This window comes from Nelusetta ayraudi, unplaced genomic scaffold (assembly GCF_046127955.1).
Source record: "Nelusetta ayraudi isolate G7.1 ecotype Tasmania unplaced genomic scaffold, CSIRO-AGI_Nayr_v1 ptg000114l, whole genome shotgun sequence".
NCBI classification, from domain to species: domain Eukaryota; kingdom Metazoa; phylum Chordata; class Actinopteri; order Tetraodontiformes; family Monacanthidae; genus Nelusetta; species Nelusetta ayraudi.
Window position 1 is genome coordinate 385,902 of NW_027466164.1, and position 71,362 is coordinate 457,263.

The 71,362-nt window shown below is 45.8% G+C and overlaps 3 protein-coding genes across 11 annotated transcripts in view; all 3 read left to right on the forward strand.

Moving 5' to 3' along the window:
* LOC142903621 (cilia- and flagella-associated protein 47-like) overlaps positions 1-8,011 on the forward strand; it is a 45,192-nt gene extending 37,181 nt beyond the window's left edge. The window contains exons 61-65 of the mRNA XM_076049372.1: positions 1,027-1,211; positions 2,174-2,348; positions 6,295-6,456; positions 6,600-6,765; positions 7,644-8,011. Of these exons, the coding sequence (XP_075905487.1) occupies positions 1,027-1,211; positions 2,174-2,348; positions 6,295-6,456; positions 6,600-6,765; positions 7,644-7,832 (877 nt within the window). The 3' untranslated portion in view covers positions 7,833-8,011. The remainder of the gene's footprint in view (positions 1-1,026; positions 1,212-2,173; positions 2,349-6,294; positions 6,457-6,599; positions 6,766-7,643) is intronic.
* Positions 8,012-23,459: 15,448 nt separating this feature from the next.
* LOC142903629 (transmembrane protein 47-like) lies at positions 23,460-39,571 on the forward strand. The gene is made up of 3 exons (XM_076049381.1): positions 23,460-23,717; positions 35,790-35,930; positions 39,370-39,571. The coding sequence occupies exons 1-3, from the start codon at positions 23,489-23,491 to the stop codon at positions 39,546-39,548; spliced, it is 549 nt and encodes a 182-aa protein (XP_075905496.1). The 5' UTR covers positions 23,460-23,488; the 3' UTR covers positions 39,549-39,571.
* A 12,719-nt stretch (positions 39,572-52,290) lies between these two features.
* The window catches only part of dmd (dystrophin), a 281,446-nt gene continuing 262,374 nt past the window's right edge, over positions 52,291-71,362 (forward strand). For 4 of the 9 annotated variants that reach the window (XM_076049401.1, XM_076049402.1, XM_076049410.1 and 1 more), the window contains exon 1: positions 52,292-52,551. In XM_076049401.1, the coding sequence (XP_075905516.1) occupies positions 52,470-52,551 (82 nt within the window). In that variant the 5' untranslated portion in view covers positions 52,292-52,469. Of the gene's footprint in view, positions 52,552-71,362 lie in introns of all 9 variants that reach the window. The other 5 variants (XM_076049404.1, XM_076049408.1, XM_076049409.1 and 2 more) reach the window with 2 other exon arrangements.

The following is a 71,362-nucleotide window of genomic DNA, read 5'->3' on the forward strand; positions in this document are numbered from 1 at the left end:
TCTGTCTGACAGGCCCTATTTATATCCCGTTTGGCGCGTTAGTTTTTGCTACCTTTTACACCGCGGTTGGTTCCCTGCAAATAAGAGGAGAAATAAATATTTAACGTTTGCCGCGATCGTGCCAGACGTGCTGTGACAACACTGTGCGGAAGCAATAATTCATCCAGAATGTACCTTTGCACGTTGTTATCTCCCTGTCTTCAGGCTAGCAGAGGAGAGTAGCCGCTGAGGACAGGTTGTCCATCATCTACTTTCTTGCACACTCTCTTGTAATGTCGTAGGTTCTCAGACTTCCACAACATTTTATATTACATTTTACTTCCAAACTATTTTTTTGCGTCTACTTGGGCTCATGTGAATAGTGCCGACAGTTTTCAAATTGCTCTCCTCCGCATTTAGCTATTAGTGAAAAAAAAAGGAAAGTTTAAAAAGTGCCTTCGCCATCCAGATACACTTAAAACTTGACATTAAAATCACTTTTAATCTGTCAGTCGCTTGAGAGCCAGTCTGGTGAAATAATGGTAATGTCGTAGGTTCTCCGACACTTGATTTCCACAGCATTATATATTATATTTCACTTTCAAACTATTTTTTTGTGTCCACTTAGGCTCATGTGAATGTTGCTGACAGTTTTCAAATAGCTTTCCTCAGTATTTCATCTAATACCTGTGGGCGCTGTCATTTTTCCAAATGTTACTTCATCGCCATCTCATTCACCTTTCAGTCACGGGACGGTTTCAACAATGCTAACAAGGTTGAATTTATGGACAGTATGTTAAGCTCTGAGCAATGTCAAAATCATAAATCAAGCCAAATTTTACACACTGGCCCTTTAATGGTGCCTCTCACGTGAAGTTTTTAAATAACAAAAAAGTAGTTCAAAGGTGAAATATCCCTTTAAGTCATATGGCTTATTTACAAATGTAACTTGTATCTTGCATTTGCAGTTCAGTAGTCTCTCCTTATATCCAACAGGTTTGAAAAAAAAAAGAAAACTAAACAAACAAAAAAATCCTTGTATTTCAGGGCGAAGGAGGAAACGTGGACAGTTGGGTGGGTTTATCCCTTCATTGGGATTCCCCGCGCAGCGCCTCCAGGGGATTCGACTCTCGGTGTGGTCCAGTGCGAGGCAGGTTCCCAGCTGGAGAAGAAAATCGACCTGCTGCTCACTGGATGTCTGCCAGGAAACCGAGACCTGAGTGGACGCGACGGTGCGTTCATCTTTTTTTTCTTCTCTTTTTTTAATGTCCTTTAATGCTTCAAGTGATCCAGCAGCATCAGCATCGACAATTCAGACGCTCATTAAATCATTTATTCAAATGGCAGCCTCGTCACTGTAATGATGATGATAATGATGATGATGATGATGTCGGAAACGCAGGCGTGAGATCCGCGCACGTGGCTGATTCAGTAGCTGATTCAGCCTGATTCAGCGTGCTATTGATTGACCATGGCGTCGGCACGTTAGCATCTCGGTAATCAGAGCAGCGTGTCGCTAAGATTTGGTCGGGTGAAGACGCGACTGCAGGGCCTGTCTGTCTTCATCAGGTGGGAGGTGTTTTTGTCTGTGAAGAAAGTGCATCAAGAGGAAATGACAGAAACATTTGGGTCGATCGGCAGGATGGCTTAAAGGTCCAGTGTGTGAGATTTAGAAATTTTATACTGGTAAAAGCTTAATGTACTGCCCATAAATACATTAATCAACGTGTATAATCACAGAACAATAGAAGTCATTTGGTTTTCCTATCCATTGAACAGTTTATATGTATAGAAATATCCATAGATCAAGGGCCTTGCTCCCTGTTAGCTGCCATCTTGCACCGACATGTTTCTAAGGGAGCCTGGTGTGGACAATCCAGGCCGCCGTTTTGTATTTAGGGCGAATAAACCAACGAAGAAGGTGGACGAGGTGTCCAGGTTTGTGTGCGCAGGCCACCGTAGTTGACTGGCAAGCTCAGGAGAGGGAGGGGAGAGTGAAAGAGCGCTGCAATCAGAAATGTAACCACTTGATGTCACTGTTTCTTCTCAAGATTTCCTATTACGCACATTATTATTGACAATTATCCAAATTACAATTACACGCTTAACCTTCAAATATGGATGTCACAACATTTATAGAGTAATAATATCATAATTAAATAATAGCATATATGTCTCACTGTCTTCTCGACAGCTTCCCAGACGGCCAGCGAAGACTTTGCCTGCAGCGTCCGCCTGGGCGAGCCAGCCAAGCCTTTGGAAGTGGTGAGCAGCCTCTCAGCCTCCGTCAGGGAGGCCAGCAGGGACCCCGAGACTGGCGTCGTGATGCTCGGCCTGACTTTGGTCTACGCTCCCCTGGCGCCGTGCAGGTGACGACATCACTCAAGCACAATTCAGTGCACCGGGCGGCTGGAGACATCGTCTTTTACAGCTGAGCACGACATGTAAACCGATTGGAATGGGCTTCAGAGCCCCGCCTCCTCATGCTTCTCACGTACGGGAAGCAACCAACATCCACTGCAAGAGCGAGGAAGATGATGATGATGCTTAAACTATGGGTAGATAGATAGATAGATAGATAGATAGATAGATTGATAGATAGCTTTCTTCTTAATTGATCCCAAATTGGGAATCTCTGATGTTGCTGCTCTAAAAACACCAAACTAACAACAGTCACTAGACAACAACATACTTTATATACGATGCCGCTACCGTGTTAATGTCAAGTGGATGAGTTTGGAGCTGGAGCTATATATATATATATATATATATATATATATATACATACATACACATATATATGTGTGTGTATATATGTGTGTATATATATACATATGTATATATATATATATATATATATATATATATATATATATACACACATATATACACACACATATATGTATATATATATACATACACATATATATGTGTGTATATATATGTGTGTGTGTTTGTATACATACAGTTCATACCTACATATGTACATACATACATAAATACATACACAGATACATACATACATACATAAATACATACACAGATACATACATACATACATACATACATACATAAATACATACACAGATACATACATACATACATACATAAATACATACACAGATACATACATACATACATACACAGATACATACATACATACATACATACATACATACATACATACATAAATACAGATAAAAATCCCTAAATGTGGAGGGTCACCTTCTGTTCCCATGTTGTGTTTCCAAGGGGACCATTATCAGTCACAGACCTGCCTCCAAGGCCTTTTCTTTAATTCTGGTCATTCAAAGCCAGTTAAACCAAAACTAAAGCTCTTCAATAATTTTAGCAGAATTCTGTGTTGGCTGTAGGTCCGTCACTGATCGTGGTCCCCTTGGACACACGACATCTTCACAGTCCTGGTAACAGGGGGCGACTCTGTGTTTTCTGAAGCTGCGATGCATTTGCCCAGCATAGGAGCGGTTACTTCTCGCTAATTATAGCGGTGGTGGGACAACTATACTACACCAATGGGCGGGAAGAGGAGGCTCAGTAAATAAGAGGATATAACAGGCTCCATATCAAAAGCCAGAGAGGGCGTGTGATGTGACGCTCGACCGCAGATCAAATAACACCACTGCAGCTTCACGTAACAATTTTCATTGCCTCCTAGCTGACAGTGAGGCACGTTGCCCTTTTAATACACAAATGGCGTGTGCAGGGGAAGTAGAATCACAGAACTCTCGCGTGTGCCACAGTCGTTTGAGTTCAATCCAGCCTCGTTGTTGTTTTACCAAACAGACGCACAAGAAAACTCTCCAGGCTGCTCTTTGAAAAGGCTCCATCCACAGACGCACACTCATGCTTTTTCTTCTTTTTTCTCTTTTATTTCTTTTAACGGCGAGAAGGTGCTCGTACGTTACCGACTCACATTGGCCGCTGATGAAAACGCCCGCCAAGGAAAAGGGAGCACACACCCCGAATGCACAGCGCCAGATTATGCAAAGTTGCGAGAAAAGACGAACGCCTCAAAGGTTAAAAAAGGAAAAAAAAAAAAAGAAAGAAAGAAAGGAAGGCTGGGGAGTTGGTGTGTGTGTGTGTGTTGGCGTGGCGTGGCGGGGGGTAAACAAATACCGTAGCTGTCGCGAAGGAGGCGAAGAGATGCTAATGAGTCGCCAAAGCGGACAAGAGGGCACTCGCACAATCCGCTCCCTCTCCCTGAACGCACACAGTAACACACCCGCATTAAAGCCTCTTGCCAACCAAGGCCGCATTCATCCGTCTCACCCCGCCTCCCCTCCGCACTAACACACTAACCCCCCCCACCCCCCCGGCCTCCCGCCGCTCACTCTTGTCTGCCTGTGCTGAGTCGTAGCGTTTTTTTTGTTTTTTGTTTTTTTTATTCCGCGTGTGTGCGTTTCTCTTCCTCTCCGCCGGCTAAAGGTTTGCCGCTGCTCTCCCGGTGATAAAGGGGGAAGAGGGGCCAGCTCATTAGCTACTTTAACGGTAATTGGTATGTTAGGTCACAGCCCCGGAGGCAGTAAATTAACTTTGGCTCCATTATTTATGCCAATTTAACAGAGCCCCCCCTTCCTCCCCTAAGAAAAAAAAAAAAAGAAAAAAAAAAAGATGGAGGACGGGGGGAGGGAGGGTGAAGGAGGTTCAGGAACTGCAGAGGAAGTTGCAACCAGCTCTCCTAAAAATAAACAAGAATTTTTTTTAGATGTGTAGCGACTTTAGCTGAACTCAACTTCTTTAAAACGGTGTCCAACAGAGCTGAAGCGATGAATCGACTGGAATTCATGAAAATATTTTTTTCTTTCCCAAATTCTGCTGCTTTGTGAGGGACACGGCGCCAGGATCAGTATTTTTTTTTTTGCTTTTTATTCATTTGTGGGATGAAGGTCAAGTTGTATTTTTTGCATTTTTGTGATTTATTTACTGCCTAAATTGTAAACGAAGGTGACATTGACGTTCTGTGACAAAAATTATCAACAGCTCCAAGCTTTAGTTGTAAATACCTGATGTCAGTTTCCCATCTCTCTCAGTATGATTGTCTTCCAAAACGTGGACCACAGACTGTAAACCATTTTTTTAATTCAAACAATCATTTAATGGAATCCAATTGGAGAATACGATCGATCGATTAATCGAATATGATCTATGACAGCGACGGCTCCTGTCTCCACTGCTAGAATCAGTGGCTTTTATTCGAAATACACTTAAATCAACAAGAAGAGTGCTAACCAAAATAGCTCAACTGATGAAATACGAAAAATGTCAAAAAAACTAGAAGTAGAATCGAGTGAATTAGAAGCAAGAAATCAAATCTGCAGTTGTTCAGAAACATTTTGGCAGAGAAATGCCATCCCGATCCGCTGACCCAATCTCGCCATTAAAGTCACATTTCAACAATCTCCCCCCCCCCCCCCCACTACCCCCCCCACCTCTGTAAGCCGGCGCCCCCGCTGAGCGCGAGGCGCTTCACATTCATCAGCCCCCCCGTCTTCATCAGCGGAGTCCATTAATGAGGCGTAGCCCCGGCAGGATCAATAGCTCCCGGAGCTAACGACTCCTCCACCAGGAAATGATGGCGGGGCGGGGCGCCGCTAATAGGCTCCTCCATTATCTACACGTAATGGCTCTGCCGTGGGGTCGGCGGGACGAGTACAGGAGAGGGGGGAGGGACGGGGGGGGTACCGAGCATGAATATCCGGAATGGGAGGAATATTGAGGAGCCTGTCGGAGTTCCGCGATTGCTTTTTGTGTAGTTATTTATTTCTTTAAAGACGAAGAGCCACGCTCAAATGACAATTTCCCCAATCAATCAAATGGGTGGATGGCTTCCACTCCGACGACGAACGTCCTAGATAGAAATTTTGCCAAATGCACTTTGGTCTCACTAAAGGAAACTTGTTTTCCAAGTTGTCCGTTACATTACGCGTTGCACTTGTTTATCAAATGTTGTGAAAATGGATAACCTCATTTATACTTTTAGCTTCTTCATCCCTGACACCCCTTGTGACGATGGTCAGGAGTGGGCTAGGCCGCACGTGGTCGTGTAAAACGCCTGTTAGGAAATTCCACACAGCAGTTTCTTTATCTGGTATTTGGTAACGTGTTACTGCACGGTTTGTTACACCCTCAGGCTGCATTTTGTTACAAGAATCTGCTCTTAATTGCTTGCCTGAGTAAATAAAGATTGAATAAATAAATAAATAAATAAATGGGAAAGAAACTTTCCCCCTACGTCCTAAAATATACCTTCCACCAACTGGACTGCACGTTTTTTTTTCTTGCCCTCCCGTCTAGGCTGCCGGTCGTCATCGTGGTCCAGGGCGTCTCGGGTGGAAAGTGGGAGTTCCCGCTCACCCTCGTCGGCAGCGAGCCTCAGGTGGATGACGTCATCGACGTCGACGCCGCGAGGTTGGGAGAAACAGCCGCCGTGGGCTTCCGGCTCACCAGCACCACCAGGTGGGCGCAGGCGGGCGGTTTCGTGCTCGCTGCCTGTGCTAAAATGTCTCAGGATGTCTCCAGAAAAGACTAGAGAAACTGGCAACGAAATCCTCTTTTCTACATGTGATCTTTGTGTGGTAAACTTGAAATGTTGTTTCCAGGAAAGCTGAGCCGTTCACAGCAGCGTTCCTGCCAGGGGGCGCTGGTGAGTTCACGGTGTGCCCAACCTCCGGGACGTTGCCTCGGGCTGGTTCCGCCGGTTTGCTCCTCACTGTGTCCTTCACGCCCACCACACACGGCCAGAAAAAAGCCAGACTACTAATCCAGGTACCCCAATACGTTTTCTCCTTGTTTCTTTGTTTCATGTTGATCAGTTAGTTGGCGTGAAAAGAGAGAATTTGCATCATTGGCGCGTTCAAAGCATCATCATCACGCCTCATCACAACCTCTGACAGCAACTACAAGCTCAATCAGATGGTAGTTTTCCACCTACATCTTAAATTTGTTGGGGCTCTGTGTAAAATTGTGGCTTCTAGTGGTCAGAATTTGAATTGCAGAGCACTTATTCGCTCGAGTTTGCCAGTGAACTACAGTGGCCTTTGCCCATCATGAAGGGCGCCATGGACAACAAGCGCGTCAACTCCTCCCATCAAATTTACAGGTTCTCAAAAAAATTTAAACCATTTGCGTGCCCAGTTTGCAATACTGTAAATTTCCAGTGTGGAAAATTTGGCTTGATTAGTGATTTTTATATTGGTAAAAGTGTAACGTACTGCCCATAAATACGTCAATAACAGTTTATACTTGCAGCACAATAAAAGTAATTTGGTTTTCCTACCCTTAGAATGTTTCTCATATATACTGTATATAAGAATATACATAGAGCAAGGGTCTTGCTCCTAGTTAGTGGCCTTCTTGTGCTGGCAGTGCCCTAAACGCGCTGTCAAGCAAGCGTCCTTAAATATCAGGCTTCCTTAAAAATTTTACACACTGGACATTTAAGCGTTTTTCTTCCAATACTGGTAGCATTTATTGTACTATATATGGCATGCCCAAACTGACTGCAAGGCTCTACATCCTCCTTGGCCTCCCTGTAGATCCACCCCTGTCTTTTAGCTACGGGTTCCAATATTGGACGACTGGACAGAGTAGAAGGCCTGATCATCTCGCAGCAACAAGCTTGATTTGTGGGATTCTCGTTGCAGGCGGCAGACATGCGGTGGATGTACGAGGTGAGGGGGAAAACCCCCCGTGGCCAGTACGCCAAAGTCGCCTCCCCAGTTCGGCCTCCGTCCGCCGGCGAAAGGAAAAACTTTGTGGCTCGGAACATCCGGCTTCCCGTCCTGGCCAACTCCTCCCCCTTGCGAGTCCAGCGGAGGAGAAAGGAGCCCTGAAAAAAAAGCAGACGATACGGCGAGGGACGGCTTTGAATACACGACGCCCTGAAATTGAATGAACGTCAGATTTGAAAAGAACAATTGACCCAAAACGGATACGATACGAGCGAAATTGTGCAAAGTTTGTGTGCAAAGTTTGGCTTTGGGTTATCTGGAGGCCGTCGCAGCCGTGGTGAAAACATTTGCTTTCATTTCCATTCTTTGCCTTCTAATCAACATGTGTGAGAGAGAGAGAGAGAGAGAGGGAGAGAGAGAGAGAGAGAGAGAGAGAGAGAGACACCACTTCAGGGTTTTACAATCACACTCGGCCGTCGTTCGTCAGCGTGACAAGTGCTACACCCGACACGCGCAGGTTTACGCTCACACTCTGTTCCAAGTCGCAGGCCGGCGTGGCCTCGTCCCTCTTCTTGGTGATGGAGCGGATTTAATATGTAATACCCATTAAGGGTAATGGCGTTAGCCGGAGAGAGGAGAGGAGAAGCGGCCAAAGTTTCACACGTTCAGCAGGTTTTTCTGAACGCGCGGTAAGCAATAAACGCCGCTGATGGACACTGTGCCCCCCCGCCTCACCGCCGCGTTCCACTTTAAACTAAACGATACCAGCTTCGCCTTATCCCTCCGCCCGTGATCATCCGTTAGACGGCGCCGAGCGAAGAGATCCATCCATAAATTACAACACCCCCCTCCCCCAACCCCCCCACATCCCGAAAGCCACCGGTCCAGTGATAATCCCGCCGCTCGCCTTTTATTGCTCTAACCAGAAGGACCTTGAAACGTAGAGCCGCCTCACGGAAACGCGAGACGCCGTCCACTTAATAAATCAGACCGCATATAAAAGCCTCAAGAGGTGTAGCGCCCTAGCCTAATGCATGCTAACGTAAAAAACGAAACCAAAAAAACATTTCAGCCCAGGCTCCTAAATATTTGAATGCTCAGTAGCACATCTCAAGGTCTTTCACTTTAAAGTCACTTCATGTCACTTTTTCTTCTTTTTAACGTTTTTTTTGTGTGTGTTTTCAGATTGTTTTGAATTGTGATTCCAAGAAACCAAAGTAAAACGCAGTGTTTGAACTTGTCTGTTTTGCATGTGTGAGTGATAACTAATGCAGCTTTTTCCTCGACAAAACAAAAGCTTGAAAGAACAGCACATTCACGTTGTGTAATGGTTACATGCACCTGGATGTAGAGGCTCTCTCACTGGCATAACTTCCCAGTCACTGCTGTTGTCCGTCAGTTTCCGAATGCTACTCCCCAGTGTGTAGGACGCTTCCGAGGTGATTCGTTTGAGTCGGCTGCTGCGAACACCAAGAGTCTGAGCTCCTCACCCCGTCTCCAGGGCCACAATATGAGACAGACCGGTTAATTGAGAGCCTCTCCTTGTGTCCTTGCCACTCTCTCTCTCTCTCTCTCTCTCTCTCTCGCTCTTTCCCTCTCTCTCTCTCCACCAAAGAGGTCAGCCAAGTACAAGTACTTGACCGCAGACCCCGAACGGCATCGAGACCTCAAGATAAACACGCAGCACGAGGGCAGAAGCCAAAGTTGAGCTGACGTTCCACAGCCATCAAGGTAGCAGTGAAAGAAGCCTGTTGTGATGTCATATAGGCCTAATGACTAAAACACAGTTTTAGTCATTAGCTGTGTTTCCATTACCCCCAGAATTGTAAAACATAAATATCGTGATAAAAAACTGGTCAGGGAAACACCTAAACTTGGGAAAACCTCTCAAATATCACTAAAAGGTTTCGATGCTCTCATGAAGTGGTTTTTCAGACGTATCCATACTGAGGTACATCGTAAAAGTGTCATGAAACACTTTACTCGCATTTGCACGTCACCGGACGTGACGAACGGGGTCACGTGACCAGTTGACTTCAACAGTACCTCCCTCCTCCTCAAGAGTCTCGCAGGATGAGATTTGACGAAAACTACGTGTTATGCGCTTCACACCATTCAGTGGAAACACCTGCAAATCGCAATTGTACTGTGTTGAAAATGTAGAAATATCGCTTTTATTTTGAAAAAAACTGTCACGTCAACGCAGCTAGTGACTGCATGGAAAGATGGGCGTGAATTCAGCCATTGTCTTGCAGAGCCTGGCGGTTTGTTTTCACTGTCATATTGAGCTTCTGGTTTGTTTTGAACCTGGATGACTCCATATTTGGATGTGTGGACGGCACTGGCGGTGAGCAATGATTGAAGCGTGAGAGCAGCCCACTGCACTTGGCTACTGAACTGCAGCCGTGCCCGCAACTTTATAGCCGCCTTTACTCAGAATTTGACCATGGCAAAATGGACCTGGGGCCTATTTGTACATTTTTAAATGTTGTCATAAATTTTTACTAGACAATTTAGACCAACAAAAGTTTTTAAACCACATTGTAAAGGTATGAATTTAGTGATTTCTTGGCATTCATTACGTATTGACAGCCGGTCATGTTTTCGCTACCAACTTTGGCAGTTCCCGCTAGTCAAACGGTAGAATGCAGCCTTGCGGTTCGCAAGCAGCTGATTTCCGATATCGTGCGCTTCAGCGCACGCTTGTCGGAAAAAGTGGAGCATGGGGCGAGCGACAGAAGTAAAGGATGGAGGGGGAGTTCACTTAGAGGTGAGACGCACATATATTGTTAAAGAGCGCTGGTGGAGCGAATTTGCCCTCGATATGGAGCCATTTAAATGCGGAGGAAATCTGACATTGTAAATGAAACTCTCACTTGACTAATTGCAGGGTTCCTTCCCTGATCTCCTCAAAGACATAAAGCGCAGACGTCCAAAAAACAGCTCTTACCGACTTACACATTTTGTCAGTCAGTTCTAGGAGGGGAGGGAGCGGGGGTGTATACGAGGCGCAGGTGCAGGTGCTTGGCGCGGCAGCACCTGCGGTGGCGCCTCTCCCGGGCTGTCCTGTGGCTCACCTCGTGCCTGTGGAATTATTCACGAGGTGGTTCCGCTCGGTTATGTGTCCATTAAGGCGCCATCCATGCAGCGGGACGCGCGGGATTGGATGGGATGGGGATGGGAAGTGGGCAAAAGATACATGATGGAGGGAGTGAGGAGATGGTGAAGGACACGGGGGTGGGCGGGGGAGGGGCACGATGGATGGCCTGTTTGGGTGAGGTGTGGGAAGGGGAAGGGAAAGGGGGGGCTCTGCGAGACAAGGCACAAACGGCAGGCAAAGATAAGTCTGATGGGCTGTTGGCCTTGTTCCAATTTGCATACTGAGTCTGAATTCATTTTTAGCAACGGTGCAATTCCAAGTTGTGATGTTTTCGTGCGAACATCTCAAACCTCCCCGGTAGCTTTAGAAGGACTGCGGCTTTAGAAACACAGCGGCAATGCAAATAAATCCACCCAAAGGAAGTCACTTCCTTACCCACAGCAAATAAATCTATTCACTTTAGATTATTTTTCCTTTTGCTTTCAGCGATGAAAACAACAACATTTATAGTAGTTTTATTTGCACATGTAGCATAAATGAGACATAATTAATGACAAAGTGTAAGTTGTTTTGCCCAATAAAGACCACCACTTCTGCAGTATATGATGCTAATTCCAATTGCTCTGTGGAATCTACACCTGACCCTTCAGAAAAAGATGGTGTTTTTTTTTTCTACTTTGAATTACTGTCACAATTTCATGGGAGGAGGAGAAAAAAAATGATTCCAACTTTATGGGCAAACCTGTAAACCTCTAGATATAAATCTATCAGTCTCATTAGAATGGTATTGATGAATACAGATACCAACATTGGAATCACAGTTATCTAATATTTAAATATATTATGTGGTATATTAGGTGAGGTTTTGTCTCGTCTTGGGGTTTTGTCTCGTCATTTCCTGTTTTATTTTGACAACTTCCTCTCTCCACCTGTTCGTCTGACCCAATTACCCATTGTTCCCAGCTGTGCCTTGTTACCTTGTGTGTTCAAATAGTCTGCGTTCCCCTTGTCTTGTGCCAGAGTGTCTTCGCCCGTCACGTCTAGCCCTGGACACAGACACAGACACAGACACAGACACAGACACAGACACAGACGGTTGTTCCTCAAGGTCGAGTGATTTTCTGTTAATGCTAAGTTTTGTTATTAGAGTAGGATATTGCTTACAAGGTAGTCATTTTCCTCCTTGTGAGTGATTTTTTGTTAAAACCTAGATTTGTTATTAGAGTATACTTTTGTTAGTTAGTCAGTCCTTTTTCCTCCATGCGAGTGATTTTGATTTTGTTGTCAGCTCAGTGAGAATAGTGTTCTTATAGCCTGTTCATTTGATCTCTCTGATCTGCGTCTGAGTCCTGCCTCAAGTCCCGGCCTGACAATATTATATATTTAAAATAATATAAAACTTATATTTTGATCATTATGCCCGCTAATAGTTCATTCACATATATATATATATATATTTTTTTTTAACATGAATCAAGTGTTGAGTCTCTTCATGCAGAACTCAACTGTTGCCTTTGTTTGACTTTGCCAGATGATTCCGACCGTCTGAAGAGGGTTTATTATTACATCTTAATTGTGTCTCAGTTCCCCCTTGACACTTTGCCCTCTCTGCCGGTGTATGCAGCCAATGGGCACGCAACCTCACGTGACCCTCCTTTGCGAAGCGGTCTCGATGTGTATATATGATTCCATATATTCCTTTGCTTCTTATAAACGGTGTGAGTTGGGACGTTTGAAGTCTGTATTGCCTGAAACCCTTTTTTTTTTTTTTCTTTTTGGCGATAGAGGGTCAAATTTGTCGGGTGGAAGACGTTAAAAAGACTTTTAAAAAGAAATAGGGCAGTCGAATCAAAGAGGGGCCGCGAGGATACAAAATTTAAAAGAACAACGTTGAAGATCTCGAGCCACTTTGATGTCTCATGACGGCCGAGCCATATGGCACGGTGTCGGCTAATCCTCCTTTCCCAGACATTCCTAAATGGATTATCGCCTCGGCTGCTTAATGCTATTTCATTTCCATTCAGTCAAAGGGAATCCGATCCCCGTGCATCGCTCACGCAGGGATTCAATTAGCGCGGCGCTAATTAAACGGGGGACGTCTCGCGCTCAAAATACACACACGGCGAAAGCGACTGGACGGCCCGCCAGGCGACCAGTGTGAGTGAGTTTGAGGAGGTGGTGACCGTCCTCCTCCTCGAAGTAACTCCGCGAAAGAAAAAAGTTGACAGATTATCTCTAATAGCACAATCTGTCGGAAAAAAAAAAACACAACCAACCCACATCACGCAATGTTTCGTCTATCTTCTGGGATAAGTTGTGCGTACTCCCCACAAAGACCCGAGTGGAGAACAGTGAGACTGTAATTGCGAAAAAAAGAGACAGATTTTAATTTGGGTTTGAAAAAGAAATGCTGAGAAATAAAGAAAAAAAGCTTCTCATCTTCTAATTCAATCAGCAAAAATGAAAAACATTGCAGACAAAAAAAACAGCTTTTCCAACTCTGGCCTGATTAAAAGTCTTCTTCTCTGTTTGCGTCGGCAGTGGCGAATACCGCCGGAGTTCCAGTTAGGGTCCATTAAAAATGGCAAGTTGTTTAAAATCCAATCTGGTAGGATTGGATTTTGTTTTGTTTTGTTGTGTTTCCTCTCCTCTGCTCGCTTCTCTTTACTTCGTACAAATCAGGTTGTAATATCTGTGTTTGGGCGCCATTTCCTGCTCTCTTCAGACGCTATTTCCTGGTATCTTAAGGCACAATTTCCTGTAGCTTTCCGACGCTATTTGCTATCATCTTGTTAAGCTATACCCTGGTATCTTAAGCCACAATTTCCTGTTGCTTTCTTGGCGCTATTTCCCGTTTTCCTCCCATGCTATTTCCTGTCACCTCTGACGCTATTTCCTGTCGTCTTCCGATGGTTTTTCGTTTTTGCTGGCAAAAACGTTCGGGTTTTTTTTGCGTTCGGGTTGGTTCAAGCACGCTAGAATTGCTCCGAGTGAATTTGGGTGGAGCCTGTTTCCATTTCTCCTCCTCCAACGTCCCCAGCTTTCAGACGGGCTTGGCTGATCGAAAATGAGAACATTAGCCTCTCCTTTGTTACCTTAATGGTCAGAATTAACAGACTCTTCAGAAGAGTCTCCCTTCTCACAAAAGACACCACAAGGTTGAGATTCATTTACACAAGCTCCTGAATGCAACGCGCTTTAATGAGACGTCCACAGCCTCAGCTTTCTTTTATTCTATTAGAACAGAAGTTGCCGTTTCCTCCCTCGGCAAACCGGTCACATTGTAGTCACGGCTTCTTTTTCCCCCCCCCCAGCCGATAATGAGGTGGTTTACACACTCGGCAGCGACGTATGCCACTAATAAATAAATTCCCCCGGAGCCAACAGGGAGTGGTATCCACCAGTTAAGTGATGTGATGTGTTTAAGTGCTCTAATCGTCTCAGTGTTCTTACAAGGCGTCTCTAGCGTATAAGCACGGAACTCTAAACCAACAACCCCCCCTCGCCCACCCTCCCACACCACCACCCCACCCCCTCTGAGCCAGGGCTTCGCTCTTCGGTCCTCGGCCAGCGTCGATGTCTGCACAGCTGCGCGGCAGTTTCTCACCCGCATGCAACATTCAAAAGGCCCAGCATGATGCAAAACACAGCGTGTGTCACTCTGCGTCTCTCGACTCCCCCACACACGAGAAAAGCTCCTGTCTGTCTTTGCCCTGATCCTCGTTGTTTTTTTTTTTTTTTTTTTTTTTTTTCAGAAGACACACGCATTTGCAATTTTGAAAATGGGAGCATTTGTGATGTCACAAAGGGTGCCGATGCGTCTCCCGCCACTAACGAGTGGAGTAGCCCAACGCTCGCCCATCTCCTCCCCCTCTAGCCGCCGCGTCTCCCTTTGAAGTCAAGTCTTAATTATTGCTGCCCCGCGATGCTCGGGGAACGACGACGCACGGACAAACTGTGCCCGTGCCTCCTGAGTGCCTGTCTGAGAACTCTAGGATGAACGTGACTGAGAGGATGGGGGCGGAGGGGTGGAGGGTGGGGTGGGGGCGTGAGTGTGGGGGTTGGGGGGGGGGTACAGGAGAGCTACTGCTCAACCCTGCTTTCATCCCCCACTCACCCCCGCCCTTTTTGCTGCAAAGGGGAGCTCTGACACTTGAAAATTCACCCTCTCCGCCTATGTGTGTGTGTGTGTATGTATGTGTGTGTGTGTGTGTGTGTGTGTGTATGAGGCATTGTTGCATATTTCATGTCCAGCGCACGACTAATCCCTCTCCCTGCATATAAAGGGTTGAACAAAGCATTCACGCACTCGAGGGACCGCGTGTTTGGGTTTGGATACACGCATGTGACACGCTTCGTGTGTGTGTGTGTGTGCGTGTACGCGGGCACGTGCGCGTGCTTTGGTGTGCATACAGCAGCAAGTGTAACTCACCTGCGTCTGTCTGGTCTCTGCCGTCTTAGACGGATGGAGGAGCTGGAGACGCTTGGCTGCAGGATACGAAATATGCTAATGCGACGCACGTAACGATGATGATGATGATGACCATAATAAATATAATAATAATAATAATTATAATAACAATAATAACCTTCCGGGCACATGAGCGGAGAGAGAGAGGGAAAGTCAAATGCATTCAGGTTTAAAACTCAATCTCATTTGCAAAAAAATAAGACGAAACCTCGTTGAGGCATCAATCACATTTGAAACAAAGTCATTTATTTATTAATGTATTTATTTTGATGAACGGCAGAGCTGTTAATCCTAAGGCCAAATTGCACCGCCGAGGTATTAACCGTGCACGACCTGAATCGCACAATGGGTGGGGGGGGCGTGGTCACACGTGTCAGACACTTGTGGTAAACACTAACCCGGCCTGCGAAGGGCAGATAAAACCCTGTGATTCCCTGCGACTCAAAAGCAAATTCCAGTCATCCTTTCTGAAAGCGCACTCTTCTTGAGCAGCGGGTGTCATTTGTCAGCAGGAGTGAGAGCCTCGGCGGTGCGCATTAACGACATTTTTTTTCTTCTTCTCCACAAACAGAAAGCTTTACTGAAAATGTTAAGAAGGGTTGACAATAAAGCAACAACACAATAAGTTTTTTGTTTTTAGCAATGGGTGAGTAGCTGCATTCTGAATTCCGACGCGCTGGTTAAACCTAGTGGATAATACATTCAAATATTCAATGACAATTTTCTTGAATTCAAGCTTTGCACACCTTCATTGAGTTGCTGCTGAACATTGGTTCCACTCTCGTGTTTCACATGGACGCTTGCTGTGCTGCGTATGGCTTCAGGATGGACCTTTTTTTTATATACGTCTTTTTTCCCTTTATACTGTTTGTTGTTGTTGTTGTTGTTGTTGCAGCTGCTTCTAGAGGACAGGATTAGGTGTTGGCCAATTTTAGAGTTGTCTTTTTCACATTTTTCTTTTTTAACTATTTATTTCCCACCTATTAAAATAATTAGTTTACTTGAAACTAAGAAAATAATCACTGGTCATTGCTAACCTTTTTTTTTTTTTTTATTTATTTTTGAAATTATTGAGCGAGTGGAAAAAAATACAGGAGGATAATGGAAGCGAAGCGGTTGTCGGCTTGAGTAAGATGGAAGTGCATTCATAATGCAGCAAAGTGAAGTGTACCTGGCTGCATGACAACTCTGTTTTTGCGCCTGGGACACAAAATCCATAAAGTAAGGACAGAAAACTTCATTATTTTGTCAAAATGTTAGAACCCGCTTCTAAGCGAAAACTCAAAGTCCTGCCGGTTTGTTTACTTCTCGCCGCTTCTCAGTGACCTGCGTGACAGCTCCTATTGAGTCCTCGGTGACGAAGGATTTTGATCGTCTGTTGAGGGCCTCAGCTCGTCCTTGAGGTACGACGTGAAAAGCTCCCCATTCAGCTTCATTTTGTTTTTTTATTTTTGGTGAACGTGGCAACTTGCAGCAGTGTTTAGCTAAACTCTTGCCAAAACTATTTGGAAGCAAAGTATTTCTTTTCTTTCCCATTGAGAAAAGCATCAAGTGCTTCTCCCCCTTCTTCTGACAATGCAAAAACACTTTAGCTTACCCTCGTTCTGATAGAAATGTGAAATGTTGTAGCAGACCCATTCCATTCTAGCATGTCAAACCCAATTTTATTCATGTTGCACTTTTTGTGCCGTACAATGTGACACAAAGAGCAGGATTAAATAAAAATAGTGCCCCACTTTCCCAGCTGAACTTGTATTTGTGTAGCCAAAGTTTGCAAGCACAATCATCCCCAAAGAGCTTTTCATTCTCTTTGGAAGCAACACCATCTGCATTTAAAAAAAACTCATACATTCTCAAATAAACATCGGTCATAACATTTTAGACTTTCTGACTTAGTGAGACAAATCTTGGAATACAAAAAATGTCACAAATAATTATTTTGCTGAGTAATCCGTCCTTTTTAAAATACAGAAATGCAAATGCGGGGCTGCTCTCTCGGCTTTGGCGAGAACTTCAAAATTCACGGCTGCGTTGGAACAAACCTTGAACTCAGTCGACTTGGTAAACATGTTTTGCCAAACGCATGCGCCACGCTTCACGTCTTGGTGTGTGGGAAGCAAGCGAAAAACGCTCCAGAGTCGGGGTTCAGAAGAGGAACGCGGGTGAGATTTTAAACCTGACATTCGGCTGCGCAATGAGGTTCCCGAGTGAAATCGACTGGATCGCCCGTGCGGAGGCGGCATTACAGAGGAGCGAACCTCCGGGAGGCAGGTGGCCCAGACCGGCGTCGGGATTGGACGTGACAGCACTAAAGTGGAGACGGTGAGCCACTCTCTCTTCTCAGCCGAGCAGCTGCAAACAATCAGGAGCGGCTGGAGCCGCTGGAGGAGCACAGGTGTGAGCAAGTGAATGACGCGTTTGTGGACAAATACAAGCAGCCATGCAACGTGGCTGGATGCGATACGCGCCGAATAAACATGTTTCTGTTCGCCGCCGTCGTCCCGTGGCGTCAACGTCCTTGCTCAAGTTGGCAACTCCTCCTCCGCTGCCGACCAAAGATCGACAAACGGCATTGCGGCTGTCTTTGTTACACTTCTTTCTAAGCCAGCTGGCACTTCCATTTATCGAATAAAACGCTTGTACTTTACTTGAGATCCCCCCAGTTAGTTTTTTTTTTTTTTTTTTTTTTTTTTTTTTTTTAAGCGTGACGTAGCAGAAATCCTGAATCGTTTAATCCAAAGTTGCAGCTCGCCTGCAAGGAGAAGAAACTTTTATTTTGATGCCGAGGATCTCACAGAAACCTAATCTTGCGCGAGTCAGAAGCGCTTTTCCTCCCTCCCGGGTGGGAGTCGGACGAAAGGTGTCTGCTTCCATTACGGTGACTGACAGGTTTTTTAACAGCGCTTGCAATTAGGATTCGTTTATTTCTGGGGAGGTTTTAAGCGACAGTCTTTGGCTCATTTCGCCGCCCGCGGGAAAAAAAGGCATTCTGGGAATTAATTTCGCTCGCGTTTGGATTTCAAAACATATTCACATCCCTTGGGGTGGTCTTGTCAACAGCACTCCTCTGCTGGGATCCTTGAGGATGAAATTTGTACAAGTGTCCCAGCAGAACTGTTTTTTATTTTATTTTATTTTTTTTTATCAGTCATTTTAAACTTTAGGGCAGTAGACAAAATTAAAGATGGCATATTTAAAATGAACACGTTGTGAGCATTGTCTTTGTAGTGAGATGGAGTCTTCGTGATGTCACTTGCTGCTTCGCAAATGCCTGTTTTGAAACCAAGTGATTGGCCTCCCATCTGTCACTTTCATTTTAAAAGACAGATTATTACGTATCTGGGTTGGTGGGTGGTACTGGAGGTGAGCAGTGACTGGGGTGTGGGAGCACTGGGCAGCCCCAATGCCCGTCCACCCACTGGTAAGCTGACAACACTGTATTACCAAACTAGCCACGCCCACAACTTTACGGCCATTCATCCTTGAAATTCGACCAAATCAGCCAATTTTTTTTTCTCTTTTCTTAGTTTAATTAGCTCCCAACACAACGATCATTTCAAGTGAAAAGAAAACAATGCTGTGGAAATCATATGCTAAAATTATTTTTAAAAAGTGTCTTGCTGCACTTTCAACAATTCAGGGACAGTAAACCATCCCAGGCGGCCTCCTGCTTCAAAAACCCCACCGTTGGAAGTGCTTTGTCAAGTTTATGTAATACTTAAATATCTTTATGCCTTTCCGGATCATTTGCCGGAGTATTTAAATACCTCTCCGAGCTCTTTATTGAGTTTTTTTTTTTCTTTTTGCTAAGCCGAATAAAAACTCAATAAATACTTTCTTGGCTGTGTCTGCTGACTCGCCCGCTCGCCTGGGTTGGTTGATCAATAAGTGCAGTGATCTTGTTAGCGTGGGCGCTTGTTTCTTATATTAAATCAAGTTGCATTTAAAAGCGCGCGCTCCACAAAATGACCTACTCGTGCGGCGTTTCATCCCTGCTCGGATTTTTCCTTTTATTGCTGGAAGGTTTGCATGTCTGCGGTTAATTATGGGGCGTGGCGTTTCTTCTACCTTCGCCGATCCAGAGAAGATTTTTTTTTTTGAGCGGCCGTGGCCGTGCACTTTGCACGCGCTCGCACTTGGACAGTGCCAGCTGTAACGGCAATCTGCCACTGTTTGCCTGCGAGCAACTCTGCTGGAGGAGTGGAGGAGGCCGTGCCAAGCGAGAGGTCGTCGATTGGAAGGGTAGAGAGTTTTGTCCTCAGCCCTCCCATCTGGTCCGGAGACGAGAGCCGCGGAGAAATCCTTTCCTATGTCGGGCCTTCTGTTGTGGAAGTGGAGTTGAAAAAGTGTTTTTTTTTTTTTTTTTACCTTTTGATTTTTTTCAATGACAGACGAGCCATTAGAAGGTTGTGGAAACTAAGCATCTAAAAGCGTGCTTCTGGGATGTTTCCACCTTGACAAGACGAACGCTCCCCTCTCGTCGTCGGCGTGATACGAGACCCATTAATTACAGTGCCATCCCATGCCATCAGACGGCCATCTGCTGTGTTTAACAACAGGCCATTAAAGGAGCAATAGTAATCAAACAGAAGTCACAGTCCATAAGCTCACATTGTGGGAAAACGTGCCTCATTAACCGGGGGGGTGGGGAGGGTTCCACCTCGGTGAGGAGAGGTGCGCGCAATCTTATCTGGGCCTGGAAACCTGATTAAGTGACAGCTGCTTTTACTGAAACTACACCCAACGATCCTCCTGGGGGCTGGCCTGCATGAATAATTATAAAAAAAAAAAAAAAAAAAAAGGAAATCCCTGATTGGCTTGTCAAAACCTGCACAATTAGCTCCCCTTGGCTTTAGCACCCTGCTAAAATTTCTCGGAAGGCAACAAAAACAAAGAGTTGGTCGAGGGCTGAATAAAAAGGTGTCAGGGTGCCTTGTCTCAAAACTCAGCGCCTGTGACCCCTTGTGACATCACAAAGAGCGTAATTCCTGAACTGTGTGTTTTATAATACAGAGTAAACCGTCACCCTTCATCATGGACAGGCTAGACGTCCATAACGATGGGAAAACAAAGAAAATGTTGCATATTATGGAAGCTCTAGTTTTCCAAACACCTACATTTGACCTCACATACTAATGTGTTGCATTCTACGCCCCAATTCTGATATGAAGTTGTATCATTGCATAAAATGTGTAACAATCTGTCAAAGTAATAAAGGTTGGAGCACATCAACCCCCCCCCACCCCCCCCAATTTAGACTTACAATTAAGCTGCGGAAAGTTAGACGGGCAGAGGTGAAAATGTCACAGCGTTATCGATCGGAAAGTTTATCGAAGCTCGGCGCCCAGAGTTCTCTTTGGGATGAAAGTAGCGCGGCAGCAGCGCGTTGTGAATATTAATGATTTTTTTTTTTTTTTTTTTATGGTTGTGCTCCAGACGATGACCTCGCGTGTCCCGCCCTTTCCACACCACTGCGTTGCCACTTAACCTTCAGGGTTCTGAAGAAATAAACTCGTAAGCGCTGCAAGCTTAATCTGGTATCTGGACAGGAGAGCTGGACGCCAACAGGCGTTATGTGATAGCCAAAAATGAACTTGTGAGCCAAACCTAATATTGCCCAATATTCGGTTTGAAAAAGTCTTTCGAAAAAGATTTCCCGGAGATGGCCACCAGCGCTGGCGTGATCGATGGGGGCACATCCTTGCAACAGGGTTGAATTTCATAGCGATCGTCCATGAAGTTTATTATCGTCTTTCTGTCAATTAGCCGGATGGCGCATATATGTCGAATGTCGCTTCATAACCAGATTCTCGGAGCTCAGAGCAGGAGCACAATTTGTGCCACGAGCTCATTACTCTGATTGTCAATAAATTTACTGGAAGCCATGAAGACAGACTTCCCCCCCACCCCCCGATTCAGTAACATAACGTCCTTGTAGCTAAATTTAATTTAGCTACTTCTATTTAAAAAAATAAAAAATAAAAAAATTATTACAGCTACCTCTATTTAAATTAATCTCTGATTTTGCTTTGCCAACCTAAAACTTTCAGTCTTTTTTGCCCATAACCAAAGTCAACGTATCTCTGTCCTCTTCAGGGTCGGCCTCTCTCTCCAATACGTTTCCAAAATAAAGCGGCACTTAGCGCCATTTAGCCGTGATTGATTTGATGAAGAGCAACGTTAAGGTCTTTTCCCCCCCCGCCCGAGAGTGTCTCGGCGATAACACGCTACCCCCCCGAGGTACTTTCCTCCTATTAGGCCGTAAACAGCTGACAGATCGACATGAAGACGTCTACCTGAGTGGCTCCTGTCCCTCCACGTCTTTCACCTCTATCTGCTCGTGACCTTCGCCTCCTCTCTCCCCTCGTCTCCCCCCATCGCCGCTCATTATTGCCCTGATGTGCGGAGTAAACAAGGCCATCTCCTCCTTCAATCAGCCAACCCCCCTCCGTCCCTCCTTCCTTCCTGCCTTTCCGCTCGGATAAACACGCTGACGGCTCAGGTCCTCCTTAAACCTGCTCACCTCTGCTTCCGCTTCCTCCTCCTCCTCCTCCATCTCCTCCTCTGTCTCTTCTGTCTCATCTTCCAGCTCGGTCATTAGTATGCAGGAGAAACAATTGTTCTTCAAGTGCACTCCCACTTGCTCCTGCTCCATCGCTGTGTTTGCTTTTGCCCGCCTCTGCAGAAGGACTCAGGAATATTCCACGGAACAGTGGATCCCAAACGCGCTCCTGGGTTGTGAATAAAGCTGCGGCAAGTTACATGATATTTCTTTGTCCTCGGCATGAGGAGCCCATATATATATACTGCAAGTCTCCCGTTCAAAAATAAAGAATGAATTGCCTACAAGAACTGTGTTTCATCATGCTGAATGATTGTGCTATTCATGCGGACAAAGGATAGAAAATGCTCCTTAACCGAACAAGCCGTCAGTTAGCCCGTCGTTTGGTTCGGATGCCAACAGTTTCAGCATTCTGGTTGCTAGGATTCGTAATCTAACCTCTATTTAAAGCTCCAACTCAAACTCAGTCAGTCAGAGTACAGTTGTACCAGTTGGCTTCCTTTGTGGAGAAAGAGGTTCGAGGTTACAGCCAGTCTTGACTCGAAGAGGAAGCCACTGCAAACCACTGTTACCAACGGACTCAATGACTGCGAAGGAGTCCTGTTTCCCTGCAACCAATTGGAAACCGTTGAAAGGGACATGTAAAATGCTGCGGATTTTTTTTTTTTTTTAAACACTCCAATCCGAAAAGTACCTTCACAGTAAGTAGTTTAAAAAGTTTGATTCAATCCTGATTTTCCTTGCTATGATGTGATGGGATAATGTGTCAGAAAACAGGCCCTGGAATCAACAAGATGTGTGGACGTTGGCATTTCCCTTTCATTACGATTCAGCTGAATCTCAAAACATGGCACTAACAGAACCATTGAAAGCCCCACGGTGAAAGATTTAGTGCCCTCGAATAAGAAACAATATGACAGAAAGCGCTTTGTTAACCCCACTTTCCTTCTTTCTTTCTGATACTGTATTTGGTCATCCCCTTCCGATATGAAGTATACAGATAGCCAGTACCTACCCATTACTTTGTACACCACAACAACGTATTTTTAATGACTGGACTGAAAACATAGATGTATTTTTTGGGGGGGGCTTAGTGTCTGTGTCCAAACCTATCCGTATATTTGAACAGTTCTTTTTCTTCTTCTTCTTCTTCTTCTTCTTCTTCTTCTTCTTCTTCTTCTTCTTCTTCTTATTATTATTTGGTGGTGTCTCCACAACGTTTGTACCAACAGTGGCTGGGGGCTCGGGATGAGGGGGGGGGATAGTTGCTCCAGCTGCAAGCCTTTAGCTACGGCCCTGTCTTTTGTGACTTCCTTTTTTGGTGTGTGTGTGTGTGTGTGTGTGTGTGTGTGTGTGTGTGTGTGTGTGTGTGTGTGTGTGTGTGTGGCTTTAGGACCCTGTGGCACCTGCTGATCCCTCGGAGCCTTTGACGTCAGCGGCGAAGGAGCCCTCTCGGTGCGCGGTGCTCACACAGGCGCGCACAGCAGCGTCCGTGCAAAAAGCGCGCAACGCAGGCGGCGGCGGCGGCGAGTTCGGAGCGAACGCAGGCGAGCTCGGCTCGCGACTCGGCTGCCGGAGGCGACGCGCCTACACCCGACGACCGACGTCTCCCTCCGGATACAACCGGCGCTCCGACCGTCCCCTCCGACTCCCACCGCCCCAACACCCTCCACCCCCCCGGGGCCATGTCGTCCGCCGTCACCGAGACCGAGGAGTCGGCGCGCAGCTCGCCGCTGACGCCGCTCAAGCTGGTGGGGCTGGTGTGCGTCTTCCTGGCGCTCTGCCTGGACGTCGGCGCCGTGATGAGCCCGGCGTGGGTGACCGCCGACGACCAGTACTACCTGTCCCTGTGGGAGTCCTGCTGGAAGCCGGCGAGCACCGAGAGCTGGCAGTGCAGCAGCACGCTGGCCTCAGGTGAGGAGGGGAAGGGCCGGGATGGGAAGCGAAGGGAAGAGGTGCCAGCCCCGGTGCGCATGGAACGGGACAGGGTGGGTGGGTGTGATCCTCCTTCCAAGACCTAAACTCATCCTCATCCTCCTTAAGAAAAAAAAAAAAAAAAAAAAAAAAAAAGCCTGCAGAGCCACTTCTCGTAGACTTTTGCTGAGGAAATTAAAAGGCACTCTTCTTCTTTCTTACTCGTCCAGAATCAGAAGAACCTAATTATGAATTCTGTGCCTCTGCCCTTTGTGACATCACAGAGGGCGCCTCTACACCCACAGCCAGGTGTGGGTTTTCTTCTCTTTGATTTATTTATTTTTGTGCCCTTCCAAAACCTGCGTGAGACAATCCGACAAAGCATCAGCAGCAGCAGCAGCAGCAGAAGATATAGGAGTGTGAGTGTATTGCGGGCTGCAAACAGGGGGCTAATCATGACTCAAATATTAGTCTTGTGGGGTTTTTGAGGAGTGCCCTTCATACCAAGCCAGGCATTCTGGACGGTTGATAATCAACCTTCTTGCATGTGAGTGTGATGTGTAAAGTTTTCCCAGTTACCTCCTTTCTTCATGTTTTTCTTTCTCATTCAAGGGATTTTTCATTTCATTCCTCAATGTTTTGCACCGTCTTTCGCACCACCACAACTACCAAATTCACAAAATGAAAGAAAATAATTGTCAAAACGCGGCGGTTTTTTGTTTTTTTGTATTTTTTTTTTTACGAGACAGTTTGAGGTTCTGGCGTTGTCACTTGTTTTATTTTGAGCCTCCTGCCGCTGAGTAACGATGTGCCCTTGAGATTCCCCGCGGTGCCGCCGCCGCCGCCGCCGCCGCCGCCCACTCCCGCCTAATTAGGTGCTATTTTTTTTTCTCTCTCAAACCAGGAAATATTGCTCACTCCACCTTTTTAGCAGTTTACCATTTCTGACCCCTCCACCTCTCACTCCTCCCTCCAACGCTCCCCCTCTCTCCCTCCTCGCCGAGGTCTTGCCGCGTCAGCCGCTTTGATTCAGGGATGATTGATGGAGCAAAAGTTTGCACCTTTGATTGGAGCTGAGCGGCCCGGAGAGCTTTTATTTACCTCCGACGTCTGTGCCAACCCTGAGTGGACGGAGGTGTGCGTGTGAATTGATGCTCCACACTGTGCCTGTGTGTGTGTGTGTGTGTGTGTGTGTGCGTGTGTGTGTGTGTGTGTGTGCGTGCGCGTGCGTGCGCGGCAATAAGAGGCAACCACGGTGAGATTGACCTATTTCTGGACAGTCTCTCCTGGAGCCCGGCTGAATATTTCATGTCGCACTCTGATTTTTATATATATTTATTTATTTATTTATTCATCTTTTTTTAGTTGTTACATCCCTGAAACTCCTCTCTCAGGAGCTGCAAGTGCAGACACACACGCACGCACACACACGCACGCACGCACGCACACACACACACGCACACACACACACACACACACACACACACACACACGTTTGCGTCTACAGCTGCACTCTCAGAGAAAAACACACACCCAGACAGAGTCTCCCTGCCTAATTACCAGCTCAGTGGTAGACTGTCCACCCTGAGTCTGGCCGGTTGTGGGTTCGATCCCCAGCCGGGTCATACCGAAGACTGTGAAAATGGTCCCCTTTTTCCCTCCCTGCTTGGAACTCAGCGTTTGGGGTTGGAATTGGGGGGGGATCAGCCAATGGTTCCCGGGCGCGGCACTGCTGCCGCCCACCGCTCAAACTTCACATCCTTCGGGATGTGACAATCACTGGGACTTTAACTAATTAGATGTTTTGACACACACACACACACACACACACACACACACATGCTGATCTTTAAACACACATTTTTATTCGAGCCCATTTCAGATGAATCTCCTTTTGCTGCAACGGGAACATTAACATGATAAAGATCTGGAATTTTTTCTCTTTCCTCATCCTCGTCTTCCGAAACGCGCTAGTCTCACCTTATTTGTTGAGTCTTGATCGATTCAGAGCGTCTTTACCTGCCCCAAACAGTCAGTCTGAGATTGATTTTCCAGCAGCCACGCGAGGGCCTCGTCGTCGATCGTTACCTGCGTTTGTACTCGCCCTCCCCCGGTGGTCAGTTGCGTCACTGCAACTTACGAAGCCCGACGGTCAACCTGAACAGATGCATTTGTTAAAGTTTCAGTTTGTTCATTTTCATTATTTATTTATATTTTAGTTTTGAATGTGTTAAGCATAACTTGTTTGGGTGGGCGGGCCCTTGAGTTTTGGCTGTAATAATTCCATCTGTGGTTTCAGGGATTGTTTTTATTTCATTTTTCTGTTTTTTTCCCAAAGAGGGCAGTCAGTTGGCTGAAACCGATGAGAAAACCAGAATTTACAAGCTTGTGCAACATGCTAAAAATCCATAGTTCCAAGTTCAGCGCCCAAGTGTCTGGCTTTATTTTTTATATCGCAAAGCAGAAGAAGCAACCGTAAGGGTCAGGCCTCGTTAAAACCGTTTTCTTTATCTTTTGCTTTGCTGTTTTTTCGTTGTTGTTTGTCCACCTTGTAAGTTTGTAAGTGCCCGCAGAATGAGTGGAAACGCGAATGCATCCGAATCCTCTCGACACCTTACCTTCGGGCTGGAGATGGAGGAGATTAGATTAAACCCTCAGTGCGAACAGCTGTAATGCGCTCGCATGATTACGCATTTATGCGCGCGAGGGTGCAGGATAATCCAATCGCCGTGAATTCGTTCAAGGCTCCAGCATCAGACCCCCCCCGCCCTCCTCCCACCACCCAGGTTTCCAGGCTTCGCTCGCACACTTATTTAAAAATTTCACGCTTCCCCAACCAGCCAGTAATTATTATCTAAAATACTGTTGTTGTTGTTTCTATTTTCTGCCCTAATGGTTTTGTGCTCTTGATAGGGATACACTGATACCAATACCAATACCAAAGTATGGATACCGATACTCATAAAATAGGTGCCGACACCAGTTGTAAATGTATGTATATGACAATTTTGTTAAATTTGTTTAGACTTTTTGTAAACATTTGTTTATACAGTTTGTACTGCAGTGAAACTTCTGGCAGTTGCCCAATGTTCTGGACCAGACGTGGGCAAACTATGGCCCAGGGGCCATATGCGGCCATTTAAGCTTTTTAATCTGGCCCGCCGAACTTGAAGAAATCATATTAATAGTAAGTAAGTCATAAAATAGCTGTATTTCATCAATTTATTCATTGTTTTCAGAGTCATTTCAATAAAGAGCTAAACACCTTGGGGCTTCAAAGACACTGATTTTGTTGTAACTTTGCTTTGGTGCATTTTCAATTGACATTAAAGCAACATGTTTTCTAGGTATTTCATGATATGTTTTTTCCTCCTTTGAGGTGGCTCACCAAAACACTCGACAAGACATGCTCAAATAACAGAACATCTGTGGAAAACTGAAAAAAAATCTAATGCGTAATCACCATTAAGTACTCAGTATCACTTTGTACCAAAATGCAAGTACTCGTACTCTGCTCTCCTCTGTAAAACATAACAGTGGTATCGGTGCATCCCTAGATTCTTAGATTTATATTTTATTCCATCGCTGGCTGCACCAGCACTCTACCTGAGAGGAGAAGAAAACAGAACCCTAACAAAGCATGATAATTAATGTTGGGGGCGGGGCTAGAGGGCGTAGCCTTGGCTGGCGCCCATGCCGGCCGTTAATCAAGGCTTTAGCCACCTAAAAAAAGAAGTGTTTTTTTTTTTTTTTTTGTTTTTGTTTTTGTTTTGTTTTTTATCCAGCCCTGACGCAGTGTGTAGGCGGGCGGATGCGTTCGATCTCTCTCCTTCTCCTTCTTCGTCTCTCTTGTCACTTCCAGCTTCCAGATGTTCCCCGGCAGCTGCTAGCTGGAAGTCGAAGCGCAGCTGAAGTGAAAATGAAAAACGTCCGCGTGACAAACTGGGGGCCGTCGCTTAAGATGATGCTGCAAAATTCATGTCTCAAAGGAGGCTGGAGAGGTTTTTTGTGTTTGGTTCTTTTCCATTTTATAACAAGATATATATATTTATACAGATATACTGTATATGTATATATATATATATATATATATATATATATATATATACATATATATATATGTATATATATATATATATATTTATATATATATATATATATATATATATATATATATATACACACATATATATATGTACATATATATGTATTGGTGACATCAGCAAGAACTTCAAACAACTCTAGAAATCCTAGAGTTGACTTGTGAGGTGCTTTATAAAAAAAGAAGGTGGGGACATAACTCAGAGATGAAAGACGTGATAGTGGGCGTTTGCCTTAAAAGATGTCAGGCAGACATCAGGGGAGCCGCAGCCTGTCACACACACACACACACACACACACACACGCGCACACTCACACAGCGCTGCGTTGAAGGGTGTTTGAACCCAAAGCAGCCGCACCTGGAAGCAAACTCACTCTCTCGCTCTCTGTCTTTATTCTCTGCCTCGCAGTCACTTCCTCTGTTCCCCACTCACATCTCCTTGTCAGCCTCCTCCTCCTCCTCCTCCTCCTCCTACTCTTCCTGCTCCTCCTCCCTCTCTTCCTCCTCCTCCTCCATATCCACCCTCCCTCCACCAGCCTCCCCCTTTCTTGTTTTTCGTCTCAGTAAATCAGATTTTACAGTCAATCTAGCGATAGAAAGCACAACCAGAGAAGAAGAAGAAAAGAAAAAGTGAGACCTCAGATCCGTCTGTTTTTTTGTTTTTTTCCCCAAATGAGGAAGAAAAGATGTGACGTCTTTCGCCTCACCTTGACACGTCATCGTCCAGGCCCTCATTTAGAGGTCGGAACATTCCAGGGAGGACCTGCTGGATGTTGAGACATCACACGCTGGTGTTTTTTTGCACAGTTGCTGCATTTTGAATCACGAATGTGAAGGTGTCGCAGGTTTTCCTGATTTGACCCTCATACGTGAGATGATGATGAGGATGAGAGGGTGAAAAGATATGAGGGGTTAACTATTTTGTCTAACTATCCATATATATATATGTATATACATACAGTCTATATAAACATTTGTATTTATGTCTTCTTACCATTAGATGCTACTGGATATGAAAGATAAGATTTAGTATTGAAGGTGTCACCTATATATATACTGTATGTATATATACTGTATATACATGTATATATATATGTATGTATATATATATATATATATATATATATATATATATATACATACATACATACAGTATATGTATATATATGTAAGGCAGTTTTTGACCTACATTGGGCTGTCGCAAATTCAAGAGCAGCCCCTGCCGAAGGCTACCCCCCCCCCCCCCCCCCCCCGCACTCCCCATCATTGCCTCCTCCTCTCCTCATCTCTCTCCATCAGTCCATCGATCCAGCCGTCACTTTCAGGCCCTTCTCAACGAGACCCCCTAAAATGAACCGTCTCCTCTTCAACACTCAGCTGTCCATCCTGTACCTGTCTGTCTGTCTGTCTGTCTGTCTGCCTGCCGGTCTGCAGCCACCTCTTTGTCTCCTTCTCCCCTCTACTCCGCTGCCTCCCGGGAGATTGTCACATTTTCCAATGTTGATCATTTTCCCCATCTGTAATTTCACCGTCTGCAACCTCACCCCCCGTTTCCTCTTCTCAGGGGTCAAGCCTCACCTCCTCCTCTTCCTCCTTCTTCTCGATTCCCCCCTCTTCCCTCTTCCCTCCCTCCGCTCTCGACCCCCCCACCTTCCCTCCCTCAAGACGCCCGTTCTATTTGGAGAGGCTGAAGGAGGAATGGGAAATGATGTGGCATTCGCCTCCGTGGCAGCCAGGCAGGCGGGCAGGCAGACGCACCAGCGCAGCCGGGGGAACCTGCAACATCCCCTGTTCAAACGTGCACGTGCCCTGGCGGCACGCGGGGGAGGGAGGTGGTGGTGTGCACGGGCCCAGTTGCCCGTAATCCCTGCTGCGGTCAGAGGATGAAAGACGGGTGGCTCCTCAGAACAGTATCACAGGGGGCGCTTAAGAAAACTCACCAAAAAATGAATCACTTTTTAATTCACTCGCAGTACTAAAAGCACTAAATTCTCCCCAACCCAGTATTTCCTTTGGGACACAGTCCCGGCACGTTGATCTTCTACGTGATGAATACCGCAGTCAAATTCTGTCCTAAATACTGAATACTGAGTATGTCTCCAAGGGTGTTGAGACTCGAAGAAATGTGTGAAAATGCAAAATGACATTTGATGGTTTCATGGATTTTCCTGTCGCATTTTCACCAGGTACCAACGTCGCGTGGTGATAGATTTAGTGTTCGTATTCACCATCTGGTTGCAGTTTGTCGTTCAAAAAATTGGAATTCGGATCCAGACTCGGATTCCAGAACCGATCAGCTTCTGTTTAGGTTGATGATGAAACTAGGAAAGACAAAAAGCCGCTAAAGACGATAGCTTGCATTGCAGCGGCAGCAGTTTTTTTTCAGACGAAAGTAGGAGAAGAAGAACTTGATGTGGGTTTAAAAAGAAATCAGTCATTAAAAGGCGCAACAAAATTTGGGTTTATCCTCTGAAAAATCTGCCTCGCTAAAGAGGCGGCGCATTGATCCTCCATGTGTTGAAACCACTCCTTGAGTTTGGATTTCCCGAATTGAAACCCCACACTTGAAGATCTCAAATCGTTAACGCAGCAATGAATCAACAGTGAGTCTCTGAGTCCCGCATAAAAAAAACAACAACAATTATTTTCGATGCGATGCTGCGAGACTGTTCATTTTTCCTGACCATCTGCTTCCACGCACGCACTGCAAAATTTGCATTCGGCCCTCGTGGGATCTGTCGAGCGTCGAAAAAAAGCCCAGCGCATTCCTCTGCGCTGCTCTCACGTGGACCAGAAGCGATCAATCAGTCGATTCTTCAACACTGATAATAATTGAAAAAGATCTTCCTCCAGATAGAAGAGTGAGCCTTTTAATATGGACCCAAACAAGTTTTGCCTCAACCTGAATATAGAACAAGCAAAGCTTAAAACTATACGTGAATGTTATACTAATTGCACACATACAAAATCAAATTTCAAATTAAAAAGACTCATCAAAATCAATAATATGTGAATAAAAATCGTATGGCTCTTTTTTATTTGCAGCCTTATGATTTAAATTTCATTTTTTTTTTGTTACCGGCTGATAATACATCAAAAAAATAAAATAACAACAATAAACCAATGAAGTCATAATAATATCCTTCAATTGAATGTTCTGTCCTGATTGACATTGATATTAGCGCTACATGTGCTGTACAATACTGGCGCATCAGGTCTGGGAGGGATTTTGTATTGGCCAAATACAATCACACTGCGGGCCAAATTTGGCCCACGGGCTTGAGTTTGACACCAGTGTTTTAAGGGGTGAGTTGAGTTCCACGTGGTCTCAGTGTATTCACTGGTTGTAGTCGGGTCCAGCTGTCTTATGCCACTGTGCCAAAATTACAGTGTGTCTTTGCCTTCAAGCGGATACAAACATAAAATCTACTTCAAAACAGAAGGGAGACTTCTGTAGTCATCATCTGCAGGGACCTCTATGCTACTTTTTCTTTTTTTTCATCATTTATTGGTATTGATTAGCTGCTCCCCCGGCTCTTATATCCTTGCCTCCCAGAGTTTTGAGAATCTTAACCCCCCCCCGTAAACCGCAGCTGAATGGCTCCGTGCCCATTCCACCTGTGAAAATCTCATTCATCCGTCTTGCCAACCTCCGGTGAGAAATGTTTTTTTCCAGCCGACCCCTTAAAATGGTATTGATTCTGTGACCAATGGGCTCAGGTCGTGATGAAACCGGGACGCAACAACTTCAAGGCCGGCTGGCCCTGAAAGTCCCACACGAAGAGGAAGAAAGCTAAGAAGCGAGTGTCAAAAAGTGTCATTTATATTTTGTTCTCAGCATGGACTGATGCATGTTCTTCTAAATTCAATTCATTGGCTTTACAAATCGTCACGCGTTCACGTTGCCCGGATCACGGTGCTTCTCGCGCAGTCGATGTTTTTCCCACCTGCTGCCGGATTTGCTCTCCTGCGTCACGTTGTCATTGTCACGTTGTCATTGTCACGTTGTCATTGTCACATTGTTGCGTTGCCATTAGCTGAGTGAGAAAGTAAGAGCGCTTGTTTCCGTGCAGTTGACATCCCCGAACAAAACAATGTCACGTGAGAAATTAGGAGCGGCTTATTTTGTTGCAAGTGATGTCCAGAACGAATGTTAATGTGGCCGAATTGTTGCCATTGAGAAATGAGATCGCTGCGAGTGAGGATCGATATCGCGGGTTTTTTTTTTTTTCATTTTACGATTAATCATAAAATCGCCTAGCGGCAGACCGGCTTTGCGTCATGTCAGCACCCAAACTGATCCTGCGCGATGATATAGCACGTGGCGAGAGTGTGCAAGTGTTTTTTATTGGCTCTCCGCCGCGAGTGCAACAGGTAGGCAGCCACCCCACCGTATATCCGAGGGCTTTATTGAGAGAACGATGAATGTGGACTAAAGCTGTGTTGCCGGGCGGTTTTATGATTTTTTTTTTTTGTTGTTGCGACAATAAAGGCATCACGGCGACAGCCCCGAGAGGGGAGGGGAAAAAAAGGCACCACTGAGTAAACATCCGGTCGCGCAGACGAACAAACTCATTTTGTTACTGTTCCAGTGAGGCGGCGGGGGAAATAAATTTGTCGTTTTTTTAACCCGCCAACCCGATTGTCCGACTGGTTGCCCGAGGGTAGCGTGTGTGGAGAATGATGCCACGATCCCACCCGGCCAGCCTCGGGGGCCCCTTGTGGGGAGGATTGCGAAAGCAGCGGGGAGGATTGCGAAAGCAAACAAAATGCAGATGGCGTCGGTGTTTTTCAGGCATTGAAAGATCACCCGGCTTATCGCAAGCAAATATGCACTCAACTTAACATCGCTTGTCGCATTGAAGGTGTCTCATAAAAGTGTCTTTCTTGTCGGCCATGGGGCTAATGAAGGGATTAGCTCAGAGGTGGGCAAACCTTTTGGCTGTTTTGGTGACCCTAACCCTTATAGGAGGAGAAAATATATCATGGGATATGGAGAAGTCGCCTCTCGGCTTCTTGGCAAAGGAAAACTATTTTTTAAAGCAATCCGCTGCAATTTGGAAGTAGCATGCAGCACATACCCAAATCCGAGGTTTTTACATTGAAAAGAATGACATGACCCAACCGTTGTGTTGCTGTTGTGTTGTGATTTGGAACATTTTGGATTCATGTGGACAGATGTGCACTACCTGTCAAACGTTTGAACGCACCTTCTCATGCAATTTTTTTTTCATACTGTGCTTAGTTTAGATGCCTTCAGTGAGGAACTGCAATGTCAATAGTCAGGAGAATGAAAGAAAAGACATTAAATTCATAGTGTACGTCCAGGAAACCTTCCTGAACCAGAGCTGAGGTGGATCTTTTTTTTTACTCTCCCTTCTTCCCCTCCGCCCTCCCCGCTGCTTCTCCTGCCTACCTTCCCATCCCGCTCCTCCCCCTGCTTCCCCGCCACCCACCGCCGCATCTCATCTTTCACGCCCCCACTCCGCCAGCGCCTTCCCACTTTAACCGCGCTGGCGTTGGCGCATTCTCCAACACCGTGGGGAAAATTGAAGGGCGTCTGCCTCGCGTTCCGTATTGACAGCTCCATCCCCGCCGACGGGGAAACTTGCCTCCTTGAGAGTCGCAGTTTGCCAGCCGCGGAGTGTAATTCGGTTTTATTCCATTTGTCGCGCGACACTCTGCTTTAGTGGCGTAGAAGAGAGAGGCTTAGTGGGGCCTCGTAGCATGCGATGGCAGTCAAGGTCGCAGAGTCGTTTGGCTGAGCTCGGAGAAAACACTTGAACCTAGGCCTGGGCGATAAATCGATTACGATAATAATGGCGATTAAAAACTCCACGATAACGATGATAAACGCATGAGCTGTTATTTCGATAATCCAACCAATCCCACAGCAGAGAAACAACGGCGCGCCTCCTTCCCTCCACCCGCCTCCTCTCGCTCGCAACAACTCAGATGGGAGACGCACGCGGCCGTCCGCTAAAGCTCGTTATAGGAACTGTAGAAATGAGCAGCGAGGAGCAATCAGAAGTCGAGGGAAAGTGAAGAAACTGTCGGCTACCTCAGGTCCGACAAAGTACAGGCTGACGCTAAGTGCAAATTATGTCGGAGAACAGTCCCAAGCAAAACGGGATACACCACGAACCTCTGTCAACATCTCAACAAGTACCACGATAAAGAATGGCATGAAAGCCAGAGTTTACGTTTTCATGCTAGCCTCCCCGCGGGTAATGCTAAAAACAACGCACTGCTGCAAGAGCCCAGGGGGAGTGTGCTGCGTGATACTCCCGCTAGCACTAGCAGTAGCCTAGCTAGCGACAGTGCTGAGCAAACAGTTGCTCGTCAAACAACAATACAGTCAGCCTTTAACGCAGCTACCCCCGTACAAGAAAAAAATAAAAATAAAAAAATCGACGCGGTACAGAAACATAACCAGAGCAGTGACGTGCAATATTGTACCGTCTGTCTGTACCTCTTTTTATTTTTGGTTTTATTTTATTTAATTAGTTCAGTACACTACCTCTAAAATGTTTGAGAGACACATAATCCTCAACATTGAAGTTATTTTATTTCAGTACATCTAAGATGTAAAAAAATAATACAACATCTTGGTTCTGTCGGGTTGTTGTTGAATGTTTTGTATTGTCATACATTCTAACAATAAATATATAACAATAATCCTTCTGGTTTCTTTGCGGTCCAAGGAGAATACTAATATTAAAACTATTATTGATAAAAAAAAAATTCATATTGTGATAATTATCGAGATAATTATCGTGATAATTAAAAAATTGCCATATCGCCCAGGCCTACTTGAACCCCACCAAAAGCTTTCATCTTTCACATTCAGGGGGCCTTTTGTCAGGTTATTTATTTACCGCGTGTCAAACTAGTTGGAACAGATATAGGCGTCGCCAGCGCCTGAAAACAAAGCCAAAAGCTAAAAACAGTGGGAATCTTGTAGCTCTTCTTGGCTTCTTAGGCCTTTTAAACGTATCAGTGCGTAAAACAAATACATAAATGGCTGACACCAGCCAAAATTGTTGATGGAAGACAGGGGTGGGCAAACTCTTTGACTGGTGTGGCCACAATGGGTTCTGGTCCAACACAGTCCAAGACTGTCAAAGTGAAATCAAGCAAACTACAGATTTTTATCAATTTTGGTTTCACTGCCTTCACTACCTGTTTTTAGTTCGCCCTCAAAAAGCACTTCATCCCCCCTTCACCAATCTCCTCCCATTCCCACCCCCGGCTCCCCCTCCCTCTGAGGACCTGCTGATATGTGGGACATGGTCCTGGTGCGTCACGCTCCTCTTTATGGACCGTGTGTTTCGGTGCCCTCTCACAGTCCTTGAGGCATTACACCCCCAGATACTTGCCAAAAACCTCCACTGAGCACACCCCACCTCATCCGATATCCCATTGTGATGTCACAAAAGGCCGAAAGTGCTTTTTTTTGTGAGTATTTCTCAATTTTTTTTTCGGGGGGGGAATAATCGTGCAAGATTGCTCCACTGGAGTCTGGGATGAAAAGACAAAGATCAGCAAACTGCTGGAATGTTGATACTTTGAACTTGTTCTTCTTTGCTGTCTCTACGGTTCTTTGCCTCCTCCTCTTAGATCCTTGTCGCTGCTCCAGGTCTTCCTTTTTGGGTCACTCCCCATCATTTTCTTCTCCATTTGCCCCTTGTTTATGATGCACACACACACGCACACGCACACACACACACACGCACACGCACACGCACACGCACACACACACACACACACACACACACCCCGCCCCAGCTATCTGATGTAACAAATTGAAAATGCGCTACGAAACGTTACGCTATCACAAGTCGCGGTTCACACGTTCTCTTTTTTGCATTTTTTTCTTCTTTTTTTTTTCTTTCACCCCCCCCCCCCCCCCCCAGCCCTCTCCCCTCTTCTTCTTCTGAAACTATTTTATCTCTCTTCCCCGACGGCAGACTGGCAGGTTGCTACGCTGGCCCTGTTGCTAGGGGGCGGGGCCCTGGTGTTGACGTCCTTCCTGGTCGCCCTGGTGGCCGTCTGCATTGGCACCAGGCGGCGCTTCTATGCGCCCGTCGCCGTCATGCTCTTCGCAGCAGGTCAGTGTACGCACGCACGCACGCACACATATATATGCTGTCAATGGACAGCGTATACACGCACTCGTTATTGCGCTCGCAACAAAGTCACTCATAGAGGGACTCACTTTATAAGCTCATTAGAGGTAGCCGGGAGGTTGCAAAGGTGCTCACCCTGAAAGCTGATGTGCATTTAAATGATAATTCTTACTCACTCATCCCGTAGGTGCACACACACACACACACACAAACGTACACACACCTGCTTTACATTTCCCTCATATTTATTTGATAGTCCAGTATGTAATATTTGGACAAATTTATGATTTTTATATTGGTAAAAGCTTAATATACTGTACTGCCCATAAATATATCAATAAAAGTGTATAGTCGCAGTACGATGAAAGTAATTTTGCTTTTCTGCCCTCAGAACAGTTCTTAGCGTGGGCGAGCCAATTAGCACTGCAATCTAAAATCTGACCACTAGATGGCAGAATTTTGCATGCTGTACCTATGAACACTCACCCTTTGGTCTTTGCCCGCCCGGCGGCGCAACCACACTGAGAAAACCAATCAAGCCAATGGAATTGAGACGGAAACTGGGGGCTGTGCGAGTGACGGCAACAACAACAAAAAGGAAAAGCATACCGGCGCAAAGCGCGTTGCCACGCCGATGAGAGAGCTGCTCTCAACTCTGTGAGATTTGGAAGAAGCTGTTTTTCTCGCTTCTCGACGCTCAAAGCATGCGCGAGGAATGAAAAATGCAATAAAAAGGGGGGGCTCCTGCTGATTTGGATTAAACCACTCTTATTATGCTGGGATTTGCACGTAAGCGCCTCTTTCAAAGGAATCCTATATTTTGCCCGCCGTGACGATGGAGGGGAGGCTTTTCCTCAGCACCAGCGTCAACAGGTCCCAACAGGTCGTGCCGAGCTGAGGAGTTCAGTCTGGGTCAGCGTCAGTATCTTTCCATGAGACTGGGAAAAGCAGGCCAAATGTTTCACCGTCTCTTTGTGATATCACAAAGGGCACAGATACCTCCTCTGGGTTAGCGACAAGTCACCCACACAGGTCTTTGTCCCGGCCCTCAGATGCACAGCTGGTTTTTGTCCCCTTCCAATCGCATGGAAGATCCCTACAAAGCATCAGAACCAAAGGAACCAGTCCAGTGTGTAATATTTGGCTTGATTTATGATTTTTATGTTGGTAAAAGGTCAATGTGCTGCCCATAAATTCATCAATAACAATGTATAATCGCAGTAAAATTAAGTAAGTACAGTTCTGATATATATATTTATATATAAAAATATACATAGATCCCACTTGGCAGCCGTCCTGCACCGCCAAATTTCTAAGGAAGCCTTTGTGGACAATCCAGCTGCCTGACAGCACGTTTCGTATTTAGGGCGAACGTTCACATCCTCAAATAAACCAACGAAGAAGAATGTGAACAAAGTGTCTAGGTTTGCGTTTGCAGGCCACCGTAGCTCACAGGCAAGTTGAGGAGGGGGAGGGAGCGTGAAAGACGGTTTCAATCAAAAACGTAACCACGCGGTGTCGCTGTTTCTTCTTCAAAATCTCCAAATATCACACGCTTAACCTTGAAACAAGCAGGCCACAAACAAAGGGCTAATATGCTGTTCAAAGTAGAGATCTCAATGGGACGATTATACGGGACAAGCTTTTGGCTAAACTCTGCTACATGTCCAGCAAGCATTCTTCATCCACGAGCAGATCCACACAACCGAATCCCTCCAAACCCGCAGTTATTAAAGTCTACAGCAAACTCATTTCACGTCAGAAGGAAATGTGTTCTGTATTAATTTTTGATTGGTTCATTAATATATGAACGCAACATTGATCCCCCCCCCCCCTCGCACTCCGCTGTGTAATGCGTCGTCGTTTGGGGTTGTGAATATTAATATCGGTCGGCCACGTTGACTTCGCAACATCGGTTTTCATGGAAGCGTATTACAACAGTGATATTTTTAAACGTCTACTTCACTCGGGGCCTCTGGCGGCGGCCTCCCTGAATGCTCTTCAGCCCTGCGATCGCTGTCGAAGTGTTTGGTGTAACAAGCTGCGGCTGCAACCGTAACCTCTTTAACGCTCGTTTGGGCACATAATCAAAATACCAATGGGTTCTGCTCAAACACAGAGCTGTTTCTTTAAACTCTTACACTTTCTGTCATTTTTTAATGTCATTATATATATATGATAGCGTTAAACAACAAAGAGTTCCCGCCCACATGGCCAACTTGCACAATTTTATTTCGAAGCCTCGGTACGAGACCTTTTTTTTGTTTAATTTTTGGACTTAATTGTCACCCTCCGACGCACCTGCCAAGGAAATAGATGTGCAAAGATTTTTTTCCCCTTTTTGAAAACATGATGGCATTACAATACAAATTAAATTACAGTCAGCTTGTAATTAATAATTACATAATTGAAAGTCATATTAAAGTGAAATTTCTACTTGAATATTTTCGTTTTTATTGAACGTTTTTGTGACCGACTTGCCTCAGGATGAACAGCTCGTGAACTGTGAAATGTGATCGCTGTCACACATTATTGGGCCAACTGATACACGTCACACAATTGTAAAAAACAAAACAAAGCTTAGCGCTGTCAATTCTGTTTAATTTTCCTTGAATTTATTAAAGACATGTCTTTACATTTTTTTTGAACAACTTAGTCGTCATCTTTCTTCCCTTCACTGTGATTTTTTGTCAGAGATAGAATCTTGCAGTCATGGCTGCCCTGTGCTTTTCACAGCTGCATTATTAAAGGAGCAAATTCAAATTTCATCCCATGCTGATTTCTGTGGTTAAAAGAAGTTCCTGATTAGAAATCGACTTTGACTAGAATTTCAATCAGCGCTGTGAAAAACGCCATCGGAATAGAACCTCGAGGCCCGTCTCCATCTCACTGTTGTCCCCCCCCCCCCCCCCCCCCCCCCCCCACCGCCCCGTCTTCTTCTTCACGTCTGACGACTCCAACACAATTCATTGCCGTTTGTCACGTTGTTCCGGCAAAATCTGTCACGACGAGAAAACAAACAGATGCAGAATTTCAATGAGTGGCGGACGGATTCATGGCGGGGGGGCTCCTTGCCGAGACGGCCATCTAAGAACCCCCACGAGCCTTTGCAAGCGCTCATTAATATCCATAAATACACATCAGCAGCAGCGTGAGACGCTTCGCGCCAGCCAAACGCTCTTCTCTTCTTCCAAATGTTTGTGGAGCAGAATCTCAAATCGACAATTCTAATATCTGAAAGCTAACGAAGCTCCGCAAAAACTAATAACGTTTGTTTCTCTTTCAACCCCCTTCGAGTTTGGAGGCGAAACGAAATAATTTCCTGTTTGATTCGCCGCCTGTTTGGTTGTTTTCTCTCTGTCTTTCGCTGACCGACTGACTGTGCGAATTGCTCCTCCCACCCGCCACCCCCCCACCCCAGTGGTCCTGCAGGCCTGCAGCCTGGTGCTCTACCCCATCAAGTTCATCGAGACCATCAACCTGAGGATCTACCACGAGTTCAACTGGGGCTACGGCCTGGCCTGGGGCGGCACCATCTTCTCCTTCGGCGGCGGCATCCTCTACTGCCTCAACCCCAAGAACTACGAGGAGTATTATTAGCGCCTGGATCCCCCCCCAGAACACCGCCCCGCAGGGGTCGGGAGGGAGGGTTTGGGGAGCGGTGCGGTGCGGTGCGGTGGGGGTGGGGGGTGGGGGTGCTCATTTCACTTTAACGGCTTATCTCCCAAGAACTGCCGAGGAATAATTTACAGCTGAGTTGAGCTCGGAACTGCGCAGCGAGTTTCCCTCTTTTCCCATTCCTGTGGGAGGGGGGGAGGGCTGGAGGGGCGTGGGTTTCTTTTGTGCCTCAGTCAAGATGTTTAAGCGCCGGAATCGGAGCCGGTGGGGGGGTGGTGGTGGGGGGGGGTTTGAGGCGGGGTGTCTGAACGCAGAGGGAGCATCAAGGCTTTAGTTTCTAGGAATGAGAGGAGCTTCAGGGAGGTCAGACCGCGTTGGTTCTCATCTGACGATTTGCCACCGTTTTTTCTCCCCCTTTGATCCAGAAGCTACTGAGAGAAGTGGACCGTTGACTCGGACACACGATTTACGTACGCCAACGTTGTAGTACTCTGTAGGCTCTTTTCACCGTGCGGTCATACACTTCCATACGGCGCTTGTTTCGTGCTCTCCCAACCCACTCGAAATGCAGGGAATGCAGGGTTCCGATGTGGAGAGGTCGAGATGTCCCTCAAATGAAGGAGGAGCACGCGTTGAAGTTCCTGGCGGCAGGAACCCATCTGGGAGGCACTAACTTGGACTTCCTGTTGGGTCAGTACGTGTACAAGAGAAAAAGCGACAGTATTTACATCATCAACTTGAAGAAGACTCCTAAAAAGTGGCCGGTCTTGAGACCACTTTTTAAGAGTCTCGGTTTTCTCTGAGACTCTGAGGTATTTTTAATGGGTCTTGTCTCGGTCTCGGACTGGGCGGACTCAGGATTTTTGACCAAGACCGGTCGAGACTCAGCCAACACTACAATGACTGATAACAACAGAGAAGAAATCTTTTGTTTAAACACGTCGTCACTTAAACCATGCAGAACTTTGAGGTCCATCACCGTGAGTGCGATGACTGTACTTTTAGTGTCGAGCTCAGAAATGTAAGGCTTTTTTTTAAAATTTTTATTCTGTAATATTATGAAGCAAAGGTGGTGGGGTTTTTTTTGGGGGAGGGGGGAAATTGTTCATATGAGCAGGTAAAGCAGCAAAATTGCTTAAAATAATTATTGCTGTTCCGTTTATGTTGAAGCAAACTTGAATTTCAAAAAAGATACTGGTAATTTGTTCTCTTTTGTTTTTCAAATGTTTCTTTGATATATACAGTCCTGCTGTTGTCTTGGTCTCGACCTCTAAATGCCCCGGCCTTGTCTTGATCTTGATAATGTCTTGGTCTAGGCGGTCTTGACTACATCACTAATGCACGCACGCACGCACCTGTTTGCATCATGGGCTAACAAGCTAACACTGTCAGCGCCACCCCCCCCACCCGACTGCAAGCCGGAAAGATCCCCCTGTTAAAGTCAGAACGGGCTGAAAGTAAAACAAGATTCGCTCAATGTTCCGTCATCGACCCCCTCCTGGTCCGTTACCGCGGCAACCCACCCCGTGCGCGCTTCCAGCCATCGCCATCGATTAGCCACGCTCGAAGGCGCGGTGCTGGACTTTGCTCACGCCCTTACCCCGCTTCCCCCCACCCCATCCTGAGGGTCTCACGTTAAAAAAAATATAAAAAATTAAAAAAAAAATTCCGACCTCCCCTCCAAACATTTCCCTTTGGACAATCCGTCATCGCCTCCATTCTGATGCAGCGTGACGCTTAGTGAGAGACCTTCCCTCGAAGGACATGTTTACATGTCTCAGCGCCAACCGGCTGAGTGCACGAGGCGTAAAAAAAAGAAAACGTCTCACACACAGGAGGTGAAAGAGAGTAAAAAGATGCTGTCCAATCGCAAGGATCAAGTTTTATCGTAGGGGGCTTGTAAAAAAAAAAAAAAGAAGAAGAAGAAGAAGGAGAGGAAGAAGAAGAAGGCAATTTTCTATGCATAAAGGATTAGCGATGAACAAACGGCTCAATTGAACGTCTTTTCGAGTCGTGACCTGGATTCATGGGCTGACATAATATTGAGATGGGCTCGTTTCTTTGGCGTTTTGCCAACAAGCTACATGTCAGACAGCTATTGGATCTGTAAACTATTCTTGCTTGGGCACACGTATTGAAGCATCTTAGTGAAAAACCAACACAAGGACGACTCCAATGGATGTTAATAGCATCTTCATTGCAGCAACACGTTTCCGTGTTTGGTTTATTTTCTTGGTTTGTTTGTTTGTTTTTTGTTAACAAACTCACAGGGATTTTATTTTTATTTATTTATTTTTTTTTAGAAAGCAACCTTGGAACCCGGAGCAAAATACGATGGGATCGATCCAAAGCTGACAGGATTTCTTTTAACTCCTGGATGTCATGGTTAACAAGGTCTAGAACGCACGATGCCACAAGACAACAGTTGGCCTGTTGCATTCAAGCATCGCCACCTGGTGGCACGACAAATCTTTTCAGACAGCACTCACCTCATCCCACCCTTGAAAATTGGTTCTAACCATTCTCACACGTATAAATTGCAATTTTCAGGGTCCAGGTCGAGAAGAAAATATTAAAACGCACCGTCGGACCCTGTTTTTAAAATTCCACCTGTTACGTTTTCTCTCTCTCTTGGCTGCACTGCGATTGTGCCAAATTATCTGCCTAACCTTGCGACCTCAATTCCCTCTCCCGCCGCAAAAACACACTCTAATTTGAAAGGTGCGCCGGGAATCGAAATGTAAAATAGAAATTCTCCGGCTGCCGTCTTTGAGATGCGCGCGGCGTCTCGTCTCGTCTCTTCTTCGACTCTCCAGTGTCGCATATTTACCGCCGAGCTGTCAAGGCGCCGCCCCAAAAATAGGATCCAGGCTGACTCCCCAGTCGCCCTTAATAAATGTGGAACTGTGCAGCCGCCACACAATCATGAAAGCGTCCAAGTCGCTTGGTTTTTAGCCGCTGGGTTTTTTTTTTTTCCAGGCCGCCACTTTCTTTTTCTGTGTTTCAGGAAGCGACTCGTTAGGGTTTTTCACAGCCGGGACGTGATAGAAAGACAAGAGTGGGGATTTGGATGACTTCACCAACAGATTCAAGAAATCGGCTAAATATTTACTTTACTCACTGCGCTCGGAATAGACAAGTTAGCCAGCAAGTGGAAATCAAGGGGTTTGATTTTAGATTGAAATGACAAAGTAACCTTCAAAGTCAAAACACATTACGCCTATCTTTTTTTTCCTTTTTTTTTTTTTTTGCTCTGAAAGACTTCACCATTTATTATTATCCATTGTTATCAGAAAGGTTACTGCTCTGTGTACGAATAACTTGTTTGTTAACTTAGCTAGCCAAGCGTGTTGTCAAGCCAGTTCAGCTTGGTCCGAAACAGCAACGCTAACACTCATATGCGTGTTACGTGATATACAATTGACATGATGTCGATTGTTGTGTTCTTTTGAACCTGTTTTGACCAAAGTAGTTTATCCTTCCGTGTTTTTTTTTATTTTTTTTTTACGTTTTTGTCTGGAGGTAACAACAAGCTCAGATCATGCCAAATGTCTGCAACTGGCATAGTGTCATGTTTCAAACCTAAATGGTATGAACATTTTGCCATTTGCCATCAGAAAGTATCTATTGATTTTGCCTACGTCAAATAAACACATCAACTCCACGTGAATGTTCATTTTTAACAGCTAAGCATTGAAAAGTTATTTGTTTGCTCACTAGCTGCTAAAAAAAAACAAAAAACAACCAACCTTTTAATGTCCCTTTTTGTTTTTATCTCTCAATATTTTTCATTGCCTCTTCTCTGAGTCATCGCTGTGTCCCAAGTTTCAAAAATAAATGCTCGTAGTCAGGCCAAAGCCACCTCTGTTTCACTTGAGCCTCCTCAGGGGGCTGACGGGAACCTCATGCTGTAAATTCACTGCATATATTCCTGTAAGCACTCATGCAATGGATGTTTTATGAATGTCTTCTGAGAATGAGAAAAAAATAGGGTCCTAAAATTAAACGCTTTTATATATATATATATATATATATATATATATATATATATATATATATATATATATATATATATATATATATATATGTATATATGTATATTTTCTCCCCCCCCTCACTGACGAGATGTTGCAGCGTCGCCATCATCTTGTCAAAGTGAAAACATAAATGGCACTCTCGGCTAGAGCGCCATTACTGCATTAGTCACACCAGCTTCATGGGTCAGCGAGAGCTTTTTCAGCATGTGACCCCCCTCACTACCCCCCCCCCCCCCTCGCGTCCCCCCCGCTCTACCAGTATTCTTATCACGGATGTCAAAGCTCCACTGTGCTCAGTTGGAGGACCTCCAGTGAATCAGTGCTCAGCCCTGCCGGGTCACGGGTTGGTTGCCGCCACGCCTGGCGTCACCTGAGAGGCCGTGCCGCGACTCCAGCCATGAAAATGAAAAAGTGGAAGTGGCTGTGACGGTAGTATCAGTACTCAACAGGGCCGGCTACTGTGTTTCCTTGTACGATCATGAGAGTGTTTTTGTTTTTGTTTTCTTTTTTTCCTACCTAGAAACTTGTCTGTGCTTTGCTGGTATTGAATTAAAAAAAAAAAAAAAAAAGCATTTGGTACTAATACTGTAACAGACCTGGGCTAGAATATACAGGAATTCATTTTTGAATTAATGTTTCAATTGGGGGTGGAGTAGAACAGGGGTGGGCATTGGGCAAACGTTTTAACTCTCGTGGTGCCACTATGGGTTGTAAAATGTGACAGAGGGGCCGGAGCAGCAGCAGAAGAATGAAGTGTTTTGGTGAGCCACCTCATAGGAGGAAGAAATCTATCATGGGATATGTAGAAAACATGTTGCTTTCATGTCAATTGAAAATAAACCAAAGCAAAGTTGCAACAAAATCAGTGTCTTTGTAACCCCACAGTATTTAGCTCTTTATTGAAATGACTCTGAAAACACTGATGAAATATAGCTATCCTCATTTCTTACTTACTATTAATAGAATTTCTTCATAGTTCGGCGGATTAAAACCCTTTATGTGCCGCATGTGGCCCCCCAGGCTGTAGAGCCCATGCCTGGTCTAGACACTCAAGTCTTGTCATTGGCAGCTCTTGTTTTCATGACACTGGACCTTGAGACCCAACGTATCCTCCATTTCAATTGCGGCCACAGGAGGTCAGCACCTCCGTCAGGCCGCTGCTAAACAGATTACCGTAGCTTTACGGTAACAGTATTGTTATGGTAAATTAAGAAGAAGAAAAAAATACACACTTTAGGCTTTTCGGGATGCGCTATGGGTCTAAATGTTGTTGTTTCCCCCCCCCCACTCCAGCCTGTAGGGGGAAGCCAAGTAAGCTTAATCGTTCCAATAGTTCCGCCTCTCCTCTCCAAATGTTTTCTCACTCTCTAAAACAGTTCCACCCTGCGCGTGCTGTTGATTTTACAGTTCAGCAATGTTGTTCTGCTTAGTTCTGCTATCTCAGATCAAAGACTCCCTGCTTTGTTTTGTTGGTTTTGTTTTGTTATTGCTTCCCCCCCCCCCCCCCCCCCCCCCCCACCCCCCGGTTGGTTTCCCAGTTCCGCCGCCGCCGCTTATCAAAGATCCAAAGTGACGCCGCTGCATCTTTTACCAATTTGCAACGCTGCAAACAAACAAGCGCGCCCCTTCGTAGCGCCGTCACGCTCGCCTTAGCAGCGATTACGAGAACTCGCGATCTCCAAACGTCAATGCAAATATGTTTGGTTTTTTTTCAATTTTTTTGCTGCCGGATTGAAAAAGTGACCCACATTGCTATGATTTGTTTTTCTCTCCCTCCTCTTTAATGAGGCGCTGCAGTCTGGCCGCGGATAATGAAGACGGTGTAAAATTGTAATTTCTCAGCGAACGAGTTTTGGCCACGAAAACAAAGAAACCCACTGATGCGTCGCGCTGGTGTCTGCCAATCAAATGGCCAGATTTCCTGGTACGTTCTCACCCAGGTCTGACTCATCGTCATTAGCATTGATTTTATTTTATTTTTTTTTTGGTTGTTAATTCGCCTGATGAAAATGTAGACGCTCACAAACAAGAGACGGCTCTGTTTTATGCATCAACTCCCAGCAGACTGGAGAGAAACGCGGTCTAATGATGTGCATAGGGATTTAGGACGTTGCGTGTGTGTGTGTGTGTGTGTGTGTGTGAGTGAGTGAGTGAGTGAGTGAGTGAGTGCGCGTGACAAGGACCAAGAGTGCGTGCGTGCGTGTGTGTGTGTTGGCATGTTTTTCCATGCCATTGTAGAGATGTCAGTACACCAGTAGCATCTATCTCTTTGTACGCTAGCACATTAAAGCACTGAACCGAGCCACTCGTCTTTGCTGTCTCATTTTGTTGACTGCACTCTCGCCCGCCTTTGTCAAACAATCTGTGTTCGGGTTGTCGAGAGATTGTATTCCTAAGTTTGTTTGCCCCCCCCCCACCCGACCCAAATGTAGCAAGCAGCGCGGAGTGCAAATAAACGTCCGTCAAGCTGACGGAAATGCGAGTCAAGAGTCAAAATATTTCCCAACTCGATGGCCTGGAAAAGTTTTGACACAAAAGTGTCAAGTTTGGATTTGACATCTCTTGGTTAACAAAGTAAAAGCATCCCGCTCCTCCGTCAAAAGCCGATCCTTTTTCGGTCCGCAATCCCTCCCCCTCGCCCACCCCCCCCTCCTCTCCCCTTATTATCTGAATGAACACATTGGAGATTATTGCCAGTTTTCTGACACGTTTGCTCTGGAGGCTGCCTCCTAGCCGACACTCCAGCTGCCAATTAGGAGCTTCCGTGCCAATTATCGGCAGAAGGGAAAACGGGGGAGTCAGAGTGAGCTTGACCAAAAACAGCCAACTGCCACCAGCGAGCTAAACATAATAAGATGATCTCAATATTCATCCTCCTCCCTCCCCCCGTCAGTTTTAGCTTTTTCCAGTTCAAAAGGTTCGAGGTTCAAAAGAGGAGCCGAGCTTTCGTTTGACAGCCGCCGCTTGTGGCTACACAGTGAAATAAACTCTACTACCGTGGAAGGGATCTTTCAACGATAATCCTTGAGGATTGAGAGAAGTTTTTTTAGAGTTTTTATTTTCTCGTAAACATTTGGAGAGTGTCAGTGTGAGGTGTGATCAGCGAGTGACCTTGAAAAGGCAGCCGGATCGCTGCCATGTCAAATGTGACGTCTCAAACGCCCGTCCTCAAAAGCTCCAATCTGAATCGCTTGCGCTCGGACCATCGACAGTGTATAAAGATTTGGGGCCAGACACATAAGTGCCAGAGACTTGCATTTTTCCCGTTTGACCGCCAAAAACTGCTTGCAAAAAGACTCCCAATGATTGGCTGTCAATGGTAGCCAGAAAAATGGCCATAATGGCTACAGTCTCCTGGCCAAGTGCAGTCGGCTTACCAGTGGGTGTGCAGGTGTTGCGGCACACAGATTATTGCTCACCACTGGTACCTGCCACATATCCAAAATTGATTCTTACAGTTTAAAACCCAAAAACCTAAACTGGCCAAGAAACCAACCTCTCTCTCGGCTTCAAAACGGGTATTTTCTATATCTTTTTCAAACGGGTGTCTATATGTCTTTGTATATAGCTTTCTGTACAGTCAATGGCTTCAGCAGACTCAAGTTAAACGTTATGACCTCTCCCTTTCCAAAACTCTTCCTATTGGTCAGCAGTCTGTTCACTCTGTAGTGGTTGAAGGACTCTTCTTTCAAAAGAAATTCTGAATATTAATTCAAATTTATGTGGCACGATTAGCTTCCTCTTCACAAACGCGCCTTTCCACCAAACTACATTTGCCTCAGCGCGACTCTGTTCCCAAAGAAACAAGGTTACAATTTCATAAACACGGCCCCCGCTATATAACAAAAAAAGAAAAAAAAAAAAAAGAAGAGTGGACTGCTGAAGTGGGTACAAGACCCTTTGTGCCAGTGAATACTGTGCACATGATGGATGAATCCGACACGGACGTTACCCAAACAAACAGTGGCGGCGCTGGAGTGTGACGGGGGTCGCTGTCGGCGAAAGAGGTAAACAAAATAAAGGCGTGTTTGACAAGAGCGACAGAGAGCCGCTTGTTTTCCGGGGCGGCTTTGCTGAATTCATAACAGCAAGACAGGGTCAAAATCTTGAGAAGGCTCTGCGGCCCTCACTCTGGAGAAAACTGTGGCTGTGAAAATGATAAGTAATGACATTGTTGTCATAATAAAATATTGTCCCTGTCACTTCATAATAAGATTTTACAAAGAAAAGTTGCCCATTTGCTGGGGTTTCAGTGATGTAGTCTACGCAATACGCCGTATAACCACCAGAAAATGTCCAGAATTACCGTACAACCGCTACAAAACGTGCATAGATACGTATGAGTATTTTTTCACACAACGTTCACTTTCCCGTTTAAGAATGTGAATAAAAGGATGTTTTATTTTCTGATCGGTTTGAGTGTCAGGTTTAGTGTCGTTATAGAGAATTGATTTGTGTTTGCACCACTTTTTGCACTTGATTTCTCAAACTTTATTTTTTTTTTTTAAAGATATATAAGTGTGTTCATTATTTATTCATTTTTTTCATCAGAGTATCAGAGCGGGGGTGGGCAAACATTTTGACTGGTGGGCAACAATGGGTTCTAAAATGTGACAGAAGGGCCAGAGCAGTAGCAGATGTGTTTTGGTGAGCCACCTCATAGGAGGAAATAATATATCATGGGATGTGTAGAAAACATGTTCCTTTAATGTCAATTGAAAATGAACAAAACTATGGTATTTAACTCTTTATTGAAATAAAATTCATGAAATACAGCTGTTTTACGACTGACGGACAATTAATATCATTTCTTCAAGTTTGGCTTGACCCGATTAAAAAGCTCAACGGGCTGCATATGGCCCCCGGGCCGTACTTTGCCCACACCAAGCACAAACCAAACTACACCACTGCTGATTGATTCATAAATCACAGGGGAAGCAGCGTCAAATGGTTAAAAACACAGAGTGCCAGCATGGCTCAGTCAGTCAGAGGGGAAACTGGAGCTCCAGCGGCTACTGGCTGGGGAGCTACAGCACAATGGGGCCTCCTGCGGTCAGTCGATATCTCCACCACCCAGACTGCTGCCAGGGGAGAGGGAAGGAAAAAGACCTCAGAGACAGAGAGAGAGAGAGAGAGAGAGAGCGGAGGGGGGATTAGTAGAGCAGAGCATCTGCCTGAAGTCACATGGTGCACAATGGGAGTTGGCGCTGCCACCACCACCATCAGCACCAGCACCATCCTGGACCTGGACCGGACCCCCGACCAGCCCCCCCCCCCCCCGCCCCTCCCCAGCACCCCGGACCCGTCCTGTCCCATGTGGAATCAACGACGGTCTTTCCAAGATTAGCTTGCCTCGTTTTACATTGACAGCCTCTTAGCCGTGATCATACTGCCCCCTAGTGGGCAGAGTTTGCGCGGCTGACCTGAGAATTTCTCACGTGGGTAAGGAAGGATAGATAGATAGATAGATGGATAGATAGATAGATAGATAGATAGATTACCATTAGTGTCCACAGCTGTGGGTGCAAATCCTGAGTTCCACATAAAACGATTACACAAACATACAAACGTACATACACACACAGCACACTGTACAAAAACTAACACAGTTCACGGAACCTACAAACACCGTGTCTACATAACTTCAATATGCTACAAGCATCATTAACCTCATTAATGATCGAGACAGATGAACGGTAGATACAGTAAATATAGAGGACGAGAGGTCTCGAAGGATGGATGGAAGAATAGAGACGGTTGAAAAACAGATTGAAGGGTGAGTGACAGAGAGATGACAATAGAGAAACCGATTGAAGGATGGATGGATAGAGAGAAATAGATGAATGGATGATGGTAGATAGGATGAATGGATGGATCGAAAGAGAGGTAGAAGGATGGATGGATGACAGAGAATGATAACGTGAGAAACGTTTCAAAGACTATTTGTGATTATATTTTCATAAAATAAAAAAAGAAATGAGCCGTGAACTGTGTCGTCCTTTTTTCTTGACAGAGATCCCAAACCCCAACTTTTAAATTCTAAAACAAACAAACTGAGTTTCACCATCTCTCCAATTTTCGTTGTTTGTGTATGTATGTGTGTGTGCGTGTGCGTGTGCGTGCGTGAGTGTGTGGTTGCTTGTCTCTCCATGTGGCCAATGACCCTCCCACAGCCAGACAAGAAGAAGACGGACGCACGGATGAAAACACTTTTCAAGTCATCAGATACCACCACCAGGCATGGGCAAACTACGGCCCGGGGGCCATAAGCAGCCCGTTAAGATTTTTAATCCATCCCGCCAAACTTGAAGAAATGAATAATAAATAAATAAAGAGCTAAATACCGTGGGCCTTCAAACACACTGACTTTGTTGCAACTTTGCTTTGGTTCATTTTGAATTGACATTGAAGCACGTTTACTGCATAACCCATGATAGATTTATTTATTTTTTTCCTACTATGAGGTGAGTCACCAAACACTCCATCCATCTGCTGCTGCTGCTCCGGTCCCTCTGTCAAAATTTAGAACCCATTGCGGCCCCACCAGTCAAAACGTCTGAGTTTGGGAGGGGTAGAAACTCAAGGGTTACCTCAAGAGTACTGAGGAGGATGACTTCACTCGCTTTCAACTTGACCAGAAGAGGAAGCAAGTCGGTAACCGATACCCCCCTACACACACACACACACACACACACACACACTCACATAGCATGCATTTGGGATGTTGCTCACCTTCTGTTTCAGGCTCTCGGCTCCCCCCAGTGATCCATCATGCCATAGTGTCTAATCATAGCTTCTCCCCAACTCACGCAGTGCGATGCCTGCAGTGCCTGGTGCGTAATGGAGCCATTAGTGTAAATCAAAACCTGCTTCAAGAGGAGCCGGGAAATCCTGAGTGGGCGGCTCACTTTATCACCTCGTCTAATATGGGCGGGTCTGCAGCTGTGCCGTGAGCTCCCAGTCAGAGGCTCTGCGGAACAAACACAGCGCACTTAGCCCTCTGTTTACAGCCTCCTGTAGAAAAAAGTTTTCCTATTTTTTAAATTATTTCGTTGGAAATAGTGTTTAAAAGAGACAGGAAAGCGACTCTGGAACCTGGTGGAGGCGTCAGTGAGGTCACAAAGGGCTGATTTCTTTTCTACAGCTGTGTTCCTCAGGACAGTGATTGTATTTTTGTGTGACATTTTGTTTTGTTTGCACTATCCATGTTTTTCCTCTCGTTTTTTGGGGGGAGCTGAGAGTGAAAACATACATACATGCTAACTTTTTTTTTGATTTTCCGTGCTGTCCCTTTAACTTTGCACATCACTGCCGAGGGGATTTTGGGGACACATGTGACCTCTCAAGGTTTTTGGGTGTGGTGTGGGGTGGAGGTGCACGAGAGAATGGAAACAATCCTCAAGTGTTGCTCTACTCGCGTCACCTCCCTTTGATTGGAGGAAGGTGGGGCTCGGGCAAATATTTGATTGGCTGGGCTGAGTCACTCAACATCCAGCAATTCTTTTTTGATCTTAAATAAAAAGTTCACAAAAAAAAAATCCCCACTTATTTTTGGCTCCGTTAGTCAGAAGTAAAATAGCCGTATTTCATTCATTATTTTCACTGTTTTCAGAGTCGTTTCAATAAAGAGCAAAATACCGTGGGGCCTCAAAGACACTGATTTGGTTGCAACTTTGCTTTGGTTCATTTTCAGTTCAGACATCAAAGCAACATTTTTTCTACATACCCCATGATATATTTTTTCCTCCTATGAGGTGGCTCACCAAAACACTCCATCCATCTGCTGCTGCTCCGCTACCCCCCCCCCCCCCCCCCCCCGTCACATTTTACAACCCATTGTGGCCTCACCAGTCAAAAAGTTTGCCCCCCTGCCCTGGACTAAAACTCATGCAGGTGGGTGGGTGGGTGCACGGATCGAGGTCACACTGGGTGAACCCTCCTCCTCTTCTCCTATTGGCTGCTGCCCCTGTCACATGCATGCAACCATTCATCACTGGTAGTGTTGTGGGAATCCTCGTCAGACGCCACATTTATTATTATTATTATTATTATTATTATTATTATTATTATTATTATTATTATTATTATTATATGCATTTATTAATTATTTCTTCTTCTTCTTTTGGTTTGGTTTTTGATTTTGTGTTGTTGTTCATTATTTTATTTTTTAGTTCATTTATTTCTTTGTTTTAATCATTTATTTATGTTAGGAAAGGTGCATAAGTTTTTAGCCTGTACTTTGTAAATAAATGTGATTGTAAAAATCAAAAAAAATCTTCTTCTTCTTCTTCTTCTTCTTCTAATTAATAATAATAATAATAATAATAATAATAATAATAATAATAATAGTAATAATAATAATAATAATAATAATAATAATAATAATAATAATAATAGTAATAATAATAATAATAATAATAATAATAATAATAATAATAGTAATAATAATAATAATAATAATAATAATAATAATAATTATTATTATTATTACTATTGGAGCCATGGAGCCACCCTCTCCTCTGAGGCTCCGACTATTTCGAGGCGGGAATGCTCCCACACCCAGCCCCACTCCCCACATCTCGCCCCTCGCGCCCCTCGCGCCCCTCCCCGCCCCTCCGTCCTCCATCCCCAAGTCGCTCCACACCTGCTCCGCTCCGTCCCCCTGACAGGCGCTCCTGCTCCTGCTCCTCCTCCTCCACCTCCTCCTCAGCGGTCAGTGGTGGATGTGCGCTCCGTGTCTGCTTCTCCTCTTCCCCCCTGGTGGACCTTTAAGTTAAACCTTTCCAACACTTTTTTGGGAATTTGGATTTTTTATTATTTTTTTTAAATAAATATATATTTTTAACATCCGGGTTACCCGTGACCGATGGCGGAAGGTGTGCGCCCCGAGGACTACTGCGACGAGCCGGCGGAGGACGAGTTTGGCGAGATCATCAAGTGTCGATCCGGTAAGGGCGTGGGTGTCAAAACTCTGGCCCGCGGGGCCAAATTTGGCCCGCAGTGTACTTGTAATTTGGCCTGCGAGGCAAAATACAAACTCACGACAAGAGCTGGACGGCGGTATTATACAGCACATGTAGCGCTAATACTACACATCCCAGAATGCTCTGCTGGTATTTTGGCGTGTCAATCAGGACAGGACGTTCAATGAAGGATATTATTAGGACTTCATTGCTTTGTTGTTTTTGTTTTATGTTTAAATGTAGTGTCAGCCCGTGGAAAACGGTTACTGTTGAAATTTAACCGAGAAGGCTGAAAAAAAAAAAGCAAAAAAAAAAAAAAAAAAGCGCAATTGTATTTTTATTTACATTTTTTAAATTTGAAATTGGATTTTGCATGTGTGTAATACTCGGTCTAAGTTTATTGTATAGTATGAAGCTTTGCTTGTTCCATATTCAGTGTCCATATGAAAAGGTTCTCTGTTATATCTTGGACTGCAAAGGATGCGCGCAAACTTTTTCCACCCCGTGCTGATGATAAGCGTTGTCGCGCTGCTGTGCGATGTAATCGAGACATGATGACGTCATGTTGTCCAGCGCCATGTGATTGTTTTATTTGTTTTTGTTGTACGTAATGAATGACGTGAAGTGGCAGAGAAAAAAAAAAAAGACTTGTGGCTCCCGTCTGGGAGAGATTGTCGACACTTTACTGGATGGCATCAAGTCTGGCAACAGCTGATTGCTGTGACCTTGATACTTCCTCTTGACTCGCAGACACGCTGAGAGCTGCCTGCAGTTCCAGAGCAACAAGATTAACATTTCAGAAATGGGGCTGATTGTGTGAAAAGTCCTTCAAAAAAACCCAAAAGAAAAAAAAAACGGTATTATGACATTCGTTCCATCAAACGGCATTCAGCTTTGTGAGAAGCAACACAAGGTCTTTCCACCTGATGTATCAAGTGATTTTTTTTTCTTTTGTCCCAAAAATGTGTCATGGATCCTACATTTCCCACGATGCATCACTGCAGTGTCTAGACACTCGCTGTCAAGCTGTATTGATTTCTGTCTTGGTTTTGAATTTCGGGTTCAGGTTAGAAAAGTGGTGGGAGGTGAAATAAGGATTCCTCCAAGTGATATTATGGGATGCTTCTTTACTTTTCTATTGCATTTGTATTGTATTGCTCAGGTCTAACCCTAACTCTGCTTTTAGGAGAGTTTTGCGTCAGATTGTTTGACAAGAATGTCAGATTTCTATCAGAAAACAACTTTTCAAATACAACTTAGAGTAAGAAGTAGAAAATGCAAGAGGAATAATAATATCTCTGCTTTGATTGCTGACTTTCAACAAAGTCCGAGTCCTGCCGTATTTCACTCAGATAAATTGGAAACCGAGATGTCTGGACGTTTTTATGGTACCTTCTGCATAGCAGCAGACCAGCAGGCTGCTTCCTCCGGCTGCGGTATTTGAGGCTCGAGGCTATTTGCTCTGATCTTACGTCACCATGCACGTGTCACTCACACAGCTCTGAAGTCCATCAGGGTCCAAATCTGCCTTATACTGTCGCTGAAAAAAAAAAAAAGTTTCTCCTCTAAATAAAAGCAAAAACAAATCCTGTCCTTGGCCAGCCTTTGTGAAGCTTTTATCGAATAAAATCTCTCTGCGCACTTTACCTTCTGTCTGTGCCCCCCCCCCCCACACACACACACACACGCCACAGCTGGTGGGTCATCTCGCGCTGGAAATAGCGGTCAGCTGGCCCTGGTGCGTGGTGTCAGATAGCCCAGTTTGAGAGTTGGCTGCTGCTTCCTGCCCCCCCCCCCATTTCCCCCCCTCTCCCACCCCCTCCCATCCACCACCACCCTTCTCCTCTTGCCCTCTATTTTTCCACACCTCCTGTTTCTGTTTTTGTATTTCATCTGCCACTTCCTGTCCTCCCAAAAAAAAAAAAAACACAAAACAAAATTGAGAGCTCGCACTTTCCGCGATGTTCCTGTGTCGTCCACTCGGAAACGTACCTTCTCTTCTCTTTGGAGAAAGCAGCGAGTCCTGCATGCATGTGTGTGTTCCTTCCCTCCCTTCCCACCACTGCTTCCCACCCACAGGGTCATATTTTACCACCCAAGTAGCTGCCGACTCACCGACGAGTTTGTCCGTCTGCGGCTAAATGTGGCCCGACTGTCTTGTCTATTTGGCATAGCAAAGAGACTGCGCTTACAATATAAACATTTCAATCCGATTTGCTAAAACATGTATGACTTCTAGATGTTTAATGCCTTGGTCAAAATCAGATTTTTTTTTTTCTTCTATTTTTAACTCAAACATAAGTTGTGGCAGTCAGATTTCAGCCTCTTTATCTCATGTTAAACCTAAATATGTCCACTGTTTACGTAACAATTTCAGATGAATCTATTTTGCTTTATTTATTTATTTATTTAACCCTAACCCTACATTTGAAATGTATTCACTTGTTGTCCTACCCAAATATATGATGTGTCCCAATCTGAAATGTACCCTGCTCTGGTGGGGCCACAAAGGGTTCTAAAATGTGACAGAGGGGGGTAGCGGAGCCACCACATAGGGGGGGAAAAAAATACATCATGGGATATGAAGAAAACATGTTGCTTTAATTTCAATTGAAAATGAACCAAAGCAAATTTGCAACAAAATCAGTGTCTTTGAAGCCTCACGGTATTTAGCTCTTTATTGAAATGACTCTGAACACACTGAAAACACGGAGGAAATACGACTGTTTATTTACTAGGTTGGATTAAAAAGTTTACGGGTCGTATTATATGGCCCCCGGGTCGTAGTGTGCCCATGCCTGAGTCAGCTTGATTAATCTGTTTATGTAGATGAAATGGAAAAACAACTTTCTCAGCATTCTCATTTAAATTGTCAAAAAAGACACATTTAAAAATGTCGTTATGGTGCTTTTCAACACGAATGTGCTTAAAAAAGTAAAAAAAATAAAAAAAAAATTGCGCTTATAAAGGGTTTTGCACTCTGTCGCCCCCTGTGTGTTAGTGCTGACTGTGCAGGTCACCGTCACATCGTTATATCACCCTCGGCCGCACCTGCTGGATTTGAATGCAAACGACTGTTCTTGCAAGCACGTAAACTACTCGGCAGCGAGCGCCGGTGCCTCCGTCACTGCGTTGAGGCGTTTGGACAAATTGCCTCAGGGAGCTTTCCTGAAATTTTGCAGAAATGTCACACAGATTTAGGAATCAGGAGCCTGTGGTATCGACTGGGGTCGTTAAAGCTTCCCGCCGCTGTTTCCTTGCCATCTTTTTCCAGGCCGCAGCTCATCAACAGAGGCGAAATTTTATCCGTAAATTTACACTTGTCGCCAGTTGCAACCAATCTTCCTGAAAGGAAACTGCGTGCGAGCGCGGCGGCCAACAATCGTTTAGATAAACCAAGCGGCGGGCCACAAATTGCACTTCTTATTGCTGGAATCTGGAAGGTGTTGAGACTGTTGTCAGCGCCCGGGGAGCCGTATGCACGCGGCTACTCTATCGTTTTCAAAGTGGGTTGGAGAAGGGGGAGTTTGCTCAGTTTTAGCACGCTCCTGCGACAGTGTGTAGTTGGATGGACGACTGCTTTGTGTAAAACAGCCACGCTGCTAATCCAGCCCCAAACACGGCATCACTGTCAGGCTGTTTCTTCGCTGTGCCACTTTGACAAACGTGTCTCGATGTTGTTTCACTCACCTCGCATAGTGACACTCTGCTTGTGTATAAATAGTGTGACAGACACGGATAGTCCAGTGTTCCCTCGGCCTTAAGATCCCAGGGTCTTATGTTCCCAAAGCTCCATGTTTCCTTGGTTCTATCAGCAGAGGGCAAACTTTTTGACTGGTGGGGCCACAATGGGAGTGTTTTGGTGAGCCACCTCATAGGAGGAAAAATATATATATATGTATCATGGGATATGTGGAAAACATGTTGCTTTATTGTTCATTGAAAATGAACCAAAGCAAAGTTGCGACAAAATCAGTGTCTTTGAAGCCCCACGGTATTTAGCTCTTTATTGAAATGACTCTGAAAACACTGAAAAAAGTGAGTCATTGCAGCTATTTTATAGCTGCACTGACTCACTATTAATATCATTTCTTCAAGTTCGGCAGGTTGGAGTAAAAAAGCTTAACAGGCTGCACATGGCCCCTGGGCCGTAGTTTGCCCGTGCCTGTTCTATATCCTCTGACTGCTGCTTGAGTTTTTCTTCAATGTTGTTTTTTCCTCCAGAGCCGTGGTTGTTCTGTACAGTTTCCAAGCAGATACTTGAAATAAATTATGTAGTAATAATTTGCATTGCTGTACACTCACTCTTTTTTGTTTTGCCGTAGAACAATAACATCTTAATTTATGTTGCAACTATTATAAATCACATTTATATTCTCTAGTCTCTTGCTTGGAAGAGTTTTTTTTTCCATTAATTTCTCTCCCGTTCCCACCAACATTGTTGGCAAATACTGCATACGGTATTGCAGTCCAATAATTTTCATGTGATAGTTCTCAGATGCACCTGTTTACTTCACCTTCACCTCAAACACCTTTTGTTTCATTCAGTCGAATCACTCTTGCTGTGTTGTAGTTTACGAAGACAATGGATGTTTATTTCTGAGGTTTGTTTCCACACACGTGGCTATTCAGAGATGTCCTCTTTGTCCATCCCTCTGACTGACAGACTGTTTTTTTTTTTTTAAAGTGGGTGTGCGTGAAAGCCGCTGGTTCTGTGTTGTCTTTGTCCAGAAAGCAGATTTCATGTTGTAGCTTTCTGCTTTTGCCCAACCCTATCCTCACCTAAGGTGGCCGACAAGGGCCAAACACAATACTTGTGCCTCAGTTGTCGAAAAACACCTGCAGGTATGGGAACTATGCAAATTCACAAAGGCAAACACAAATCTATACCAGGTACAAAAACAGGATCGTGGTGCAGACGGAAAAAAAACGCTGCGAGACGTAAAAACATTTACTGAATCATCAAATGTGCTGCAAACAGAGAAGCGGTGCACAACACAACAGATGCGAACCGAGAAAACACATGCATAAAGCAGTCACTGCAACGGAAGAGCTCCGAACCTGCAGGGGGCGCTCTTAGCGGAACAGCTCAATGCAGGGACACACAGGCAGACCGAGGACGGCTGACTGACGTGTTTCAAACAACAGCAGGAAAGTACGACTTTTATTTGAGTATATTTTACGTGTTTTGAAGCGCATTTGATGATTAAGTACATGTTTTTATGTGTTGCAGTGCGTTTTAATCCCGTTTGCACCACTGTCCTCTTTTTGTACCGTGTTCAGACTTGTGTTTGTGGATTTGCCGCAATTCTGTACCTGCACCAGCTGTTTTCGCCAACTACGGTGCATTCGGCAGTTGTATTGTGTTTTGCGCCTGTCTGCCATCACACTAGCCCCACCCTCTCTGCTGATTGGTCCGGCTTTATCATTATGTTACTAGCATTACTGCGTTGACTTGTGCTAGAAGAAGGTAGCTCTTTGTTTGGCATACAATTGAACTGGCGGTGAAATAGCTTCTAGAAAAATGACAGAGCCCCCTGGGAATTGGAGGGACTTTAAATATCAAGTGAGACGAGCGTAAAGTTTGAAGTTGAATGTGGGGGGGTGGTTTGAAAGTGAAACATCTCATTATATTGGAAGTTGCGGACGTTGTCTTCTGCCACAGACCTCTTGCTCTTCCTCTTGTTTATCCCTCCAATCATCCGCAGAGACTGAACCTACCTTGACAATACCCCCCCCCCCCCCTCCACAAGTATGAACACGAAAACACCGGCTATAATTAAACAGCTCAAACAAAGACACGTGCCATTGCCATTTACGCCAATCCTAAAAATAGCGGCGGTGTCGGCAGGCACGGGGCTTTTAATTAATACTGGGGGATTTGAGTCGTCCCTCGGTGCACTTTCCCAGCCTCCTGACCTTCTCCGTCGGCAGCACGGGAGGAGTCACTGATCCCGATACCGCCGGAGAGTGTGGTGGGACATTTAAAATCCACCTGGAAGGCGGGAAATAAAAAGACACAATTTAGTCCCAACGACAGCAAACACAACAACAACGACAAGAGCACAACGGCAAAGGGTACAATGCAGATTAATATAGATCCAGTAGATTTGCTACAAATGAGCAAACCAAATAAACAGGACACAGCTGGAGGAGCCTGAGCTGCACTTTTGTCTGCGGCGTGAAAATGATGAGAAGGAGATGAGATTCTCCGAACCCTGGCTGGGAAACCACGTTTGGGAAATTAAAAACTGGAATCGGGCTAAAAATGCCTGCCTGCCTTTTATTTTTTTTATTTTTTTATAAAAAAAAAAAATCAATATCAATTTCCATTTTTTATTTCTATTCTTGCAAGGTGTTGTGTCAGAGGCACTGATGTTGGCAAACATAATCAAATTCAGTGCCTGGAGGCGAAACCAGGGAGAAAAGTGTTGGAAATTGATGTTTATTTCCTGTTTGACGGTCGAGCCCGTCGCCGTCTCCCCTTCATTTTGGGCAAAAATAGAAACTCTCAAGTCATTCTGTGTGGACGTTTCCACATCCTCTCTAATTGAGAAGCTGACCCGAGGTGGCAGTGACACATCCGGGCAGAAGGTGGCAGCAGAGGCAGCCGACTGGCTTCTGTCGGCGCCCCGATGGAGAGATTGAACGTGTTAAAACGGATGTGTCTGCCCGTTCTGATGAGATGTGTGTGTCTTTGTCCGAGACAGTAAAGAGACAGAATGAGAGATAGAAGTATGGAGGGAGGAAAACAGATGCACCTCCAAAAAGGAAAACGATAGGAGGTCAAGAGTGGCTGGCGTGTAGGGGAACGTAAGGGGGATGAAAAGGTGGAGCAGAGGGATGAGCGTTTGATGTGACCCACATGAAGTTTCTGGGTCATCAGTGGCGGAGGAGGAGGACAAGAAGGAGGAAGAAGAGGAGGAGCCGGAGAAGGAGAAGGGGGGAGGAAAGGAAGAAGAGGTGGATGAAGAGAAAGAGGAGGAAGACAGGGAGGCAGAGGATAAGAAGGAGTGGGAGGAGGGGGAAGAGGAGGAGGAGGAGAAGGAGGAGTAGGAAGAGGAGCAGCAAGAGGAGAAGAAGGAGGGGGAGGAAGAGGAGGCGGTAGAAAAGGAAGAGGAGCAGGAGGAAGAGGAGAAGAAGGAGGAGGAGAAGGAGGAGTAGGAAGAGGAGCAGCAAGAGGAGAAGAAGGAGGGAGAGGAAGAGGAGGCGGTAGAAAAGGAAGAGGAGCAGGAGGAAGAGGAGAAGGAGGAGGAGGAGGAGAAGAAGTGGCTAGAGAGGGAGCTTATAATGAGTCTCGTAGCAAAGAATCCCAGAAGAGCTGTCGCCTCACCCTCCACACACACACACACACACACACACACACACACACACACACACACACACACCTCTTCGCCGTCACTCCGCTCCGACGGAGGGAAAGGAAAGAAGGGAAGTGGATGGATGAGGGCAGGAGGAAGTGACGGTGTGTCTCCTCCTCTTTCTGGAGCGCTCCTCCTTCACAACGTGGAAAATCTGGGAATCTGAGGTAGGGTGAGGTGAGGTGAGGTATGCATGGATAACAGCCAACCCTCTCTTTTTGACAAAGAAACGGTAAAAAAAAAAAGATGTTTGCAGTTGAAGGTCCAGCGTTGAGTCGCTGGTGCAGCTTTCACGTCACTTCAGTCCTGAAACAAACTGCAGCAAACAGCCAACGCAGCGTGTTTGGCCTTCTCAACTTCCTGCTTTCTATTCCGCACATCCAGCTGGCCAGGGTTGGTGTTGTCACTCGTCTCCAGGGGAATCTGTGAGGCCCCTGTGACATCACTAAGGGCCACGATTTCGTTCCGTCTTAAGGAATTTTCTGAAATTTTTCTTTGTGTGTGTGTGTTTTTTTTTTTTTATATCTGAAAGGATCCATACGACAGACATGTTTGCATGATGGGAAATTAAAATCTCTCATCCATCTATCCATTCATCCATCCATCCATCCATCCATTCATCCATCCATCCATCCATCCATTCCCAGTGCGTGCGTTTGGGAACAGCCTTGATGAAAGCAGCAGCCAGTCAACGAAGCTAAATGAAGGACTTTTTCATTTTTGCAGAGTTCGGTCGGGGTGAATTTTGCACAATGTGGGACCTTTCGCAGAGAAAACCTTTCTATTTTTTTCCACACAGCATCTTAAGGAGAGAGTGACAAAGGCTGCGGCAGTCATTCGCACTCGGAGTGAAAGACGCGTCGCCCGCCAGGCGCCGACATGCGGGAAGCATCTGTTGAAAAAAGCGCCAGGCTCATATTGACTTCAAGCCGGAACAGAAGACAAGTTTTGAATTAAAAGAGCCACGGCAGCGCCTGCCGCTCCTCCACCTCTTCCACCTTCTACCTCCTCCTCCTCCTTCCTCCTCTTCCTCCTCCTCCCCCTCCCCCTCTTCTTCTTCTAACCCCCCTCCTCCCCCACTCCTCCTCCTCTTCTTCCTCCTACTCCTCCTCCGCCCCTCTTCTCCTCCTCCTCCTTCTACCCCCCATCTCCTCCTCCTCCACACCCCCCCCAACGCCTCCCTTTCCCCTTCCTCCTCCTCCTCCCCCTCCCCCTCTTCTTCTTCTAACCCCCCTCCTCCCCCACTCCTCCTCCTCTTCTTCCTCCTACTCCTCCTCCATCCCTCTTCTCCTCCTCCTCCTTCTACCCCCCATCTCCTCCTACTCCCCCCCCCACCAACGCCTCCCTTTCCCCCTCCTCCTCCTCCTCCCCCTCCCCTCTCCTCCTCCTCCTCCTGCCGCTGTAGTGCATCATCCTTCAGAGCCTTGCAAACCTGCAGCCGTCTTCACCCCTCCAAGATTCTCAGATGTCTTGGCACCTCGAGGTGTGTGTGTGTGTGTGTGTGTGTGTGTGTGTGTGTGTGTGTGTGTGTGTGTGTGTGTGTGTGTGTGTGTGTGTGTGTGTGTGTGTGTGTGTGTGTGCGCACGCTGCCAGAGTGTTTACTCATGTTTACTGGTGCAGCAAAATGTGTTTTCCTTTGCGGCAGCCGTTATGTGAACATGCTCTTCCTCAGCCACAACCATTGCACCCTGCTCTCATGTTTTTATGCACTGTCAGCACTTTGAGATCATTTTTTTTGGATGTAAAGCGCAGTGTAAAAATTTTTTTTTTAATTATTGTTATTATTATTATTAACAGCTACGCGACCCAAAAGTGGTTCGCAACCCACCAGTTGAGAAACCCTGTTCTAGAATCTCTCAGCTCGCTTTCAGTTTTGTATGAAGACGTGCCTCGACCTGGGCTAGCTTAGCGCGGCCCTGGTATCTATCTGTCGCGCCGTGCGTTACAGATGTTCCGCTGCTCCATTTCACCCGCCCCCGTCTCTCTTTGCTCTCCCTTCCTGCCCTCCCTCCCTCATATTTGCTCTTCCTCTCCGTCGCCTCCCTTGCTTTTCTCTTTTTTTATTAGTGTGTACACTCCACGGCCTCGTGTCGCCTCGCCGCCTTTGATTTGCCTCGGTTTTTTATTTCTATTTAGTTTTCCCGTCTCCCGTGTTTGTTCATATGCTCCGTTCGTGACACCTCCACCAACCCCTCGCTTTTCTTCCCCTCATGTAAAACCCTTTTTCCTCCGCCTGCGACGTTCCTTTCTACTCTGTCTCCTTGGAGCAGCGTTGCAAGGTTTTTCGGAGGGAAAAAAAGAACTGGGGGGGATTTGAAGCAAAGACAGACGGGATGGAGAAGGGGATGAAGGAAGGGGGAAAAAAATGGTCTAGAGAAATAGTAACAGATGGCCAGAGGGCAGGAATTGGGCTGCTGGGGTTAAAAGGTGGAAAGGATGGAGTGATAGGAGGGCCAGAGGATGGCGGAGGTGTTAGAGGTGGCGGCGGGGATTTAGATGAAGGATCGGTCCAGGGATGGAGAAGGTTGAAAGGGTGGAGAGAAACGAATGGAGAGGTGGAGAGAAATGGATGGAGGGAAACATCAAAAAAGTTCCTAAAACCTCCTCACAGGAACTCATTTCTGTGCGTGTGTGTGTGTGTGTGTGTGTGTGTGTGTGTGTGCGAGGGGGGGGGGGCTTCAAGTCGTAGGAAGTGGTATTTTTTACAGTTACTGGGAATCTTAGCTGAGCAGAAGATACTTTTGTAAACTTTGAAAACTGCATCCCTGAATGGTTTACTGCAAAGTTCATCGTCAAAGTTTGTAAATAATGAAACCGTTCATAACCTGTAAATATCTTGTTTCTGTGATTTTTTTTTCCATCTCTTTGTACTATTTGCTGTAATTTGCTGTCGTTGTTGCTGTAATTAGCAAATGTATCCAACATGGGATCAATAAAGGTGTTGAGGTGCGCTCATCGCGACACGGGTTGCGTTTCGTGCACTGTTTCTGCGATTTCTTCTTTCGACTATCAAGTCTCCCTGCGGCGGCCCCTGGTGGCTGACACTGAGATTGCTGGGATAAGATGAGACCATCTTTGGTTTAGTTTAGTTTCGCTTATCTTTTGAGGAAGTTTGAGAAGTCTGAAGTCAACCCAGGGGTGCGAGGCGAGGACGAAGGGTTTTCTCGAAGCAGCCTGACTCACCACGAAGCCTCCCGCTGACCTGAACACCTTCCGCTCCACGTGTCGCCCCTTTCCTTCCGAACACTCTGAAAGCCTAAAGAAAAAGGGAAAAGGGTGCAGAGACTCATACAAGGATGTTGAAACTTTGGCCCGATTTATTATTATTTTTTTTAAGCGAGAAAGGCATCGACAAAAGCAAAGATCACGGATAAAACAACATTTCAGATTTATGAGCCGGTTGAAGATGAAACAGAATTTGATAAACGGGGCTTTTCGGAGTTTTTCACGCTCAAAGCCATCATGCTTGACATTTCACACATTCTCGCCTGTTGTTCGCGTTTCATTTCGCGGCAACCACGACAGTTCTAATCCCGCGGTGGCAGGTGATATCGCTTAATTAAATCTCGCCGTTTGTTGTCGGAGCCACTTCACCTTTTGTCTTCAGCTCGCGCGCCGTTGTTTATCCAAGAGGCGTCGGCTCATATTGCACTAATGGGGTAAGGGGGGGGTGGGGGGGGGCTGCGGTTCGATCTTCTTCTGATTTTGTTTTTCATTGCTTCTTCACGTTGCATCCGAATGAGCGCCGCCGTATTAGCAATTCTCCGTTGACAAACTCTTGATGTCGATCCTCCCATAAGCCCCCGGCGCTCGCGGATTAAACGTGTCTGGCTAGTTTGCAAGTGATGGATGAAAAAACAAAGAAAAAGCGAAATCCATTGTGCGAAACATCAATTTCACCCCCCCCCCACCCCCGCACACCCTCCGAAAAAAAAAATTGTGCTTGCGCTTATGATTCCTGTAATGAGATTGTGTTGATTCATGGGTCGGGGGAAAAAACAAAGTCTATCACGCTTTAACGGGCAAATTCATCTGGCCCCATGTTTACTCTGCGCTATGAAAGACCTTTATCAAGCAAACACATGAAACATTTCGAAAATTAAACTTCTCATGGCGTGTGCTGAACAATCAGCTGCACTAGAATGAAGCCAACGTGGAGCAGAAGAGGAAAGTCTCACGTTCAAAGAAGTGCAGGTCGGTCAGCGGCGAGGGAGCCGCCATCAAGTCGGCTTGGGTCAGCTTTTTTTTTTTTTTAATCAGATTTGTTTGGCATGTTGTGGAGGAGAACCAGAAGTGAGCCTCTGTAATCCCGCTGGTGAATATTCATTTGCCGCTGTTTGTTGCCTGCCCTGCCTCAAGCGACGGTTTATTGCTGCCCGGTTTTATTAAAGCGCTGCGGGGGGGCATCCTGCTAGGAGCAACCCCACCGCTTGGAAAAGCCACCGATGATCCGTCTCCCCCTGCCCCACTGAATATTGCATAAGAATATCATCAATAGATCTGCAGCTACCAATGGTTTTGCATTCGATTAATCCATCGATTATTTTCTTTGATTCGATAAAGACCAGGGGCGGGTCAAAAAATTACGACAAAGTCGGCTTTTTTGAAGCTCCACTGTATCAAGGTCTTTATTACAATGACTCTGAAAACGCTGAAAAAAAAATGGGTGACATACAGCTATTTCATTACTTCCTTACTATAATTATAATTTCTTCAAGTTCGGCAGGCCGGATTAGAAAGTTTAATGGGCCGCATATGGGCCCCGGGCCATAGTTTGCCCACGCCTGGATGAGACAATCATTTGAATAAGTGAAGATTGACTTTACTGGACTAACAAGCGCAAAAGGTGTGAAAAAGGCACAAGAGAGAATGTGTGAATATCTTCCGCCGTCACGTTGCGTGAAGTGTCAAACACAGCCGAGGAACAGATGCTCAGAGGCAGCGAAATCAAGAGAAATAGGTTTCGATTTAAAAAGCCACCGTGATACGTTGATTCTCCTTGGAGCGGGGTGGGGTGGATTGGTTGGTGGGGAGGAGTGGGGGGGCACAAAAGTTTGTGTTGTTGGTGAACAGGAGTGTCTTTGAATAATCGACTCCAAATGGCTTTAATTTTTCCACACATCCGACTGAAGATGCCGTAATTGCAATTCGGTCGCAGAGGTGGGAAATAAATTATCATAATTTAGCATGTTTTACGGTGACATTGGAAGGGGAAAAAAACAAAAAACAAAATAAGAGTTTTATTGATGATGGTGATGATGATAATTATGGATGTGTTGCACAGAGAGAGAGAAAAAAAACATCCACTTTAGAAGTCACAGTATTCGAGAGGCTGCAAATCTAGTGCCCATTAAAGTAACACTATCTAGTTTTCCAGCCTTGAGACGTTGTTATTTTTTTTTGTTTCGTTATTTGGTGAAAAGCACCGCCAAGACGCTGGAATCCCAATCCGTCGCGGGGTTTTTTTTAGCCGCTTGCCCAGGAGGCTGCGGTCAGTGCAGGGGTGGGCAAACCTTTTGACTGGTGGGGCCGCGATCGGTTCTAAACTGTGACAGAGGAGCTGCAGCAGCAGCAGATGGATGGAGCGTTTTGGTGAGCCACCTCGTAGGAGGAAAAAAAGTATTTCATGGGAAATGTAGAAAACATGTTGCTTTAATGTCAATTGACAATGAGCCAAAGCAACGTTACAACAAAATCGGCGTCTTTGAAGCCCCAACGCTGTTTAGCTCTTTATTGAAATGAAAACACTGGAAAGATGGATGAAATACAGCTATTTTATGACTTACTGACTATTAATATCATTTCTTCAAGTCCAACTGGCTGGATTTAAAAGATTTAATGGGCCGCATATGGCCCCCGGACCGCAGTTTGTCCATTCCTGGGTTTGCGCCTTTTATCCAGTAGCGACGAAGGTTCCCAGGAAAAAGATTCAAAAGAGTGTGACTCGCTTTTTTTTTGTGCAATATTTCTTGCTTTTTTTTTTTTCTTTTTTTACCGAGGACAGCGGAGACGGTAACAAAAAGAGGAAGGGCGTGCATGTGTGATGAGGAAACGGGAGGGATGAGAGGAGGCGAAGGTGGGAGGCGAGGGACACGGCTCTGATTGCAGCTAATTGCTGTTCACATCCAGGGCGGGTCTAATCACTCCGAGGCTGCTTGTGTGCGTGTGTGTGTGTGTGCGTGTGTGTGTGTGTGCTTGGCTATGCTAATTCCTCCTCCCCAGTCTCCGGCTATAGCCCTGAGCTCAGCGAAGCAGCATCCCGGCCTGCACCGTAGCGCCCCCCGTTTATAATTAGCCAGTCGATGATATTCCAGGGCGTCGTCCACGCTCCGGATAGCAGAGAGGATCCCTCTTCAGCTTACATAACAGGCGGAGCGACAGATAACGCCGCAGAGCCAACGCTCCATCTCCCTTTAATTCCATGTTGCCTCCATCGCAATATCTCTGCGCCCTTTTACAACTCAGAGTTGCTGCTGCTGCTGTTGCTGCTGCTGCTGCTCAGGGGAGAACCTGCCCACGCCCCGGCTCCTGCACTACTTAAGTCGGCACAAGTGGAGTTCGACTTCAAAACCAGCACCTGCCTGTCAGAGGGTATTTTTTTCATTTTTTTATTTTATTTTATTTTATTTATTTTTTTCAATTTGATTTGCAGCCGCGACACCGAGGAAGCAGCGCGCGTGTCAAAGTTGAGAGAATTCACATCGCTGAGTCGAGGGAAAAGAAAATTCGGCCAACGTTTGCTGCCGCTGCTGCCGCCGCTGCTGCTGCCGCTGCTGCCGCTGCTGCTGCTGCTGCAGGTTTTTCCAATAAAGACTTGCAGTCACAGCTGTGCGGTTGGATTTCAGAGGAATATCTGAAATCTTGCCAGGCTTTTAACACCGCGCTCGCAGACTGCACAGCAAGTGCCGGCTCCAAATGGTCAGCGGAATGTGGCTGGAGGCCGACGTGCAAAATGGAAGACTGCGCTGCGGTGAATATGTCACGCACGCGAGTCACCTGGAGTCGTGGCATTTGAGGGATCTTGGATCCGTTGACTTTCATGTATCGCATGGAGAACAGCCCAGCAAACAAAATACAGCTGTCATTTGTTTTCTATTTGTATTTCATAAATATTTCCTCCACTGTACGCGGCTATACCACTTGACAGCATATAAAGATGGGTGCAGTTTCCGGTATCAAAAGGAGGCCCGATGCAGAAGTGCCAAAAGCCTGCATTCTATCATTTGGCCAGCAGGGGCTGCCAAAAACGGTTGCAAAAAGACTAAAAATGCCTACCTGTGTCCATTTTGTCCGATTTGATCCAATTCCTTGTAAAAATGACAGAATGAAAAAGAAAAGAATGACAGAACAAAGTTGGGGGCATGGCTACAGTACAGCAGGTGGACTGGTGCTGGTTACACTCACCGTCCAATCATTGCCCCCCCTTCTGGTCCCGCCCACACGCCCACATATGGAATCTTCCGGTTTCAAAACCACCCAGAACCTCAAGATGGCGCTCGCTGTGAAACCCGTCTCTTCACTTTAAAACAGGTATTTGCAAACCAATGGGTGACGTCACGATGACTCTGCCCATCTTTAAATATAGTCAATGGACTAGTCCAGCTATTTTTGGGTGGCTGCAAACAAAGGGGTAAGTCTCTTTTATTTTGTTTAATTTATTGATATTGACTATAGTGAATAAATGATGAAGTTGGTATGTCTTTTTTATTTTTTTAATCCTACTAGCTATTAAATCTTGATGGCTTTGTTGCTGTAAATACATATAAAGAGGCTTTTCTTATTTCTTATTCAGTCCCTGTGTTTTTTTGTTTTTTTTTTAGAGCAGACTGCAGGCGATGGCACTTTGTTTTACCGCTCTCAAAATGTTCCATCGGCTTTTAAATGGACCTTGAAGGCGCCGACAAAGTGAAACCATAAACTAAACCAATGACCGTAAAACACTCCAGGTAAAGGCCGTATTAGAAACAATGGGGCAGCCCTCCTCCCCACCCCCAAATTCCTATTCAGCCACCAGCTGTGATTGGCCCCGGCTCCATTATCATGATTGTCAAATCCACGTTTGACACAATGTTTCCCCCCCCCTCCTTTCCCCTCCACCATTGATTACTTTAAGATCTCCGCAGGATTGTTCAAGCTTAATTGCCATTCAAGAGCGGCGCTCGTCTTGCCGGGCTTACTCCATTAGATTTAATTTGAACTCGGTAGGGCTTCGGATCAATCAGAACCTTAGCCCAAATGAGCCGGTGGCACTTGATGCGGCCGGCTCGTATTAGCCGCAGGGCCCGTTAAAGTCAGTCGGCGGACTTGTTTACGCGGCGTAAAGCGGGATTAAAGATGAAGTGGGCCGCTCTCTGAGGAGAGCGTTGATTACCGAGTGTCACTGCGAGGTTGCCGGATAAAGACACTTTGTGTCGGCCGCCATGCCGCCCGGCTTTCTCAAGGCGTTGACAGCGTGGGAATGAGGACAGTCCTCCGGAGGTGTGGCTTTAAATTCATTAAGGGGCGTCGGAATAGAGGCCACTGTAGCTTGAGGGGGAGGAGGGGGCGGGAGGGGGGGTGAAGCAAAGAGTTAGAAACAGATGCATTTCTCATCAATAAGAGGAATTGCAGAGGAAGGAGAAATCCATATTAGGAGACGGTCTTATGTTTTATCAGCCCTGCGGTGGTGTGAATCCTTCGTTTGCTTTTATAACGTAAATCAAAACAGCTTGGGGTGTTCCGTGTTAGATCGAGGAAGGGAGGATGGGAGAAGGGAAATAAAAGAGCTCCACTCAATGTGCCATCTCTAGTGGGTAATTATAAAAAGGTGGTGGTGGTGGTGGTGGGTTGGTGGTGGGGGGTTGGAGGGGCTCGGTCTAAAATAAGATTTGCAGTCGTTAATTATTGATGGCCGTACCTTTAAGGAGAGTGTTATATGCTTTTATCTGGTTTCAATAGCGGATAGAGACAAACATACTGCCCAGGATTCTTGTGTTCATTTCAATGACTCAAAGTCACTTGAAAGTCAGTGAATCCGTTTGGCAACCAGCCCTGGTTAGCATTTAAGCATGGACGCGACACGATTTGCCAAGGACATTCGAAGTCACAGCAGAGACACAAGAGCTGCAGCCATCGACTTTTGCCATCGCCGCATCTGTCGATTATTTTCCTCAATTTGATTAAATGATTATTAGAATAGGCCCGCTGCAACGACAACCACGAAAAGCGAGGGAGCAAAAAAGTCGTCCGAAAATATCTATCCCGGCATTTTGTGCGTGACTAAGCGCGGTTGTGGAACGGAACGGAACAGCAAAATCAATGTTCAGCGGCAGAGTAACGGGATACGATGAATCGATTAATTGTTCAATCATTTCCAAATTAAATCCTTTTGCCGTATTTTGCATTCAATTCTTCAAAAGGTAAATTTTCACTATGACCGACACGTTGTCAGTCTCGTTTTTAAACAAAACGCCCCTCAGCCACAAACTCATTCCCTTAACGAGACTTTCTTCAAAAGCTGCTGTGAGATCTTACATCTAACTCACTGCGCAGCTAATGAAGCGGATCGTGTCGTCGTCTTCGTCGCTTATAATACTTGGAGCCAAGGTGTGAAAACAATGTGGGCTTCCTGCTCGCTGTGCTTCCTTTATAATCATAAGTCTAGTAATGGCAGCGATGCCGAGGCGCAGTCCTCTGTTTACACACCGCTCCTGGAACACATTACTGCGGAAATTACTTCCGCGCGCCTCGCTTGACTCGGGGCTGTCGCGCTGAATCCCGTGTGGGTTAATTGCCTTCTTACCGTGTGGGGTGCGGGGGTTCACCGGGCCAGTGTCTTTCTTTCTTTTTTTTGTCACCGTAAAAAATGCCATTAATAAGTAAACAAAAGGCAGAAATTGAATTAACTGGAGGATCGGGGTCACACAGCAGTCATTGCGAAGTGAACAAACGGCGGAATGGTTCTCTGCGCTGGTTCTCCAACTGGAAGGCGCCCGTACGACTGGATTTAAACTGGATCTGGCTTGATTTGGTTGAGCGACACGGGGTGGGGCGTAACATTTGGGAGCTGCCGGTGGTCCCAGCGCCCCTAAGCTTGTTAGTTTAATCAAACATCAGCAGAGTAGATTACCGGGGCCTAACGCCGCATCTACAGTAATCTCCTCTTCACTCCTCGCTTTCCCGTCTCGTCCCGCACACCACACACGTACCAACGCTCACAGTGCCACGCTAATGCTAATGTGCTAATGAAAAAAAAACAACAACACTCGGATTGGACCTCCGCTCGCCGCCAGGAGTAAATTGTTGGTAATTACTGACACAATGGCGCACAAGTGCGGGTCGGACTTTTTCACGATTTTCTCGCCGAGCTCCTCCTGGCGGTGTCGTTTTGAGACGCGCTCGTTAAGCTAATGACTCGGCCCCTACCGCGGGATCTCTCCTCTGGCGCATACATTGATCGCAGCCAGCGGGAGCAGCAGCGACAACTTGGCGGGTGCCATGGCGACGGAAGCTGCCAAAAGTCCTCGGAAAACTGGGCACTTCCCCAAAAAAAATCCTAGCGAGCCCTTAATGGCAGCTGGAGCTCACACGCGGCGGCGGTGGTGGCGGCGGGCGCCAAAAACCTGAGGAAGTGCTTTTTTTTTTGTGTGTGTGTGTGTGTGTGTGTGTGTGTGTGCACGTGCATTTGAAATCGTATCCTGGCTCCCCGTGTCGAGCGCCTGCTTCTAAGAAAAAAAACAAAAAAAAAACGAAACCCGTTCTGGGCTTTTTATGATTGAAATTGCAGCGGGAATGTTTGCCCGCGGGCGGCGTCTCTTGCTTGGGCTGAGCCTCGCTGTTTATACGCAGGGTTTAAAGGCTGCGGAGGGAGGCGACGTGGCAACCGGCGGCGGGCCGAAAACGACGGCGCAGATGAAACGTGGCGGAGCGGAGGGCGTCGGGATCTGATAGGATTCTCGTGGTCGCAAAGGTTCGACGGTTTCCCGATGAGGAGGGTGGGCTTCGTCTGGCAAGACGGGACTTAAACAGTCAGACGCTCCTTTTTTCTCTCCGCTGAGTTTATTTTTTATTGCCCGGGATAGAATAGCTTCATCTTGCCTCTCTAATTGGTCACAAATGCCCTTTTTATCTTTTTAAGGGTCGATCCAAGGTGATCCACACCATTGCAAACGGCTCATGAATATAAAGTCTTTCGGTCTGCGTGGCGTTCAGTTTGACCTTATCCAAATGAATCCTGCGGTGCAAATATAAAGCCATATGATAAGTCTTTACTGCAGAGGATTACGGCTGCTTCTGTGCTTTTATTTTTCTTCTGTCCTATCAGGAAGGTCACTAACACAACCGCGGCGGTGCCGTCAGAATATTCCCAGAACCCCTTAAATTCCAAAAATCACAATATGTACATTGTACCTGTTCAAAAGTAGAGAAGCTCTACAAGATTTCTTTTTTTTTTTTTT

Bases quoted from the DNA above. Each gene is read 5' to 3' on its own strand.
- LOC142903629 (XM_076049381.1), top strand. From the start codon at position 23,489: ATGTCGTCCGCCGTCACCGAGACCGAGGAGTCGGCGCGCAGCTCGCCG. The intron at 23,718-35,789 runs GTGAGGAGGGGA...CCCCGACGGCAG, and splicing joins CAGCAGCACGCTGGCCTCAG to ACTGGCAGGTTGCTACGCTG. The intron at 35,931-39,369 runs GTCAGTGTACGC...CCCCCACCCCAG, and splicing joins CGTCATGCTCTTCGCAGCAG to TGGTCCTGCAGGCCTGCAGC.